Raw genomic sequence first — 72,089 nt, forward strand, 5'->3', positions numbered from 1 at the left:
TCATCTTGATGGTTCCTTATGCTAGATTGTAACGACCCAAAACTATGAGGTAAAAATTTCATTTTTAATTCAACCAAAACATTATTTATCCTTAAGTCAACATTTAATATCTGCTTATCCAAATATTCAAGAGTACAATCCCAAAACCATCATGATGCAGAAACATGGGTGGAAGCGGTGCGATCAAGTCGGGCCCTTCCCTTTCGAAATGGAAGTACTTGAAACCATAACCATAAAATCTATAAGCACAAAGCTTAGTGAGTTCCCCAAAATACCACATACCAAACATACAAGTGTCATGGGCTACCCCCCGTGGTCTTTCCTTGCAATGTCGAGGGCCAAATCCTAGTCTTACATACAAGTGTCGGGGGTCAGATCCTGGTCTTTCATATAACTGTCAGGGCTAAATCCTGGTCTTCCACACAATTTTCAGGGGCTAGATCCTGGTCTTTCATAGCATTGCTAGGGGCCAGATTTGGTCTTTCATGCAAGCATCACATAGACAACTAACATTCCACATAAAAAGTAATGGGTCGACATTGGTGACTTCGACCCATGGATACAGTGAAAAGACTCACCTCAATCCGCTGATAACCAAATAAATGCTCGTACTGTTGAACCGGATAACCTCGCACCAACTAACAAAATACAATCTTAATCAATAATTAACCCGATAACCCAAAATCTGAGGCCCACTCCATAAACCAACTTCCTGAAGGGTAAAAGACCATTTTACCCTTTTCTTGTTCCATAACCAAGGTCTAACCCAAAAGACCAAAAGCCCAAAATGGCAACCTAAATCCCAAATCAAAAGCAAAAAAAGCCCATTATGGCATAATAACCCGGTTGGGCCCTAAAACCATTATGGACCTATTCCCAAGAAAACCCTAAGTCCATCCATGGCCCAAAGTTAGAATTCCAATGACCTAACAAGGCCCAAACCTCAAAAAGCCCAAAAAGACAAACTAGTGAGTACGCTCCGCATACTCACCCTGGAAGCATAGAGTACAAGCGGCTGATGCACGAAATATCCGTTACGCTAAGCGTACTTCCTGCGTACGTCCAACGTACTCATCAAGGACCAAAAATCCAATATTAAGCTCTTAATAGGTTAGAGAGTGACTTCCAAACTCGAATATGAACCTAATGAGATGTCTTAACACGTAAAGTTGGCAACTTTACTCCTTTGCATGGCTTAATGGGACCAAATCCTTAATAACATCCATAATAAACATCCAAACTCATGCATGGTCCAAAAATTACTCATCAAGATTATATTTTTATGAACAATGGACCTCCCAAAGGCCAAGATCCAACATTCTAAGTTCTTGGAGTAGCTCATACTCACAAGGATGACTTTTAAGGACCAAAATGAACCCAAAATACACCTTAAACTAGATCTAACACATATGGTCATCAAGATAGAAACTTTATACCTCCAAAATGTAGATCAAGATGCAACAAGCCTGGATCCAAACGCTTCAAGCAATCCCACACTTCTCTAAGAAGTTCCTTATTCTTATATGAACACCAAAAACCATGAAATACCACCAAAAGCTAAAAAACTGTAACATCCCAAGTTTTCAAGTATTTTTGAATCCTTCCCTTGGTATTTTTAATATGTCATTTTGGTCCTTGATGTTGGTTGGAATTATCCCTAAGAAGCCCTAGTGGAAAATTGACAATTCTTAGAAGTTTGAATTGTACGTTGGGTGTACATGTGGGTACGCTAAGCATACTAGGGCACGCCCTAGTACGCTGGGCGTACACATGTGTATACAGAGCGTACGTGTGTCCGAGTGAAACCATAATTTTTAGTGTTTGAGGAGTATTTAAGCACCATTATGGGTCACTTTGACTCATTATTTCAACCTCCAAGTCCCTTAGCCGTTTTGAGAGAACCCTAACCCCCATAGTGAGCATCTTGAGCTTATAATGTGATTTTTGTATGCCAAAAGGAGAAGTTAGTGCATCAAAGGAGTCAAGGAAGGAAGCAAGCTTGTAGATCTGGGATTATATCCTTCGTGGGAAGCTTTAGAAGGTATAAAGCTTCTACCTTTATGCTTGGATTGCTTTTTAGTATTCTTCTTGTCCCAAGAGTCCCAATATTGTGCATGCTTTGTTTTGGTCGTGTTGGGTTGTCCTTTTAAACCCTAGGATGGGTTCTAAGGCACAAAAAGGAGGTCCCTTGAGCTATTTTGGTCCCTTGTTCTTTGTAAGAGGTCTTAATTGATTAAGACCAAGCATTAAGCCCTCTTTGGACGACCAAAGTCTTAAAGTTTAAGACTTTATGGTTCTAGAGTGCTTTTGAGTCATAGATCCGAAGTTTGAGCTTAGGTGCTTAATCCGTTAAGCACTTATAAGGATTTAAGGCCTACGAGGGTATGCCCCACGTAAGTTGATGTACGCCTGTAACGCCCGTGTTTCTGGGCTTGCCATTTTTAGTAATGTAATAGTCTAGGTTAACCTTTGTAACCCAATTTGAAATAATAAAAATGTATTATTTGTGAATTATGTGTGTGCTTTCTTAATTATTATAATTTAATTGAATAAGAATAAAAATAAGCGTCAAAATGAAGTATTAGATAAAGTCGATATCTTTGCATAATGTTGTAGTGGCTGAAACGAGGTTTCCGAATATATATAGAACGCCCAAATCTGACTTCGGATGAGGAAGTTATGATTTTCTGAAGTTTCGACTTGGCAGTATGCAGCCCAAATACTCGATTTGAGATCGAGCGGTTTTTAGCCGAAACAATCTAAACGAGAATCGAAGATCTCGTTGTTAGTAGCGAAACGATGAAAATTTAGGCGATAACGGACGTCGGACGAAGTAGTTATGAATTTATAACAAGGTTTTTCTGTCCCGGCCTTCTAAAAATAAATAATAAAAATAAAAGTCAAAATTAGCCGACGAAGTCTAAATGAAAGTTGTAGAGTATGGTCTGACCTACGCGTGGATATAAAGAACATCGAAAACGGAGCTCGCATGCGAAAGTTACGCAATTTAGAAGTTTGACGAGTCAAATTACGCCGAGCGTAATTTGAGTACGCCCAGCGTACTCAGAGGGATGCAACTTGTCTGACCAATACTCGAGTGCCACCAATCGACGCATGCAGTGACGTCAATGTACACCCAGCGTAACCTAATTACGCCCAACGTACTGAGTACGCCCAGCGTAAATTGAAATTACGCCCAGCGTAATCCCAGACCCAGCAGCCTATAAATAGAAACCGACATCAGCCATTTTCTCTTGTTCAAACTCTTTCTTCTCTCTAGTTTTTTCCTCGATTTGCATGCCAATCATATCCCGAAGCCCTGGTATCATTCCCGAGCCCTGAAGCAAGTTCCGAAGCCCCGAGAATCCCGAGAAGTGAGATTTCCGAGCCGAAGCCCTGCCCGCGAGGAGCCTGATTTTTGTGAAGATCTTCCAGATCTACGGAGAAACACTACTTCTGCAAGCCGTAGTGCTGCCCGATCATCTTCTAATCAAGTGAGTGTGTAGTCATTTTCTTCTAACACATTATTATGAAGTATTTTATACGAAATATGTATTACGTGTATACTTTGTTGATTATATGTTTGAATGTATATTCACTTTCTTCTATCTCATAGATCTGATTTATTCTTTATGAAATATGTGTTATGTGTGTGTGCCTCATCTGTTATGTGGAAAAATGTATTGATCGAGCATGCTATACAGGTTTTAAACTATGTATAAAAATGTATATTTTTATCTACTAATATGTTGGGTAGAACATTGGTAGATAGTTGGTGTGTAATAAACAGATGAGAGGCCTCAATATTGTTGGTGTTATTCTAGTCATTCAGCAGAGTATGGATGACGACCACAGACTATTCTAGACAGTCCTGTGGAACACTAGCAGGCTCATAACCTGTAGGTGTTGTGAACGACGTGTTCACCGGTGTACTCTATCCCCCTCATGGTTGCCTTTAGGATATTTATTGCTAAGGAAGCCCCTTTGCAGTAATGTCCGTCCCGATGAAAATCCTAGATTAGGTCCCTTATAATAGATGTTGTTTTAGGGACGTAAAGTGAGGATAACGGGAATGGATAATCGGGTTATTGTTGATTGTTGAATTAAATATAATTATTTATTGTGGGTTGAAAACCCTACATGCTCACCAGGCTCCCAAGCTTGACCCACTCAGTTTATTTGTATTACAGGAAGTGGCGCAAGGGCATAAGATGGATGAATCATCAAGTTGTTTTGTTTACAAGTCTGTATATGTATATATTTGTTGAATGACTTGTAATGTTATCGTTTATGCTTTATGGTCTGTATCGGAACATGACATCCCGATTTTGATTATGAAATGAAATTATATTTCTTTATGAAATGTTTTGATAAAAGATCTATTTTATCATGTTTTGTTTTTGGGAACAAATTCCGCATCTCTTTTAAAATCAAAAGGATTTACTCTGAAAATGTTTAAAAAGCATAAATGAAACCGGTCTTTTCTGGCCGAGATTTTGGGGATGTCACAGTTGGTATCAGAGCATTAGTTTAAGCGAACTAGGAATTTGTAGGATTTATAGACTTAAACTTAGAATGCTAAGTGAAGGTTGTTAGATGTGTGTCTATTATATTTTAGACACAAGCACTAGTTTATTTTAGGAAAGTTGCCTAAAATGCTTTTATGTGGTAAATGTTATATGTTGCCATATATGATATTATTTGTTCGGATCTATGGTCTGTTGCCGACCGGATCTGGAAACCTTATGTGTGTAGGATTCTAAGCGTATGTTTACGTTATTAGAATTAACATGTAATCGTTTCGGAGTAATAAGGATGATTTGAATATCTATCGTGAATAAGGATCTAATTTCACCTTATTCGGTGTATAGATCAAAAATGGTGAGAACAAGTAGTGAATTTGGAAACGAGGATGAAAACAGGAATCAACCACCAGTGATTGAGCAAATACCTGTCGTAGCAGCAGCACCTGAGCCGGTAACAATGGCTGGTGTACAAATGATGATTCAAATGATGTTAGATCGTCAGATGGAAGAAACAAGACGTCTGCTTAGGCAGAATCGTGAAGAACCATCAATTCAAGTGGAAGAGCCCGAGGATAATGGAGGGCAGTCTGAAGGAGGAAACTTTAGTGAGATCGTTAGTCAAGATGACCAACCGGTGGTTAGACACAACAACCAGTATGGAGGAAATGATGGGCGTGGGTGCAAGTACAAGGATTTCATGGCATCCAAACCACCATGTCTATCTGGAAGCCCGACGCCGGTGCAAGTTATGGACTGGATCTCCGAAATGGAGACTATGTTTGAAAGTTGCAAATGCAGCAACAGGCAGAAGACCGCTCTTGCGATCCCTCTGCTAAAATCTGGCGTGTTGAGTTGGTGGAAGCTGTTAGTTGACTCTATGCCCAAGGGAGAAGCAAGCAAAATGTTTTGGGAAGACTTTGTGGAACAACTAAAACTGCAATACTGCTCCGACCAGGACCTTATTGAAATCAGTAATGAGTTTCAGAATTTGAAGAAGGGAAAATTAAGTGTTATTGAATACGCTGCTAGTTTCACAGAAAAGATGAAGTTTATCCCATATTTGGTACCAACAGAACTCTCTAAGGTCAACAAGTTTGCCCACGGACTACCAGCGGACTATGGTCCAATGGTTAAGCAAGCAACCACATTGAAAGCCGCCATCTGGGCTGCTAGAAATGTTGAGACCCAGATCAGGGAGAAAGGTTTTGTAAGGTCAGAGGTGGGTGAAAAGAGGAAACTCGATGGATCTTCAGGGTCCAGCAAAAAGGGTAAATTCTCGAAGTCAAGTCCGAGAGGAGGTGAAGCAAAGTGGTGCGACAAATGCAAGAAGAAGCATCATGGGAAGTGCGGCGGGGAAGCCACATGCTTCAAATGTGGAAAGCCAGGGCATTATGCCAACGACTGCACCCTCACCAAGAATGTTTGTTATGGTTGTGGTGAGAAAGGGCACATCTCAAGAGATTGTCCGAAGAAGAAGGAGGCAGCAAAACCCAACATTCCGCCAAAGCCGAAGGCGAGAGCATTCCAAATGACACTGGAAGCTGCCAAAGATGAAGCTGAAGTCGCTTCAAGTACCTTTCTCGTAAATGAATTGCCTGCCCAAATTTTATTTGATTCTGGAGCCAACTACTCCTTTATTTCGCATGAATTTGGTCGAAAACTAGCTTTGCCTGTCGATAGACTAGATAATGCTTTATTAGTCGAAGTTGCTAGTGGCAAGTTTGTACTTGTTAGCCATCGTATGAAAAACATCTTAATTGACTTGAATGGGAATAAGTTCCACGAGGAATTATTTCCTATAGAACTTAACGGTTTCGACATCGTTTTGGGAATGGATTGGCTTAGCGCCAATGATGCCGAAATTTTATGCAAGAAGAAAATAGTGACAGTGAACCTGCCTGGGAAGGAATCGTTTATGGTGTATGGAGATAAACGCAGAGTAAATTCTGGAATCATTTCCCTAATGAAAGCCAAAAAGTGTTTGACCAAGGGGTGTACATCATATTTAGTATTTGTGATTGATGCAAAGAAGGAAAAGAAGGTGATACATAATATTCTTGTTGTGTGTGATTATCCGGAAGTATTTCCCGAAGATCTTCCTGGATTACCGCCTGATAGACAAGTAGAATTCCGTATTGACTTGTTGCCTGGAACAACGCCGATTGCAAAAACACCTTATCGACTAGCACCGATGGAGATGAAGGAGCTGATGATGCAACTTTAGGAGTTATTGGACAAAGGTTTCATTAGACCTAGTTCATCGCCCTGGGGAGCTCCGGTGTTATTTGTGAAGAAGAAAGATGGAAGTATGAGGATGTGCATCGATTACAGAGAGCTGAACAAGGCAACGATAAAGAATAGATATCCGTTGCCGAGGATTGATGATCTGTTCGATCAACTACAAGGTTCAAGTTATTTTTCAAAGATCGACCTAAGGTCAGGATATCATCAGCTAAAAGTAAGAGAGCAGGATATAGAGAATACTGCATTCAGAACACGATATGGACACTACGAGTTTTTGGTTATGTCGTTTGGACTAACCAATGCTCCAACAACATTCATGGATTTAATGAACAGGGTTTGTAATCCGTTCCTAGATAAATCTGTGATAGTGTTCATAGATGACATTCTGATTTACTCAAAGAGCCAAGAGGAGCATGACAGACACTTGCGAGAAGTGTTAGAAGTCTTGAAGAAGGAGAAGTTGTATGCTAAGTTCTCCAAATGTGATTTTTGGATTCGAGAAGTCCAATTCTTGGGTCATGTGGTCAACCAAGAAGGGATAATGGTTGATCCAACAAAGATTGAAGCTGTAATGAAGTGGGAACAACCAAAAAGTCCCACGGAGATCCGAAGCTTTTTAGGATTAGCTGGATATTACCGAAGGTTTATCCAAGGCTTTTCTTCGATCGCTAGTCTATTGACAGCTTTGACCCACAAAGGAATTACTTATGCTTGGAGTGGTAAGCATAAAGAAGCATTCGAGAAACTAAAGAAAAAGCTATGTGAGGCACCGATTCTTTCTCTACCCAATGGAGTTGAAGACTTCGCTGTTTATAGCGATGCGTCTGGTGTTGGATTGGGTTGTGTTTTGACCCAAAGAGATAAGGTGATCGCGTATGCGTCTCGACAGCTAAAAGAGCATGAAAAGAACTAGCCGACTCATGATTTGGAGTTGGCAGTGGTAGTTTTCGCCCTGAAGATATGGAGGCATTACCTCTATGGAACAAAGTGCAAATTATTCACTGATCATAAGAGTCTCCAATATCTCTTTAGTCAAAAGGAATTGAATATGAGACAACGACGTTGGCTAGAGTTACTTAAAGACTACGACTATGAGATACTTTACCACCCCGATAAAGCAAATGTTGTTGCTGATGCTCTCAGTCGGAAAGTCAATCTTGGAAGAAAAAGGCCAAGAGCGTTGAGAATAGAAGTTGTATCGACAATTGTGGAGAGTATAAAGAAAGCTCAAAGGGAAGCTTCTGAAAAGAATGACCGGAAAGAGGAACGTTTGGGTAAAACGTTGGTGTTCGATACAAACGGTCATGGACTGAAGGTATTCCAAGATCATATTTGGGTACCTAAGTCAAGAGGAATAAGAGATCTTCTGATGGAAGAAGCTCACAAGACCATGTACTCCATTCATCCCGGTAGCACAAAGATGTATAGGGACCTGAAACCCTACTACTGGTGGCCGACGATGAAGCTCGACGCTGCGAAGTATGTGGCGGAGTGTGTGACCTATGCAAGAGTCAAGGCACAACATCAGAAAGAATACGGGAGTCTATAACCTTTGCCTGTGCCTATGGGCAATTGGGAGGACATCACGATGGATTTTGTCACTAAACTGCCCAGGACAAAGAATGGTCACGACATGATTTGGGTGGTCGTTGATCGATTCACTAAGAGTGCGCATTTCATAGCAGCCAATGAGAAATGGTCTATGGAAAAGCTTGTGAATTCTTACGTGAAGGAAATTATAAGGCTTCACGGTGTTCCATTAACGATTGTGTCAGATCGTGACAGTTGTTTCACCTCACGATTTTGGAAAAGTCTACAAGAGGAATTGGGTACCAAGTTGTGTTTAAGTACAACTTACCATCAGCAGAATGATGGTCAGAACGAACGGACGATACAAACACTTAAAGATATGCTAAGAGCATGTACCCTAGAATTCCAAGGTAACTGGGATGAACATTTACCTTTGGTAGAATTTTCCTACAATAATAGTTTTCACTCGAGCATTAAGATGACACCTTATCAAGCTTTGTACGGACAGAAGTGTCGTACGCCGTCTTGTTGGCTTGAGGCTGGGGAAAAGCAGTTTATGGGACCAGAGATAGTACATCAAACTGCTGAAAAGTTGAAAATAATTAGGGAGAGAATGTTATCTGCTCAGGACCGTCAAAAGAGTTATGCTGACAAAAAGCGAAGACCGATGACTTTTGAAGTTGGAGATTCGGTTTTGCTTAAAGTCTCGTCGTGGAAGGGACTTATAAGATTTGGTAAAAGGGGAAAGTTAAGTCCAAGGTTTATTGGACCGTTTAAAGTTCTTCAGAGAATTGGGAACCAAGCTTACAAGCTCGAACTACCCGAAGAACTGAATGGAATTCATAACACTTTTCATGTGTGTTACTTGAGGAAGTTCACGGGAGAAGTTCCCGACATAATTCTACTTTCGGAGTTAAGAATTGATGAAAACAAAAGGTTGATTGAAGAACCAGAGGCAATCGTTGACCGAAAGACTAAAAAGTTGCGACGTAAGATAGTTGAGTTAGTGCTTGTCCGATGGAAACACATGAATGGGTCAAATCTCACCTGGGAGACGGAGAGTGACATGATGAGTCGCTATCCGTATTTGTTTGCTGATGTGTGATTCCGGGGACGAAATCATCCTAAGGTGGGGAGAATTGTAACGCCCGTGTTTCTGGGCTTGCCATTTTTAGCAATGTAATAGTCTAGGTTAACCTTTGTAACCCAATTTGAAATAATAAAAATGTATTATTTGTGAATTATGTGAATTATGTGTGTGTTTTCTTAATTATTATAATTTAATTGAATTAAGAATAAAAATAAGCGTCAAAATGAAGTATTAGATAAAGTCGATATCTTTGCATAAAGTTGTAGTGGCCGAAATGAGGTTTCCGAATATATATAGAACGCCTAAATCTGACTTCGTATGAGGAAGTTATGATTTTCTGAAATTTCGACTTGGCAGTATGCAGCCCGAATACTCGATTTGAGATCGAGCGGTTTTTAGCCGAAACAATCTAAACGAGAATCGAAGATCTCGTTGTTAGTAGCGAAACAATGAAAAGTTAGGCGATAACGGACGTCGGACGAATAAGTTATGAATTTATAACGAAGTTTTTCTGTCTCGGCCTTCTAAAAATAAATAATAAAAATAAAAATCAAAATTAGCCGACGGAGTCTAAATGAAAGTTGTAGAGTATGGTCTGACCTACGCGTGGATATAAAGAACGTCGAAAACGGAGCTCGTATGCGAAAGTTACGCAATTTAGAAGTTTGACGAGTCAAATTACGCCGAGCGTAATTTGAGTACACCCAACGTACTCAGAGGGATGCAACTTGTCTGACCAATACTCGAGTGCCACCACTCGACGCATGCAGTGACGTCAATGTACACCCAGCGTAACCTAATTACGCCCAGCGTACTGAGTACGCCCAACGTAATCCCAGACCCAGCAGCCTATAAATAGAAACCGAGATCAGCCATTTTCTCTTGTTCAAACTCTTTCTTCTCACTAGTTTTTGCCTCGATTTGCGTGCCAATCATATCCCGAAGCCCTGGTATCATTTCCGAGCCCCGAAGCAAGTTCCGAAGCCCCGAGAATCCCGAGAAGTGAGATTTCCGAGTCGAAGCCCTGCCCGCGAGGAGCCCGATTTTTGTGAAGATCTTCCAGATCTTCGGAGAAACACTACTTCTGCAAGCCGTAGTGCTGCCCGATCATCTTCTGATCAAGTGAGTGTGTAGTTATTTTCTTCTAGCAGGCTCATAACCTGTAGGTGTTGTGAACGACGTGTTCACTGGTGTACTCTATCCCCCTCATGGTTGCCTTTAGGATATTTATTGCTAAGGAAGCCCCTTTGCAGTAATGTCCGTCCCGATGAAAATCCTAGATTAGGTCCCTTATAATAGATGTTGTTTTAGGGACGTAAAGTGAGGATAACGGGAATGGGTAATCAGATTATTGTTGATTGTTGAATTAAATATAATTATTTACTGTGGGTTGAAAACCCTACATGCTCACCAGGCTCCCAAGCCTGACTCACTCAATTTATTTGTATTACAGGAAGTGGCGCAAGGGCATAAGATGGATGAATCATCAAGTTGTTTTGTTTACAATATGTATATATTTGTTGAATGACTTGTAATGTTATCGTTTATGTTTTATGGTCTGTATCAGAACATGACATCCCGATTTTGATTATGAAATGAAATTATATTTCTTTATGAAATGTTTTGATAAAAAATCTATTTTATCATGTTTTGTTTTTGGGAACAAATTCCACATCTCTTTTAAAATCAAAAGGATTTACTATGAAAATGTTTAAAAAGCATAAATGAAACCGGTCTTTTCTGGCCGAGATTTTGGGGATGTCACAACGCCCCGCGTACTGGGTCAATCACCCCGTTGGTGGTCAATGCGAGGCGGAGTACGCCCAACGTACCGAAGGAGTACGCCCCACGTATGCCTTCTGTGTGAGTTTCAGACTTTGGGCTTCAGGTATTGGGCCATCTGTTGGACTTTGATACTCATGTGGTTTATGTATTATAGGAAGACCAGGGGGTGACCTTGACATTTTGTATGAAAGTCCAGGAGGTGACTCCTGGCAATCTGTATGCAAGACTAGAGTCTGAAGTCTAGCAGTTAATTAGTTAAGTATTTGTAGATTGTATGCTAGTTGTCTTTGTGATGCTTGCGTGGAAGACCAGGAGGTGGCTTCTGACACTTGTCTGTAAGACCTAGGGTTCTGGCCCTTAGCCTGGCAAGGAAGACCATGATATGGCTCGTGGCATAATGGCAAGACTATGGTTGGCACATAGCATTTTCTATTGATTGTTGGATATGTATGATATGTATGGCTCGTATGATATGTATGGTATGTGGTATTTAGTGAACTCATTAACCTTTGTGCTTACAGTTTGTGGTTTATGGTTTTAGGTACTTTCGGTTCGAAAGGGAAGAGTCCAACTTGATCACAACGCATACACCTGTGTTTTCAGCAATTCGTGATTTTGGGATTTTACTTTGATAATTGTTTTACTTTGAAATGCTTTTAAATGTTTGATGTAACACCAAAAATTTCCAAACAAAATTTTCATTTAAAAATCACTTTAATTTCATTATCACAATCACAAAACCCCCAAATATCTAGTTATCAAAACACATGTTCATAAATTGTTTGAAACACAATCCAGGATCCTCCAAAACATATCTCCAACTCGTGTGTGTACAATCAAGCCGGTGCCTTCCCGTGATCCTGAGAAGTACCTGAAACACATAACACATAACACGGTAAGCACGAAGCTTAGTGAGTTCCCCAAAATAGCACACACATCTCATTATCCTCTCATGGCTATATTCAAATAAGACCCTCCGGTCAATGTGTCTCAGTGGAACCCTCCGGTCCTAACTTGGTAAGCTCAGAATAATACACAACATAAATCACAAAGACATAATGCAAGATATCACAATACTTAATATAAGCACATAATACCCTTCGGTCACACAAAGGTTACCACTTTAGGTAAGTATAGTGAGAAGACTCACCTTGTAACCAAGCAAAGAAACTGAATACCCCTCGACCAGTCTAATTCCCGCCTACATGTAATAAGCATCTCTAATTAACACTTAAAGATAACAACTCTAAATAAACTCATGATAGTCCCTCTTTAACTCATGAGATGGGTAAAAGACCATTTTACCCCTCCATGACCTCCATCCCTCAAGTTTGACCAAACCCTAAAGTCAACACTCGAGTCAACAGTCCATGTTGACCCAACTCGTCCGGTGCATCTATGTGACTCGTCGAGTCCCTTCGGTTCCTCAGAACCCTCATGAAAGTCCAACTCAACTCACCGAGTTGACCCATCAACTCGCCGAGTTACTGCGTGTTCAGTCTCATCGGGAAAACCCTAGCCTACTCGTCGAGTCAGCTTATTGACTCGGCGAGTCCATTCAGTTTGTATTATCATTCATACGTTTTAAGGCATTTCTACCACTCTGAACTCTAGATCTAGTCTCCCAAGGCTTGGATGTCACATAAAGCTTCGATCTTTACGTTCATGCATGACATATTTGCTCCATAATGCCATTACAAGCTCCAACAAGGGTTTGGTGCTTATAGGCTTGCCTCTAGCTCCATAAAGCTGGGGCCTTTGGGCTCACAAGACCTCCTACAATCTAGATCTGAGGTTTCAACCTCAAGATATGCCCAAGGGACTCAATAACACAAGAAGGATGGGGAAAAGCCCTAGAACTCCCCCAAACTAAGATCTCACAAGAAAAATGATCAAAATAACATTTTTTTTACCTCAAACAGAAGCTATCCACTAAGAACCTCTATATCCAAACGTCCCTCCTTGCTCCAAACCTTAATGCTTTCCTCTTCTTCTCTCAAGGTGCACCAAAATGCTCAAGATAGCCTCTCCTTCTCACACAACAAGCTAAAACTCAATTAGGGTTCTTCACAATGCTCAAGGGTGATGAGGGAGGCAGAAATAAGGGCTTAAGGCCCTTTAAATAGGACAAAAACACGGAGATTTAGGGTTTCCTCACACAACGCCAACTCGGCGAGTCGGCTCTTTGACTCGTCAAGTTGGTCATTAAACCCACGTGACCAATTCGACTCTACTCGACGAGTCGGGCATACAACTCGTCGAGTCACTCACTCAATCCCAAAATAAATATATAAATATTATACCTGAGAATCGAGATGTTACATTTGAATAAGGATAAATGAATGTTTGAATATATATTAAAAATGAAATTTCTACCCTATAATTTTATGGATGTTACAGACTATACTCATGTGCATTCACAATCATGTTTTCCACATTATACTATGATGTAACTGAATATTTAATAAATAAAAATGAAAAAATCTAGCTTAAAATTTGGGACGTAAAAAAAACGCAAAACAACAAAATATTTTATGTGTTTCGAATTTGAAAGTGGTCTAACTTATAAATTGTCATTCTTGAATTATCCAAATTCGATTTTGTGATACCACATACAATAAGGTCAAAATCATAGATTTTGAAAGTAATTACAATCACGATTTTTGAATTTTCCAAGTTTATATTCATATTCTTAGACCCAATATCTAACAACTTTCCTTGAAATCCAAAATACAAAAAACTTGTCTGACAAGGATTTATGAAATGGTATAATTTGGATAAATCAACGTTCCTTTTTATAAATCCGATAAAATATAAGAAGCATAACAACATGCGTTAAGTGAATTGTAATAGAAATGTTAAAAATATAGCAGTTTCTAACTCCAAAATCAGGAGTTTCGAAGTGCAAAACTAACATATAAATACTTAAAGAAAAAACAAGTTTATCTAATCGAATATATATTCCGATATAATGGCATGAAAATGTGTCATTGTGTTGCAATAAAGGTCAATGAGGCAACGGACAAGGGCGTTTATTTTTTCATATGTAACATATAAATAAAAAAAACTATTTTATATATTATATATGTTTGAAATCCAAATTTCTTTAAAAAATGTCTAAAATTTGAGTCAATTACATATTATCGGTAGTTATTTTTATGATTATCCAAAATTTATACATGACATCTTTAGTACGGTTTTACTTTTACACTTTGGTAACATCTACTCTAATAAATGAAATTTTTTTTAACACATGTCACATTCTCATTGATTTGACCACATGTCATTTTGTGGTTATTTTAAATTAAAGTTTTTCCACATGTGATATAAATTTCATTAATTGACTTTACTTCTAATTTTTAAATTAAAGCCTTATTAGTTTTCTTTGTTTATTTATCTAAATTATTTGTTTAAATATAAAAGAGAAAAAAAAATATTTTATTTTAATAATTCAATATTTTTTTAATTTTTCACATAAAGTTAAACTTCTCAAATGAATTTCATATTTATTTTTCTTTCACCTAGTTTATTTATATATATATTAAATACTCTTTCGAGAAAAGAACAATTATATACTAGTATTAAATAAGCTAAATAGTTATCGAATGTTTGGAAGAAAGGTACCCTTATATTTATTGAGAAATCAAAACAAAATAAAAGGTTATTGCATACTCATTACTTAAGTGCTTTTGACTCGCTCTTTTTCCGTCGATTCGGAAAACACACTGAGTCACTGAACACAAACACCGTTTCTCTTCGCCCATCACGAATCTCAACACCATGGCTCCCGGTTCTCAGGCACCCGCAGATGTTCCAGCCGGCAGATCCGGCGGAAAAATCTTGAAAGCGAGGAGAATTGCTGCTAGGAAGACCCCATACGACCGCCCAACTCCGCCTCAGCCTGAGCCTCCACTTCTGCAATCAGAAAGCCCTAGTTGGCTCGGTGGACTTGTTTTTCCGGCTAAGTTTGTTGCTGGTGGTGCTAGCAAAATTTTATCTTCGTTTTGGAACCCCAAGACTTGGGCCGCGGCTTCCTCCTCCTCTTCTTCGGACAGTGATTCCGAATCAGGTAGATAATCTTATTTTGGGGTTTCTTTTAATGTGTTTTAATTAATTGTGTTTTTCATAGTATAATTGTTCCAAATTAGGAGTTTTGTTTAGCGCGAAACAACCCAATGTCCTCGAATCACAACTCACAGTATTTTTCCCTTGAATCTTTCTGAATTTTGAAAAACTGTCGTTATGGTATGGAGGGAATGTTATTCATCAGATTTAGTTATAAATGCATGTTATTCTTTTAGTATGCGTATCTATCATATAACCAGCCTTATTTGCGCTAGTGATTGTTATAGAATTTGAGAACACATCACACATTTGTTGGAGAAAGTTTTATCAAAGTTCATTTTGTGAAGAGGAATAAGGAAACACAATGTTAGTACGGAAGAAATTTAAGTAACACTATTTCAATAAACTTGAAAATCTGGGTAATTTATGAATTTGATATTGTTATCTTTTGCAGAAGATGATTCTCGAGATGATGCAAACCCTTCTGATGGGGCAATGGAGTTGAATCAGAATCAGGTATCTGTTCTCTTCTTTATTCTCATCATCTGTTCCATATGCAGTGATATCACTTCAGAGTGTAAAGTAAACCACTTATTATGAACTTTATAACTGAAATTTGCATCACAAATATTTTAACTCTATTTGTTACATCAGCAAAAGGATAGTTCATCTCAGAAGGGGGAAATTTTGCATTTAGTTGAGCAGCTACTTATGATTGAACGATATTCAAGGTATGTTTTGCTCAATTTTTTTTTTTGGTATTACTTCATATAAGCTTTATGCTCACAGATAATTTCATAATTTCTACAGGGAAGAGTGTGATAAGTTAATAGAGATTATCAATTCGCGAGTTGTAGATTATGCAGGACCAAGCATACTTCATAGCAGGAGTAACAATGGTAAATCCTGAAGCATCTGAAACATTTTCATATCTACTAAATTTCTTTGATATGATTATGAACAAATAGTTATTTTTAACCAGAGACCCAAGCTATCATAGAAGCAAGAAAGTGGGTTGCAGAGAGTAAAGTTAGATCTGGTAAAAAGTCAGATTTGGACAATGGACTTTATGCTCTTAAGTATATTATGACACCACAGGTTAATCTTAATCCCTCACATGCATATTCTTTAAATATATGTATATATATATGTGAATATATTTTATACTTTTTGTTCATATCCAGGCTACTGAAGAAGAAGGGTCGCCAGTTGAAGTGGCAAAATCATATATGAGAACTCGTCCAGCATGGGCATCTCCTTTAAGACGTGATAATTCATTAAGTCCATCTCCATTGACAGATCTGTTCAAGGAAAGAACACCCTATTCTTCTGATGCTGGAATTTCTTTCCAATCAACAAAGGTGATATAGAATATTCTTTAATCATATTTGTAAATTGTTAAGTTATCTAATTTTTTTTTTTTTAAAATAAATTGTACAGAGGGATTATCTTTCTGGTGGATCATGGAACATTGAGGATGAAATACGCAAAGTGCGATCAAAGGCAAGTGAAGATTTGCTAAACAGCCATCATTCTTCCATGAAACATCATCTACAACATTCCTTGGATAATGACAAGCCGAATGAAATTGTGGACCTGACTGCTGAAGGTATGGTTGCTTTCAGATTATTTGAAAAAAAAAAGATACTAATTTAATCTTTTGTTGTTTAGGCAATAAGAAAGAAATGAGGGGTGTTAGTGAAGGGAATGGAATGGAGAATGAAGAGGGGAATGGAGTGGAGAATGATAATGAAAATGATGAGGTGGAAAATAATTGTTTTTTATCGACAGAATCAGTGGAAGTACCAGTTAATAATTCTCAGGACATCTTTAATGGTGAAGACGAAAGTTTGGTTGCAAAAGAAAAGGCAGATGGAATGGCTGAAAACCGAATGCTGACTAGAGGTAGAGGTAGAGGAAGAGGGAGAGGAAGAGGAAGAGCCAAGTGACTCAATCTGAATGTAGTCAGGTCAGTTGATGAGGAAAAGACAAAGTTTGTGTTCATTTATTTGTAAGGTAGAGTAGATATAGACTCTCTTGTTGTTAAGCTCCTGTATTATCTATTATTATGTCATTGTTATCAGTTATGTATAACTGACTTGACTAATTTAGTGTTTCACAGACTGTCTGACCATTTGTAATTGAAAACAAATCGTATTGTAGCCTTGTAGGCGTACTAGCTGATTTCATGTATTGTAACTTTTTTTATTTTTTATGCAACTTTCAGTTTTGTTTTTGGTAGTTATAGTTGCCTGCATATTAGGGATGTATTACATTTTTAAAAATAGATGAAAAGTTATTGATGGATTTGAATTCAGAAGATTCTCTATGTACTATCTGTAATCATCAAAAAGCATTTAAGAGATTGATTAATAAATCAATTACTTTGTTAGAAAATAAATGATTTACTATTAATCATTTAATATCAAACATACACTTTAATAAAGAGAAAAGAAATAGCAAAGTAGACGTTATTCGTAAACTTAATGGTTAAAAGGTAAAGTTATTGAAAACTTGATCTGGATGGCACACCACATTTTCTGAACCACTAACATGCATGTTGAATAGAAACACAAAATAATTTACAAAACCTTGGATTATGTAAAAATAAAAAATGTCTAAGCCATTCACAGCTAATTAATTATTGCTCACAAAACAAAACTATAATAATATTTAGCTGAACGGTATTCAGCTCGTCCCCTACGTACTTATTTTGCTAACCTACGAGGTACCTAATGACGCTCCTCTAAAGAAATAAAAAACTGTTTAGACAACTAACTCTTATAAAGCAAGAGCTAAGAGGACGAGAAAAAGACCAAACATTGATTACAAAACTTTCCTAACTCACATTCACATTTCTATACACATACACATTTATCATCTATTTACAACGCTGATTTTTTATCACTCCACATACTGTTCAAGACATTGTTTTAAGTTCTGAAGTGTAACAGGCTTTGTAATGAATGAATCCATACCATTCTCAAAACACTCTTCTCCACTTTCCGACATTGCGTTTGCTGTCATCTACTCAGTCAACAATTAATAAAACTTTTCGTTAGTCATATAGTAAAACTCAAGGGCATTTTAGACATTTCTTGGTACTTACTGCAACGATGGGAATTCTCTTTCTGGATATTTGGTTGTGAAAAGGAGAATCATGATCATGATCATGTGGTTCTGGTTCCACTCCAGCCTTCCTTGCTTCATCCCAATTCCCGGTTTTTTCATATGAACGAATCAGTCTCGTAGCTTCAAGCCCATCCATTACAGGCATGCATACATCCTGCACATTCATTTAGCGATCATGATTTTTTTTTTTTTTTTTTTATAAAATTAATTTGATTGATATGAAGATATATAGTAGTAACAATACCATAAGAATGAGATCATAAGGGCAATTCTGAACAGCACGAACAGCTTCAGCTCCATTATTCACAACATCCATGTCTTGATTCAACTGTCTCATCATCCTCCTTGCCACCATCACATTCACCATATGATCTTCCACAAGAAGAATTTTAGGTTTTCTTGTTGACCTGCCATTGCCAACGTCTTCCTGGTTACCAACACTACTACTACACTCTGAGCTTCTATTTGAATCCTTTCTTGCCTCCCATGTGTCACATAAATCTGTTTTTGAAGAAGGCGAACATGAAGCAACGACTATGGAGGCCGTATTTTCATTCTCTGAGTTACATTTCGAACAACTTTCAGGTTCCGATGAGGTATCAAAACAAGAGGAATCGTCATCCATGGAATTAATCTCTTTGAGAGCAACTTTACTCGAAGGAATGGAATACAAATTCTCCGGAAGCACACTGATTCTGTCTTTAGAAGAGAACACGGAGCCTAACGTGTGTGGCTTGAATTGGAAAAAGCCACAAGTGATGTCTTCATCTTCAGACTCGTCGTTATCGGCCATGTCGCCGAACTCATCAGTATCATCTGAACCATCACATGGATGTGAAAGTTTATGAGGTAAAATGAAAGTAAATGTAGATCCACAATGTTCTTTACTCGATACAGTCAGATGCCCTCCCATCAGCTCAACCTGCGATAAATCACGGATTTTAGGTCAAAACCAATTTCGTTTTCTCACATTCAGATTCCGATTCCGAATCCAATCTAGAATCATTACCAATTGTTTGCAGATAGCTAAACCTAATCCAGTCCCACCGTATTTCCTAGCCGTATCTGCTCCAGCTTGCATGTATTTTTTGAATAAATTGGGCAATGCAGTTTCTGACATCAGATCGATGAATAAAATATTATAGTTAACATGATTACTAAAGCTACGAAAATGAGAAATTAGAAATTTTAAAGGAAAGGTACCTGGTATTCCTATTCCTGTATCTTTAATATCACAGCGTATCCAGACTACTGTTTCATGCGATTGAGGTTCATTCTCCTCATGTCCGTTTAACAGGAGATCGCTTTTTGTTGGAATCGATGAGTCATCTGTGTTTATATTCTTCGGTTCTTGTTGGCCTTCAGGATATGGATCTGCTATTACGTATAGATTTATCTCAACCTTCCCTTGGTGAGTGAACTTGATAGCATTGCTGCACAAAATCAATGTGTTTAGAACTTGGAGTGTATGGTGCATTTTGACCTGTGTTAGAAATACCTGATCAAGTTGGTGAGAATCTGTCGAATCCGTAGAACATCACCAATAATCTGAAATTTTTTAACAAATGTTAACATAAATGTTTTCTTTTTTGTAGCAAATTGTATCAGTATTAGAGATTAAACCTCCAATGGGACATCATCTGCTACGTGTCCTTCCAAAATCAACATCTTTTTCAACGATGCAGCTGCAGTTTGAAGAACATGCTTGATTACTTCTCTAGGCCTGAATTTTGTAGCCTCCAGCTTCATAACTCCTGAAAATAATCTTAACTTTTAAATGCTACACAGTATAAAAATGGGGTTTGAACTTCAGTCTATTAAAAAATATATATACCAATTATAAAGGGATGAAAAATAACCTGACTCGACTTTGGAAAGGTCAAGAATGTCATTTATAAGTTGAAGAACTAAATCACCAGAAGATAACATAACACCCAAGAGTTGTTTCTGATCCTTATCGAGTTTTGTAGTTGATAAAATCTCTGCCATGCTAACGACCCCGGATAATGGAGATCTTATCTCATGCGACATGGTTGCCAACATTTGTTTTGCTCTCATTGTTTCCTCTAAAAGAAATTGATTTAGGCAAAATGTTCGATAAACCATTTTTATATATAAAAAAATAAAATAAAATTTATAAGGTTTAAGAGAAAGAAAGCTTACCAACCTGTAATATGAATAGTTTTATTAAGTTCTGTCTCTTTAGCCTTCTGCACGGCTATTTCCTCCCGAAGTTTTGCCATCTTTTCTCTCTTTTTTACCTGTCACATGATAAAAAAAATATATCAAACTATAAAACTGAATTGGGTAGATTTTTATAAGTAAAATGTTGTAATAAGAAGATGCTATAATAAACAAATGAAAGAAAGTACCTGATCAGTGATTTCCATGCCCATGTAATTTACACCAATTTTCTCTCCATCTTTGCTGAAAACAGGTTCAACATATATTAAAAATGTTTTGGCACCAAATAATTCGGTCTCAAAAGTTATTTCTCTTTTTCCTGGTAATCCTTTTTCAAGAACTTCTCTTTTGAAGTCTTGGGATTCCTTTACACCGCCACCTTTGAATATTTCTACATCTGTTTTCCCGATTATATCCTGTGCATAGTATTAGGGAAAAAAAACAAAAGACATGGTTCAAAAATCTATTAACTTACAACAAATAATAACTTTGAATTAATAAATTTGATGATCATCATATTACCTCTTCTCGTAAACTTGGAAAATGATTATAAATGAAGCGATATCGCAACTCGTTGTCCTGAGATATTACAATCATAATGTAAAAAGGGCAAAAAGAGGAACAAAATAAAAAGAGCTTGAGTGAAATCAAATTACCTGATGGCCAATAACAACGGGTGCATTTTGAAGAACAAAATGTAAAAAATTATCAGCTCTTTTCAAGATCTGGGACAGTTCTTCAACAGGGGATGATTGTTTTTCAAGGTTTTCAATGCTTTCCTCCAACTTTTCCAAAAGTATATGCTCTCTCTGAACACTTTCTTCCAACAATTTTCCCAAATGCAATGCCTTTTGCTTCCAATATATAACTGTATCATATTCAGCATCTATTTCTACCCGTTTATCTTCAACAATAACATCATTTCTTTTCTTGGGTACATCTTGAAATATTTCATAAACTCCATCCAGCACAGATACCGGACGTTTATCACCTTCATAACTTTCCTCAAAACGATGTTGTTCAAAGATTTCTAATTTTTTAAGCTGGACTTCATGTTGTTGTTTGCTCAAGTTTTCAAGCTCTTCCCTCAAAAGTCTCACAGCATTTTCTTGTTTATATTCCCAGTTTTTTACAAGGTAAGCTAACTGTGAGGACCCTTTTTCACTGTAACTTGTGAGTTCTACTAACCTTTTGAAGTCAACTATACTAGGCTCTTCAATGAAGGCAAGATCCTCTAACATATCTTCATGGAGTCCTGGTTTTTCTACATTGAACTTTTTTCCAGCTTCATCAATGTCTTCAGGCCACATTGAAGAGAGGACTTCAACCTCCATATCTTCAACATGATCATCCTCCATCTCGCTCACCATTTTAGAACAACAACAACAATAATAATAATAATAATACAAAAAGTATCGATGTCTGTTTTCTTTGAGGAAATTGTGATTTTGAGTATCAATGAAGTCTATTCGCAATTAACAGATTGTTTCTGCAGATTGAAATTTATGAAATCACGATCGAGAGAAGTTTACCAACAGAAGGGGAAAATGTAATTGGAGAAGCATGATACTCACCATTGACATGATCCGCAAATTCGAAATGAAAGAAAAAGAATCATCGATACTTGTCAAAATTCTGCAAAAATGGCGGAAACCGATAAAATTTACCGACTGGAGAAGGAATGATTGAAACGCGATAATCATTTCCACGAATAAGTTTTGTTTATCGGATGCCACTTAGATCAGAAAAGCGAAAGAAGTTGAGATTGGGGAAAATCCATCTGGCCTTGCGATTCATGTCATCTCGTCAGCCTCTGTAACCCCCTTTTTTCACTGTAGATCTGGAAAGTATCTTAGAAGTGCTCAGTCAATGAATAAACAAAAGAAAAACAAGTTTACTTAATTCAATTAATCATAGAGAGAGAGAATGTGGAGAGACAAACCATGTGAGAGGGAAAGAAAAACAATTGTGGAAGAGCAGAGAAGAGTAGAAGCTCAAAAGGCCATGTGCATTTGAAAACAATTTATATATATAGTATATAAGATGACACACAATACTGAATTGAATGAGAGGTTTTTATATTGTCGAGAAGTTTTTTTATTGCTTATTCGAGAATCTCTCACAGACATTTATACAAACACATTATGTTCATTCATCATTTACACAGACACAAACACAAACACACACACACACACACTGAAAACACCTACACTCTGTTCCAATTTAATTCTTTGTGGAGAACATGCATGTAGATGGATGGGAAATTGTTAATTGATAATGGGGTTTTCTTTATCGCTTTTCCTGGATGTACTCCATCAATCAAAACGCAATATCCAAACATAGGGGAGGTATAAAATATTGCATAAACAGGAAGAGATTACCAAAGGTTGGATTTTTTAAATTGGCAGGCAAAGGCATACCAGGCTGTTCCCCGCCACCTTCCCAGGTTGACGCATATCCAGGGCGCGTTCGGATCCACGCGCTTACTTGGAGGCTGCCCTTTATTTTGGCCCTTATTATCAGCCACTTTAAACTCCAACAAAGAACTGCTTTTTTACCCCATTTTACTTCAATCCATATCAGTAAAAATCAAACGCTGTAAATGTAAATGACACGTCCACGGGTTGTAATTTGCAAAACTATCAGTCCGTTTATTATAGATACTGAATTGTAAAAATAATAAACATGTCATGTGTATAAATTTCTAACACATTTAGTTAAACGAGTTAAATTGTACTGTCATTTTAAAATCCGTTTAACAATGAAACAAAAAACAACCCAAGCCAATATGCACATTGTCACATGTGATTAACTTATTCTAAATGAAAACGAATAAAAAATTATGCTTGTTTGAGTTGATAACATATTTTGTCGTTTTTTGACTTTATAGATAATTACAACTGATTCTATAACATGATTTTATGAAAAAGGGCAGATTGCAATTTTTTGTCTGGGCTATTCCTTCATCAGCATGTCTACTCAATCGGCACTTAATTTTTTAGCATTGGAATCCGTAATAATAAGTTTTTACCGACTATAAAAAAAAATCTTGTGCGAGTCACATGTATTACAGCATTTATAATAGCCTAGTAGGAGCTCATCACATGTATTAAAGCATCTACTATAAAAGTTTATGTTTTTTCCTCAAATAAGCTTTTCAAAATCATAATTATAATATATATATATATATATATATACATGGCTTTTTATATTTTGGTAGGACTCGCATATAAGTTTTGTTAATGACTTTACTATACTTGAGATAATGACATAAATAAATTTTGTAAAACTGTTTTTCAATCGCGAATGCTCTTAAAAATGATTACCGTGATGGTTTTTTTTTTTTTTTTTTTTTTTTTTTTTTTTTTTTTTTTTTGACTTTTATGTATATGTATGCGGTTGGAAAAATATTCGGAAAAAAATGTTTATTTTTTAAAAGACAAAAAGAAAAAAAAACTTTTGACTTCTTTTTCCACATAAAAAAATAGCTTATGATTTTGGAAAATATTTTATAAGCTCCAAGGGTGAGAATGATGCGGTTTTATACGAGTTTTGACTAAAACCAAACCTAAATCTGCATATTTCGGTTTTGTTGTTTTCAAAACTAAAACCACTTTAAATCGCATGGTTGTAATTTTTCAGATTTAACCAATATGTTTTGATTTTTCTAAACCCAAACCGCAATTATAAAATTTTATAAACCAAAACCGCAACTATAAAATTATATACTACAAAAAGAAAATTTGGTCTCCTAAATTAATATGGAATCAAACTCCAAATCTTAAGGTTTCTATGTCGTAATTGTTATTTTATAGATGAATAAACTAAATGTTTTTATTTTATATCCCCTCAATCCATGTTAGATTAGATGTAACGTAGTGTAGAAGTTTACAAATGGATCAATATAGTTATAAACAGAGAGGAAGGCGGATTTTTACTACCACAAGTAAAATCAAGTAAACTAAGCTCATGTAGTGTAGAAGTTTACAAATGAATCAATACGTTTATAAATAGAGAGGAAAAAAGATTTTAACTACAAGAACTAAAATCAAGTAAACTAAGCTAAAAAGATTCGAATAAAAAGATTCAAACACAATACCTCAAATTCATATGCTTAACACCTTAACTAATTCGTTATGGTGCTAATTGCTATAGGATTACGTAGATTTATATACACCTTCTGTAAATTAAATATATTTATAAGCATTTTAGACAAATATGAAATCGGTGAGATTTGTGTTTTTATTTCCTAATTCCTAAAATCAAAGCGATCTAAATAGTTCGGTTTTTGAAAAAGTAGAAACCAACCCATCGGATTTTTGTTTGGTTCCATTTTTTGATCTCGACTTTTTGTTTTGTTTTTTTTTTTTTTGGAGAGTTTTGCTTTATAGTTCGGTTTTTGCTTTCTAACCCTAATGTCATATTTCTTTTTTCATCATCACCACTGTCGGCGCCGCCACTGCAACTGTCACTGCCACCACCACCGCCGTTGTCGCCATAACTGCCACTGCCTCACTTCCGCCATTTATGCTACTACCTCCACCACAACCAGCACGCAAACTTTAAAAAACAAGCAATTTTTTAGTGAAGATTTAGAAACAGACTTTTGATCAACATTTTATTCCACGAATATGGAAAAAACCGAAAATATTTATCTTTAAAAAAATAAACACCACCTATATATAAGAAATAACATGTTTTCATACACCTTTTATCGTGTTATCATATTTCTATATATTTTTATTATTACATTGTGATAGCGTTATTTAGCATTTAGGGGATAATGAATTATCCAATTAAACAATTTTGATTAAACTGTATGGTTTGAATATTTGGATTGGTTTGAACATAAACCAAATTAGCATTTTTAATTTCTAATTGGTTTTGGTTATTTAAATTAAAACTGAATAATCCAAAAAAATAAATTAAAATATTTTATATTTTTGCTTATATTTGTAGTTTTAGTATATATAGGGTATACATTTAAGATTTTTTTAATATATTATTATTTACTAATCCAAAGTTGGTTTATTTTCCTAAAATAAATTTGAAAAAAGGACCCGTAACCAAAGTCCAAAACCGTCAAAAACTCAAAACCCATATATCAATTGGCCTAATTTTAAATCGTTATCATTTTAGTGTTCAAATTTGAATTTGAATCGTCTCTCACATGGAAAGGAATCAAAGGACCCTCTATCCTCGCTCATCGCTCGCAATTCACTCGTACTCGTATGAGTACAGAAACATGCTCGAAAAATTCCTCGATCTCTAAATCTAGTTTGGTGCTTAGGGTATGTTTGGGTTAGCTTTTTTATGTCAAAAGTGATTTTTAAGAAAAATGTTTATTACCTTATGGTTTTTAGGAAAAGCGGTTTTAAAAAATGTTTGGATGGGAAAAACTGATTTTTCAAATGTAAAATGGTTAAAAAGCTAAAAAGCTAGGATTTTCCAGCTTTGTGAAAGCTTTATTTTTTTCCATCCAAAAAATTGTTTTAAAAAGCGTTTTTTAAATAGACAAACACTTTTTTAGCTTATTAATTTTTTAAAAAGCTAATAAGTTTTTTTTTTAAAAGTTATCCCAAACACCCACTTAATTCCTCAGTTGCGGATATTTTTTGTTTTGTGTTTGTGATGTTCGTGACCTACACTATCTGTCTCCCCAAACTACCACATACCATACACATAACATACAACTAGGAGATACAGGCCCACCCACACTCAAGGAGATACGGGCCTCGCCTACACTTGGATAACGGGCCCCGCCCTATGAAATACTGGCCCTACCCACTCTTAGTGAGATATGGGTCCCTCCCACACTCAGTTGTCGAGGAGATACAGGCCCCACCCACACTCAGCTAACTAGGAAACACATACAAGTATCACACAGACAACAAGTATAACCAAATCTACCAGTCCATTCCATATCCAAACTCAAATAATGCTAAGATATGGGCCTTGCCCACACTTAGCTACTAATCAACACACATAGTATACACGGTCGGCATTGATGCCTTCGACCCGTTCAATCCATGAGGAAACTCACCTCAAATGTCGGATGATAGCTGAAACGTCTCTGCCCGGAATCAGCTCTACTCACTCCTTGAACCAAAACAACCCCTTAGATACCATTTCATACTCATAACCTTTTCGAGTCAACATTGGTCAAAGTCAAAGTCAAGGTCAATGCTCCGAGATGCCCTTCAACTCGCTGAGTTTCCAAGAATCACAAAATCGTGATATCGCGATCCAACTCGTTAAATTTTCCTCTAACTCGCGGAGCTCTTCCTTCTCAACAGAATCGAGACTTTCCCAGTACAACTCGTCAAGTTCCCTTGTGGACTCGTCGAGTTCCTTCAATTTCAACAGAATCGGGAACATTCAAAACCAACTCGCCGAGTTCCCTTATGGACTCGTCAAGTTCATCAGTATGTCAACCCTTCTTAATACATTAAGCCCTTATTATTCAAGTCCAACTCCCATATTCCATATATGGGCCGAAAATACATCTAGGAGGGTAAAGTTTCCAACTTTACCCATTAAAACCCACTCTCGGAGAAATAAGCTCTTACCCTAACTCCAAAAGGCTAAGGTCTTGATCCAAAAACAACCAAAACTCCAATGTAGACCATGAGGTCATAGATCTAGACTCTAGGTATTAAATGATCACATAAAGTCTTAAAATTTATCCTCATTCATGGCCATAGAAGCTTCAAAAGGCCAAAATGATGGTCTAAAGGTTGCATAGGTTCTCCATGGCCATAAAGTTGGCACCTTTATGCCATGAAAACCCCTCAAAACCTTGGATCTGAAGTGGTAACCCATTTGGGATGTCCAAATCCCAAAAATCATGATATTTGGACCAACTAAGCAAAATAAACCCAAAAAGGATATATACGCAACTACAAAGCAAGGTTAAAGCTTTATATCAACAAAATGTCGTGGATGAGGCAAGGGTTTAGGATCTACAAACTCCTTCTTGTATCATCAAGCTTTTCCTTCTTCCAATGGCTTCAATGCAAACACTAAAACACTTAGAATGCATCACAAACACTCACAATAGCATTAGGGTTTTGAGATTTAGGGTTTGGGACTTGGAGGCTGGAAATGAGTCCAACATGAAAGGTTTAAGGTGTTTAAATAGGATGCAAACCTCGAAAATTAGGGTTTCATCCCTGCCAGCCTACTCGTTGAGTTGAGGCCTCCTAACTCATTGAGTAGGTTAGTCAATTTACGCAGCCCTTATGTGTTGGATTAGGTGTCTAGGCCTATAACTATAATTGGTATGTACTTGACCAGAGAGTAGCATGGTCCATTTGGGTTGCATATCACCAGGACAATCTGATAGGATGGACTTTTGAGAAGAGATTATTTATGATTTGTTAATATATTATAAGTTCTAATATATTGATATGAAATCATATGATTTAATTAGTATTGATCAAGAATTAATTTGGAATTAATTTTGTGATCAAAAGAGACTAATTAAATATATGGGGATTGATTTGGTAAATCAATGATTCTTATAGTGTGGGCCAATTGTTATTTAGGATGGGCTAAACCAATATGGTAGTCCATGGATAGTACATGGAGGTTTAACCCATGGATCCTAGGTAATATGAAGAGTCATGAGCATTAGGGTTTACATGGTGCTAGCCCTAATCTTGCCACACTATATAAGAAGCCCCTTAGCATCCAAAATCGTTCACTAGATGTTCTAAGAGTTCATGAGCCGATTTGAGTGTAAGAATATTCTATCAAAAGTCATCATTTGTCCAAAGGTGTGTTGTGATTCCATTTGAGGTGCAACACTTGGGGCACTAGTTCTTAAAGGTCAAACTCAAGAAGTTCTACAAGCTACAACAAAGAGGTAATTCTATAATTCTCTTTTATGTTGATTATGTCATTTGCATGCTAGTTGTAGGCTTAATGCTTTGGAAACAATATTGCATGTATAATTAAAGAAAACATAGATCCAAAGCATTTAGGGTTGTATGTGCACCATAGGATGTTGTAGTATACTAAAACCCATCAGTGGTATCAGAGCCTAGGATTGTTTTCTATTATTCTTGATGTTTTATTGGTTTTCAAAGTGAAAAAATTGAATTTTCTGCCTTCTGACCAGTGAACTCACAGAGTCCACTGGGTGATTCGCCGAGTCCCCTCATAAAATGGCCAACTCGACGAGTCCAGTTCATGTACTCGCCGAGTTGGTGCTCCAGTGGACAGATTTTCGACTTTTGGCTAGAAATTGGATTAGGATCATTACCCCAAATTGTTTTTTTGAACCATGAAATGTGTTTTTTCATAAGGTAATGACCATGCTTGTCCAATTAAAAGATAATTGTCATAGTCTCAAGATTTTGTATTAGTTTATATGATAGACGAATTTCTTGTAAATAGTTGATCTGAATTATCTTGACTTATGAGTTTAATCTAGATCTTAGAAAAAATTATTTGATTATTGTGTTAATTGAAATATTTGATCTAAAATTCCTTTTATGAATTCCATAGCTTGTTCTCAAGTTATGGAAAAATAAAAGTTTTTCATAAATGTTTTTTTTATGAACTCCATAACTTGAGGATTTCAAGAGTCTCATGTTAAAAGTCATCTTAAATGTTTATAAAAGTCTTCCATAACTTGTCCTCAAGTTATGGAACTTGAAAAGTTTTTCATAAAAACCATATTAAACTCATAAGTTATGGAAACCAAGAGTTTTCACAAGTTTCAAAACTTACCCTCAAGTTTTGGAATTTGTAAAGTCTCACTTTTGAATACTTTAGTTCCAAACCCTAGATTTTTAAAAGTTAAAATTCTACCCTTATACATTGTATTATTATAAGTTTAATAATTATATATATGTATAATACAAGTCACTCTTAATGTTAGTAGGCCTCATTCATTAAGTCAGTCTGTAAGGGTGGTATAAGGTTACTGCCTATAAAATGACAGTTTAATGGGTGTCCACTCTCACCCACCGCTTCTTTGACTGGTGGAGGGTTGTTAGCCGAACGGGTAGGATAGGACATTAATTCTCATTAAAAGTATAATGAAAATACCAAGTAACTAAATACTTATAAATTCCCAATCTTAGTTACTTTGGAAAAATGTGAATTTGGTGCTAACCCATGAAATTGCACTTTGCACCTTGTTAAGTCATTAGTGGAGTGTGTGTGGTTAACCGGTACACTAATCTGGGACTGACAGTGCATGGCAAAGGGTAGCTTGATGTTAATCATAGATCAATGGAGCGTGTGTGGTTAACTGACACATTGATTAGGTGGTTGTAACATTAAGTGTACCAAGCTAGTTTGCATGGTTATTCACACCTTGTTTGTGATCCTCGGCATCCCAGTCACAAACTTGAAGGGCACAATTGAGATTTAAACATGCCATTAAAAAGTTCAATGAATCTCAAAGGATCTAGGAATTTCAATCCATTTAAAACCTAAAATCAATTTCGTTTTTCATGGTGGAAATTGGTAAATCGTCATTTACCTGCCTTCAAATATTTTTGCAATTGGATTACGGCATCCCTCTTTCGAATTGTCAAATATTGTGTTGGGTCCTAGCCTTAATATTTCATTTGGGTGTTATATTAAGGACTTAAATCAACTAACTTGAATTTGTCCCATTGTAGATGTCTAGTTCAGACAACTATGGTCTTCCCAAATCTTTTGTAACAAGCTTTCCTCTTGAAGATGATATCTTACGTGGTGATCAAGGTGAAAGATTAATGCTTTGTCGTGCATTAGTGGAAATGGAAATCATACTTCACTTCCTCTACCCCTCCAATAATTCTCCCTAACCCACATGTTCAAAGACTTGAAAAGTTCAAGATCACTCAAGCCCTATCGGATAGCAAACACAAGGATGGAAATTATGTGTGTGCACATGTCTTGGATATGAAGTCACACATTGACAAGCTGAGAATGTTGGGTTTCGTGTTCCCAAGGAAGTTGGCTATTGACTGGGTTCTTCAGTCACTTCCCGAGTCATATAGTGAGTTTGTTAAAGACTACTATGTGATAGACCACGACATGATCCTTATTGATCTTACTTATTTGCTTACTGTTGCTGAATCAGCAATGATTTGGCGCAATGGTCAAGTAAATTTGAGTGGAAGATCTACCTCTCAATCTGACATGGGCAATGACAAGGATATCTCGAAATGATTCCTTCTCCTAAAGAAAAGGAATTGTCCATGATCAAAAGTTTTGATCATAAGGGAAAGGCCAAATCTGAGATTATTCCATATGCCATTCCCAATGAGACTGTTTGTTTCTATTGCCAAGGAAAGGGACATTGGAATCGAAGTTGCTCTGACTACCTGAGAACTTTAGTCAGGTTGTATGGTTCTGGTTCAGGTTAGTCTACTATCTAACTCTATTAAGTTCCTAATTGTTGATTCTTAATACATGATGTGACAAGATTGCATTTTTATGTTTTGTAGGATCATGCAAAAGGAAGGAAGCTTAAAGGAAGAGCATGTTGAATCTGGTCGCGAAGATGGATTTCAATCGCATGGTTCGATGATCGAATTTTTGAGCTGCTGCTTAAGAGTTATGATAGATTGCTTAGAAATTATTACTAACATAATTTTCATATGTAATTGCGTTGTAAGGAAAAGATTTTTCTGCATTTTATAAATAAATAAATTTTTTGTTGATTTTATCTTATCTTATATCTCCTTACAATGACATTTATAAAAAATTGATGTTTGTATGTTTCTAGCAATATTGGAAAATTGGATTTGATTCTATCATCTGTGGAAGTGTCAAAATTTGCCAAATAAGGTAAGATTCTCATCACCCAAGTTTCAATTGGATAGAAACTTGGAATCATGCAACTTGTTTTGTATGATGAATGAGAATTTTCATCTTTCAGAAATTAAGACTAATTCCTTGTTCACATGTATATGTGAGTCAAATAAAGGACTAGGGGATCAGGTACACTTGGTTATGTGCTGGTCAGGTCCACCACAAAGAATGATAAGACCATTCGTCATGATTTACTAAAGTTTAGTAAATATGGTTATGCTTACAGGTTTAAGTATAATCCTGAATCATTGGGAAAGGTTCAATGTATGGCAGAACGAATGAGGAGAATTAAATTAGGCAGAAAGATAAAAGTTTCTCCAATCTGAAAAGATGGGAGAGTACTTGAGTATTGTGTTTTATGATCATCTTAATGATTATGAAAACCACATCACAATTGATCCTATAAGGACATCTTAGGGCATTTGTATGGCTAAGAAGAGGAATCGTGAATTGTTGAAATGGTTAAATCAAGAAGATGAGTCATATTTCGTTCCAACAGCAAGTCTTAGAGTCATACTCCAAGATTGTGCCTAGAGTGACATTAAATTAAGAAGGTTTATTACACTCATCAAATGTAGAGTAACATGTTTCTTACTATTGTACATTTGAAATTGGTAAGTTGTGATGTTTTGGATGAGACAAAGACCAACTAAGACCAACTATGTGAAGTGTTTGTCTTGATAAGAATCTGCACTAACTCTTGAATATTTGTTTGTCAATGAATGGTTCTTGACAAGAGAAGTATCATATGTCAAGAGGTCAGTGAGATTCTTAAAAGATCTTGACAAGTTTCAAGAACTAATCAAGAATAAACCTATTATTTATCACTAGCACATGACTTGAGGTATGTAACCTATCGTGTTGACATATTCTTGTTTTTGTGCTCATTTCAGTTAAAGTTGACTATGCATGTGAGTTCTATGGGTTCTCAATTGTTTGCATAAGGCAACAACTTGGAAGCAATGGTAGGCCCTTGTGCTGCCAGGTGGCAAGAAATTAAGATTAAACAAGTTCAATCCAAGTGAGTTTGGATTTGTCGCTAACCTTGTCTTGTGATTATGGTTATGTCAGATTCACATGGATAGGAACACATACACCATAAAATCTAAGTGTCATAAGGTTTCTCTTAAATTCATGAAAATGATTGTGAGGAAACGCTTTCACTAAGTAGATTTTAAGGAGATTGAATTGTGATATTTGCATTCTCCAATTCAGTTATGATTTCGGCATCCCTCTTCATAATTTGAATTGTGAGAAATGGAAAAGGTTCTAAACATTTGAGACTTATTGTTGTAAGTTCTAAAATTGTGAAGACACACATGTGAGACATCTAAGGAAAGGTGTATGATTTTGAGAAGCCTAGATAAAGTCTTATCGAAGCATCTCGTATCAGAAACTTTGGTAAGATAGTCAGTAAGTATTGATGTCTAGAAGTCCAGTTGATTTTTGAATACAAGTCAAAGCTAGTAGAAGCAAAAGTGTTATGCTACTAAGATAATAATTATTATGCTACTGGGAGCATATTTATTATGGAAAATGTTGCAAGTTCGCAATGTTAATTATAGAAAAACAAAAAGGTATTAAATCGCAAAGTTGCAAGGTTTGAAAAGTTGTTTTGCTATAATTAAGGGAGAGGAAATTATACTTCGTTTCAAAATCTAAAAGCTTAGATTGAGATTTTAATCAAATTTAGTCAAATATATATGAATGTTATGTTGGAATGGTTCAACATAAGGAAATTCTATATATGGAAATGTTAATTGCGTTCTCAAAATTTGATTATGATTAAGGCATCCATCTTCATAATTCGAATTATGAGAACATGGAAAATAAAAATATTGTAGCAAAAGACTGATCAAGTATCATGTCTTTATGAATCGTGTCCAATATGATTCAGGTATAAAATCGATTACATGTGCTATAATATTTATCCGTTCTAAATTTTCCAAATGCCTAGGGCATTAAGAGGGAAAAAGGAATAGAAGCGGATATGACTAAAGTAATTAAACAACTGTTAAGGACAATTTAAGGTTCGCCAATGATTGGTCACTTGTAGTTGGAAGTATAAAAATGGACGGACTATATTGACACGCTCTGAGATGAGGTAACTCTTGTTCAGAAGTGATAGTCAAAATAGGAACATGGAAATGTTTCCATAAGTGGAAGTTTTTCTTTAAATCTATGTAAGATTAGGAAACTTAATGCAAGAAGGATGTTCAAAGGAATGTACTTTGAATTTGAGACTTCATTTCCATGGAATTGCTCTCAATTGGAATACTTTTTAATGTCTGTTGCCAAGTCTCTGTGACTTTTGTGCATAGTCATTACAAGAGGATCATTGCATATAAGTTTAGAATCTAACAAATTAAAGTAAATGGTCAGAATTTGATATTCTTATAATTACAGTAAGGATTTGGAATTGTGAAATGAGCATCATTGAAATGTTGTCAATTGATTTATTTCACAAAGTAAGGATCATAGATAAACATAGTGTGCATGTTTGGAGCATGGGACAACTATTGTTTTAACTCAAGTATTAAGTTGATTATATGAAACATTATACAATGAATAATGAGTAATCAATATGACACTCAAAGTTTTGGGGCCATATAGGATTAGTATTATTCTTGTGTTCCACTTTGCATGTTTTGACCTCCCGAATAACTAGGTTATTCAAACCATCCACAGTTGATCATACTTTGGAAGTAGGTATTGAGGCAATATTGTCATGAATGGGTATGTAGTTTGTCTAGGTGTTTTAGACATAGTTGTAGTGTTCATGAGTACTCCTGGAATAAGATTCGGGTATTGGATTCAACCCACGCTCATCTGAATCACTTCATGGATTTTATCACGATGATTGTGAGACGATAATATCTTATATTCTTGAAACGGAGCATGTGAGTTGTAGTTGCGATTCGGTTGCACATTGACATATGTAAACACACCAGTAACTTGGTGTTATAAAACATATTGTTGTGTGTAATTTGATGAGTAGGTACAAGCAAGCATTTGGGTCGAAGTTTATACATTCCTTTTACCCCATGTGGATAAAAGCGATATAGGTGGGCTCCTCGATGATTTAGTGATGACAAATCTAAGTGCTTGGCCAAGCCTGGACTGATTTGATTTGTTCAATTAGTCGTTCGTCATAAATCAGAAATTGGGAAACAATAGATGGACAGAGAGAATGATTATAATCCATGTCTCAGTCCATATGATATCTAGAATGGAGGAATATATGATCTCTTATCTAATGGACGCGTCATTGACTAGGTCAGAGTTCGACAACGACTTTTAAGAGCTACGATTACTAGTCGGGATTTTGGTGTTGTACTTGCAATAATAGTTTTAAGACTTATCCAAGTGGGAGACTGTTGGGTTATGTGTCTAATCCCATAACTATAACTGGTATGTACTTGACCCGAGAGTAGCATGGTCCATTTGGGTTGCATATCACCAGGAGGTGTACGATAAATGATTATTAACAAAAGTGAGTCAAAACAAAGAAAAAGAATTACCCAAAACCATAAAAGGTGTACGATAAATGATTATTAAAGTAAAACAGAAATACCAAACCTAATCTGCATCATCTTGTGATGTTTGAACTTAATGGATTCGAAGCTCCAATTAATGGAGGAAGATGATGATATGATGGTGGTGGTGACTTAATTGATGCAAAATAGAAAAATGAAAGAATATCTGGCTTCCAAAAATATCGAACCAAGATTTATCAACAATTCTTCGTTAAGGCATCATAGCTGAAATTTCAATTTTGGGCGCAGATTAAAGTTGAACAACAATCATAAAGATAACTCATTTTTGGAGCCTTATATTTGTCATGGTTCATGACATATATACAAACAACCAAGACTGGATTAAAGATCTAATTTCAAAAAGAATGAAAATACATAAAACTTCTAATTAAAAAAACATGCAATTCCAAAACAAATAAATGTATGTACCTGTATTGTGCTTGTAGATCTGGCGATACATATTGAAAAAGTTAAAGCCACTATAAGCTATTATCTAGATATGGTTAAGTTCCATTGTTCCCCTGTTTACAAAAAAAAAAAATCAAAATTGTGTCAAATTGACGAAATTGGCCTTGCACTCCACTATTGCCTAATATATCGATATACTCCATTACAATCATTTTTATGATGGAATTATATTGCAAATTGAATGGAAAGAAGCAAATAAGTGTTCATCGTTCTTAATTTATGTCTAATTTAAAAAAATGCTTCTTCAGATGGACTACGATTGTCAGTGGCATAATTCTTATTTTAATGAAGGAAAAGGTTTAACCATAAAAAAATAAACGATAAAATCGCTTGCTGTAACATCCCAAAAATCCAGGGTAAAAATTTCATTTTTATTATAGTCAAAACACTAATAAAACTTATCCTAACAATGAAAAGCATTTTAAATTAAACAATTATCAGAGTTCATTCCCAAAGATCACATATCGCGGAAAACACGGGTGTATGCGCTGTGATCGCCCCGAACTCTTCGTTTAGAAAACTGGAGTACCTGAAACAAAACTGAAAACCATAAGCGTAAAGCTTAATGAGTTCCTCAAAACATACCACACATGAAACTACAAAAGTCCACATAAATCATGCCTACAAATATATAAGGATGTCATGGAAACCCTCCACAGTCTTATGCCGGTGCCATGGGAACCCTACATGGTCTCAATGAACTGACATGGGAACCCTCACATGGTATTAGCCTGGAAGGCTATGGGCTCCACCCATGGTATGATATCCAATTTCCCCGGGCACCCTCGGGGGTCTCCCATGAAAGTAAGAGACAACTAACATACCACATATCACAAAGACAACTAGCATACTACATAACACATAATGGGCCGAAATTGATGCCTTCAACCCATGGATATGGTGAGGAGACTCACCTCGAATGCTGAAGCTCACTGCAAGAACCCTAGTTGCTGACTTGATGACTTCCTAAACTAAGCGTTACCAAAACAACATCCAATCAGCAACTGAAATCCAAACCATGATCCATAACCCAAACTAGGGGTAAAATGACCATTTTACCCCTGTCCTACACCATGAGCCAGAATAGAGGCCCAACTGATGGGTTTTGAGCATGATATGAGTATATTTAGTTATAAAATTCATGCATGATCTTAATACTTTATGTTAATTTTATCTCAAATAATGAACCAAAGGTGTTTAATTAGCTTAAATATTTCATTTTCAGCAACAATTACATGCTCGGGTGGAAAATGAAACGGAACTAGCGATTGGAAGCTTGGATCTTGGATTTTGAAGAAAGAAGGATGTTGGTGGACAGCTTGACCTCTCGTCAGTGTTTTGGCCATATCTCATGAACCGTAACTCCGATTGACGAGATTCAAAATGCTATAAAAAGTAGACACAATTTCGGACGACTTTCATGTTTTGAGAAAATGCTGATTCGAAACGTACTCGGCGAGTAGGGTCGATTACTCGGCGAGTTGTATCGAACTTTCGCGATTCTGGACGCGCTGACTTGCCGTGCAAGGGTTTTAAGTGACGGACTCGCCGAGTAGCCTCTGTTTTGTGAAAATCTATATAAAGGGACTTTCAGATCGATATCAGAGGATAGAGAGAAACCCTAGGAGGCTGAGAAACGGTTGGAAGTGCTGCTAGGTCGTGAGGAACTGAAGAATCAACCCTACATTCAATTGTGAAGAGAATCAAGACAATTTTGGTTTATTCTTAGTAACTTTTTGATTTGAATCATGTTTACATACTTTGATTTCATTTTTGAGTTTATGTTTACTGCAATCATGAGCTAAAAACTTATTCTTCTGTTAGGGTAGACAATTTTGTGAACATGGATTGATTATTTGAGTAGGATTAATTTTAATTGGTAATTATGTTTTGTTAAGCTTGTTATAGAACCTTATGTGTTGACAATAACTATTCTTTTGTTAATAAATCAGTAATTAAGTTGTATGAACATCTCTTAGTTATTAATTTCATATGATTTATTGTGACCACATAGTTGTATGTCTAGGAATAACGAACGTGAAACTAGAATTAACTAGAAGATAGGTAAGTTAATGTGTAAGCTTGTTGGATGAACATCGACAAGAGGTTAACTGAAGGGCCAATTTAGTTAACCACTACAAGTCTTACTTAACCCGAATCAATAATCTAAGAAACCCGTTAATTTAGACAACTGGCCATTGCTTGAGTTAATTTGTTTTCTAAGAATTAGGAATAGCGAACGTGAACCTAATTATCTTAATCGGTAGCCAATGAAGAATTAATCCGATACATTAAAATCATCCATGGGAACAAATGAGTCGTACCTAAACAGAAGTCCTCTTTACTATTGAATTTAGTTGGTAATTAATTGTTTTAGTTGCTAGTTAGTTAATTTGTGTGTTGGTTATTCTAATTAAGTTTCTAGTCTTGTAAAACTAAAGAAAACCCCCTTTTTGTTATTTGTTTTATTTAGATAATATTAGCATTTATTTTAATTGTTTACCGTTCCCTGTGTTCGATACCCTACTTTCTTGAACTATATTACTAATCGATAAGTACACTGCCTTTCGTGTGTTTATTTTGTGTCTAAGTTAGTAGGATTAAAACTAGTTGGTTTTACACACATCAGAGCAATACATCATTCTTATGGTGTACATGCAAACCCTAATAGCTTTTGGATCTAGTTTGTCTAATGAACATGCAATTGAATATCCAAATCTATAAACCCTAGATCTAGCATACAATTAATCATATTAACATAAAATAGGGTTTAGATCTGACCTTTGATTGTTATATAGCAATAACAATCAATCCTTAGCTTTAGAAAGCTTAGTGCCTCAAGTGTTGCACCTCTAATGTAGTCACAAACACCACTAAGCAACAAGATGAAGAAGAGAAGAGATGGGAGGCACCAAAAACGGCTGGAGACTCTAATCCAAGTGTTAGCCACGTTTTTGGTGCCTAAGGGCTCCTTATATACTTAGGCAATTAGGCTTATCTGACAAGGAAACCCTAATTTGACTGCTTAAGCCCTAAGCAGCCCATGGACTCCTTCTTTAGAAGCCTTGGACGACTTCTAATGGGTTTCCCCCATAGAATTCGTCCACTCCACCGTCTATGGAATCCATAAGCCCATCTATGTAATTATCTTATAATTACACAATAAGTCCTTTAAGTTTAATTAATCTCTTTTAGCCACAAAATTAATTCTTAATTAATTCTTGACTAATATTAATTAAACATTATGATTTCTCCTTTAATATATTATTCTTATAATATATTAATAAATCATAATTAAACCTTTCTCTCCTTAATTCATCATACATATTGTTATGGTGAAGGCAACCCAACAGGATCATGCTCATAATCGAGTCAAGTACATACCAAAATAGTTATGGAATTAGACACTAATCCAATAGTTTCCCACTTGGATAAGTCTAATAACTATTTTGTATAACTTCAGAACCTGATCAACAATCGTAGCTTTCAAAAACCGCTATCAACTCTGATCTTATCAGATACGCGTATCCTTTAGATAATGGATCATATATTCCTCCATTCTCAAGATATCGTGTAGACATAAGACATGAATTTTAATCATTCTCTCTAAACTGTTTCCCGACTTCCGATTTATGACGACTGACAACAGATTACAATTAAACACATCAACTTAGTCCCGGCTTGGCCAAGCACTTAGGTGTCATCACTAAATCATCGAGGGGCCCACATATATTGCTTTTATCCCACTTTGGGTAAAAGGAATGGATAAACTTTGACTCATATGCTTGCTTGCATACACTGATCGAATCACACACAACAATAAGTTTTATAACACCAAGTTAGTGGTGCGTTTACTTATCATCAATGTGCAACCGACCAGAAAATAACAACTCACACGTCTCGGTTTAAAGAATATACAATATTATCGACTCACAATAACTCGTGATAAAATCCATGAAGTGATTCTTGTGAGCATGGGTTTAATCCAACACTCTAATCTTATTAAAGCACTCATGAAATCTGCAACAAACTTGTGCTATGTCTAAACTCTTCAGACAATCTACAGACTCTTCATGACAGTCTTCCTTCATACCTACTTCCAACATATGATCGACTGTGGGGGTTCGAATAACCCAGTTATTCTGGAAGTCAAAACATGCAAACTAAAACACAACAATATTACTTTATCCTATATGGCCCCAAACTTGTGGGAGTAAATAAAACACTTTTGTTTAAACACCATATTGATTACTCATTATTCATCGTTTACTGTTTCAGAAAATCAACTTATTACTCAAATTACAACAATAGTTGTCCCATGCACAAAGCATGCACACTATGTTTCCTATGGTTCTTACTTTGTGAAATAGATCAACTGAAAACTTTTTCAATGATGCTCATTTCACAATTCCCAATCCTTATCATTAGTGTTAGAACACAAGGTTCTTGCCACTACTAGAATATGCTAGACTCTAACATTTTATGCAACGATCCTTTCGCAAAGTCATACCACAAAAGTCACCAAGACTTGGCCAATGAAATTACAAAGTACTCTATTGGAAATTGTTACAAGACAATTTCATAGACGTGAAGTCTCACATTCAAAGTACATTCCTTTGAACATCCTTCTTGCATAAAATTTTCTAATCTAGACATAGACTCTCAATATCCAACTCCCAATATGGAAACATTTCCATATTTATTATATGACAACTCATTCTCAATAGAATCTTATCTATTCATAATAATGTCGATATGGTCCATCCAATACCATACTTCCAACTACTCACAAGCGACCAATCCTCAACGAACTTTGGATCGTCCTTTGATAATTGTTCATTATTTTAGTCAAAACCGATTCTAGTCCTTTTTCCCTCTTAATGCGTTATACATTTGGAAAATTTTAGAATGGTCAAATATTATAGCATTTGCAATCGATCCTATACCCGAAGCGTATGGGACACGATGCATAATGTCTTACATAAAGATATGATACTTTATCAATCTTCTGCCATAATATTTTATGTGTCACGTTCTCATAATTCGAACTATGAAGAGGGATGCCGTAATAATAATCGAAATTTAAGAACACACTATGTATCCTTTGACTAAATTTATTGAAATTTCTCAATCTAAGCTTTAGATTTTGAAACGAAGTATAACATTCTCTCCCTTAATTATAGCAAAAACAACTTTTCAACCCATGCAACTTTGCAAATTGAATCTTTGTTTTTCTATAATTAATATTGCTAACTTGCAATACTTTCCATAATAATAATACAAGCATAAAACTTATGCTCCCACTATCATGATAATTATTATCATATAAGCATAACACTTATGCTCCCACTAGCTTTGACATGTATTCAGAAAACATCTGAACTTCCAGAAAAACAATGCCTATTGAATTTCTGAAGTTCATATTTCTAATACCAGATGCTTTGATAAGCCTTTATCTAAGCTTTTAAACATATACACCTTTGCCTTTGATAGCTCATATGTGTGTCTAAACAATTCAGAGCTTATATCAATGAGTCCCAAATGTTAGACTAATTGCCAAATCTCACAATTCGAACTATGGAAAGGGATGTCGTAACCATAATCGAATTTGAGAATACAATTTTCACAATTGCTATCTTCTTAAAATCTCTCTTAGTGAAAGCATTTCCTCACAATCATTTTCATGAAGGAGGGAAACCTCATGACACTTAGATTTTAAAATGTATGTGTTCCCATCCATGTGAATTTGCCAAAAACAAAGTTTGCGACAAATCCAAACTCATACAGACCGAACTTTTTTAATCGTGATTTCTTGCCTTATGGCAACACGAGTGCCCACCATGTCTTCCAAGTAGTTTAGCAACTTATACTTACATATCAATGTATTTTCCATCGATCAAGGTACTTTGTCTTTATGCATTCAATTGAGAACTCATAGAAATCACATACATAATTAACTCAACTGGAATGGCACAAAAACAAAAAAAATGTCAACACGATAGGTTGTAAACCTCAAGTCGTGTGCTAGTGATGATTGATAAGGTTTATTCTTGATTTGTTCTTGAAACCTTTTTCAAGATCATTAAAACTCCCACTGGCCTCTTGAAATATATGATTCTCTTGTCATGAAACTTTCCTAGACAAAACAAATATTCAAGAGTTAGTGTAGTTCTTATCAAGACAAAACACTTCACATAATTGGTTCTAGTTGGTCTTTGTCTTATCCAAGACATCAAAACTTACCAATTTCAAATGTGCAAGAATAAGAAAAGTTTTCCAAATTCCACATTTGTTAAGTGTTATAAACCTACTTAAGACTTGTCACTTAATTTGCAATCTTGGAGTATGATTCTAAGATTCGATATTGGAACGAAGTATGATTGACTTCTTGATTTAACCATTTCCACAATTCCCGATTCCTCTTCTTAGACATACAAATGCACTAAGACTTACTTAGAGGATCAATTTAGATACGGTTCTTAATCATTAAGAATATCATAAAACACAATAAAAGGTACTCTCCCTTCTTCTTAGAATAGAGAAAGTTTTATCTTTCTACCTACTTGATTCTTCTTATTCGTTCTGCTATTTATTGAAACCTTTCCGATCAACTCAGAATTACACTTAATCTTATAAGTATAATCATATTTACTAAACTTTAGTAAATCATGACGAATATCTTTGTCACTATTGTGGTGGACTTGATTGATGCACAACATTGCGAACTCAATCTCCTAGTCCTTCACTTGACTCTTTGTCAATGAATTAGTCTTGAATTTCCAATTATAAAGTTTCTCATTCATCACACAACCAAGTTGTATGATTCCAAGTTTCTGTCCAATTGAAACTTGGGCGATGAGAAAATCTCCCTATTTGGCAAATTCTCGACATTTCCAAACATAACATAATTAAAAATCAAATCCATTATTGCTAATAATAGAAACTTTCAAACATTAATTTTTCACACACGCCATTGCAGGGATAAATAAATAAGATAAAATCAAAATTCATTTTATTGCGGAAAAATTTGTACTTACAATGCAATTCAATTGAAAAACTATGTTATTATATATTTCTTAGCAATCTATTCTAACTCAAAGTAGTAGCTCAAGAATCTAATCTTCAAGCAATGCGATCGAAATCCATTTCTTCACGATTAGATTCAGCTCACTTCTTCCCTTAAGCTTCCTCTCTTTTCTTCGATCCTACAACACTTCAAAATGTAATCTTATCACATCATGTATTAAGAATCTAGAATAGGAACTTAAAAGAGTTAGATAATGGATTTTACATGGAGTAGAGCCATACGTGTTGACTCTCCCATGTCTTAGATCTCTCAGGTAAATAGGGCAGCTTCGTCAATGCCCCTTCTTTTGGCAATAAAAGAAAATGGGCTCTTTTGGAATGACGCAAGGAACTATCTCAGAGTTTACCTTTTCTGGATCTCCAATGTCATCATTTTTAATGTCCATTGAAGTTTGGGAGTTTGATTCACCAGACAAATGTGCTTGACTAGCACACAAAATCATTGTTGATTCAGCAGCTATAAGCAAATAGGTGAGATCAATGAGGGTCACGTCGTGATCCATCATATAGTACTCTCTAACGAACTCACTATATGATTCAGGAAGTGACTAAAGAACACAGTCAACAGCCAATATCTCTGAGATATCGACACCCAAAATCCTTAACCTATCAATGTGTGACTTCATCTCTAAGACGTGTGCACACACAGACTTTCCATCTTCATGCTTAATTGCCAATAGGGCTTGAGTGAGCTTGAACTTTTCAAGCCTTCGAAATTGTGGGTTAGGGAGAACAATTGGAGGAGGTGGAGGAAGTGAAGAATGATCTCTTATTCCTCGATCATATCGTGGAACATCATCTTCATTTGGAAAGCTTGTTTCATGGGATTTGGGAAGACCATGATTGTCAGAACTAGACATCTACAAAACGGGAGAAAATTCAAGTTAAGTTGAATAGAATTCTTGATGTAACACCCAAATAAGACACCAAGGCTAGGATCCAACACAATACTCTACAACCTAGAAGAGGGATGCCGTAATCTAGTTGTAGGATATATGAAGGTAGGTAAATGACGATTTACCAATTTCCACCATGAAAAACGAAAAGGAAGTTTAAGTTTTAAATGAATTGAAACTCCTAGATCTTTTGAGATTCATTGAACTTTTCAACGGCATGTTTAATCTCAATTATGCCCTACTATTTGTGACTGGGATGCCGAGGATCACAAATAAGGTGTGAATAACCATACGAATCACGTGGTGCACCCAATGCTACTATGACTTAATCAATGTGCCGGTTATCCACACACGCTCCATTGATCTATGATAAGCATTGAGCCACCCTTCGCTACCAATGTTATCCCCAAATTTGTGTGCCGGTTAACCACACACACTCCACTAATGTTTGACAAGGGTACGAAGTGTAATTCCATGGATTAGCATACAATTTCACATTTTGCCTAAAGTAACTATGATTTGGGAATTTGTAAAAGCATTTAGTTACTTTGAACTTCATTATACATTATAATGAAAGGTTTCTGTCCTATCCTACCCGTTCGGCTAATAACCCTCCACTAGTCAAGAGTGAGGTGGGTAAGAGTGGATACGCATTCAATCGCCATTTTATAGGCAATTTCCTTAAACACCCCTTATAGACCAGCTTCGTGAATGAGGCCTACTGACGGTAAGACTGACTTTTACTCATATATATATATATATATATATATATATATATATATATATATATATATATATAATATTAGCCTTTTAATGTTACATATATATAGTATATGGTGTATTTTACACTTTTAAAATACTAGGTGATTTAATTTAGTAAATTATACTTTTAATTTAATTAAATGTAAACCAAAACTTTATGGAATTATTAAATCTCTTTTAATTATACACTTTAATTAATTAATAAAACCATAAGGGTGTAATTTGAACTTTTCAAAAATACGAGGGTTTTAGAATTTAACATTTCAAAAATTAAACTTTTAATCAGCTTTTAAATTCCAAAACTTGATGGCAAGTTTTGAAACTTTTCAAAACATTTGGGATTTGAATTTAAATATTTCAAAATTAACTTTTAATCAAAAATTTAAATTCCAAAACTTGAGGGCAAGTTTTGAATCTTTTCAAAACATTAGGGTTTAACTATTTAAATTTCAAAAACAAAACTTTTAAGTTCATATTTAAACTATAAAACCTAAAGGTGGAAATTGAAACTTTTTCACAAGATAATTCAAATCTAAATTACAAATAATCAATCTTTATCTAATAAAACAAAAGATTATCTAAATTTTGACAATTATCTTCTATTTTGGCAAGGATAATCTAAAAATATTGATAAAAATCAGATTTTATTAATAAAAAACATTTTAGGTAATTATCCACAGCCAAAACAGTTCAAAATCCTGAAATCTGCTCCATCTGCGACTCTGACTCGTCGAGTCTAGCTTGGAATCGTCGAGTTCACTATGGACTTGGCGAGTTCAGCCATGGACTCGGCGAGTCCAGCCCCCAGAACCCAAAAAAAATCGATTTTAAGCATGAATAATCGACTATAGCATCAAATAAATCAAACAAACAACCCTAGGCTCTGATAGCACTGATGGGTTTTGAGCAATACATCATTCTTATAGTGTACATGCAAACCCTAATAGCTTTCGGATCTAGTTTGTCTAATGAACATGCAATTGAATATCTAAAGCTATAAACCCTAGATCTAGCATATAATTAATCATATTAACATAAAATAGGGTTTAGATCTGACCTTTTATTGTTATATAGCAATAACAATCAATCCTTAGCTTCAGAAAGCTTAGTGCCTCAAGTGTTGCACCTCTAATGGAGTCATAAACACCACTAAGCAACAAGATGAAGAAGAGAAGAGAGGGGAGGCACCAAAAACGGCTGGAGACCCTAATCCAAGTGTTAGCCACATTTTTGGTGCCTAAGGGCTCCTTATATACTTAGGCAATTAGGGTTATCTAACAATGAAACCCTAATTTGACTGCTTAAGCCCTAAGCAGCCAATGGATTCCTTCTTTAGAAGCCTTGGACAACATCTAATGGGTTTCCCCCATAGAATTCATCCAATCCACCTTCTATGGAGTCCATAAGCCCATCTATGTAATTATCTTATAATTACACAATAAGTCCCTTAAGTTTAATTAATCTCTTTTAGCCACAAAATTAATTCTTAATTAATTCTTGACTAATATTAATTAAACATTATGATTTCTCGTTTAATATATTATTCTTATAATATATTAATAAATCATAATTAAACCTCTCTCTCCTTAATTTATCCTACATATTGCTATGGTGAAGGCAACCCAAAAGGATCATGTTCATAATCGGGTCAAGTACATACCAAAATAGTTATGGACTTAGACACTAATCCAATACCAACACCCAAAAAGATCCACAAAGGCCCACTAATGGCCCAATTTCCAAATTGGGCCCAATCCCATATGGGTCTTATCTTAGGCCCATCTTTTCCCTTGAATGCAATTCAGATTACCTCAAACACCCCTTGGAACAAACTTGGTCAAAAGCATCATTGAAAAGTCAAAGTCAACGCTTTGAGAAGACTCAACCCGTCGAGTTATCCCATAACTCACCGAGTTTCCATTAAGCACAAAATCGCGATACTTCGATCCAACTTGCCGAGTTTCCCTTTAACTCGTCGAGTTCCTCCTTTTTCAACATAATCGGGACAATCCCAAACCAACTCACTGAGTTCCCTTATGAACTCATCGAGTTCATCAGTTTGCTAGCCCACTTAATGCATTAAGCCACTAATCTTCAAACCGTAGCTCTATCTTCAAAAAATAGGCTGAAAATACGCCTAGAAGGGTAAAGTTTCCGACTTTTCCCATTAAGAACCATCATAATGGGCTTAAACTCAAACCCTAGCCTTAAGAAGCTTATGCCTTAATCTAAAAACCACCAAGTCTTCTAGATAGAGCTCATGAACACAGATTTGGACCTTAAAGGCAAAAAGGTCCCGCAAAGTCTTCAACTTTATTCACATGCAAGGCTAATAGGAGCTTAAAAGGCCATAGCAAGGGCTTAATGGATGTATGAAGCTCTTAGGGCAATAAAGTTGACACCTTTATGCCATAAAAGCTCCTTAAGACCCTAGATCTGAAAGGGTTTGTCCAAATGGGACATCCAACTCCCAAAACCACACCATTTGGACCATAACAAGCGAAAGAACCCCAAGAAGAAGATCTAAGAAATCACAAAGCAAGGTTGAAACTTTTTACCAGAAAGATGATGAAAATGAAGCAAGGATTCGGGATATAGCAGCTCCTTCTTGTATCACGAAGCTTTCCTCTCTTCCAATGGTTTCAAACACACACAAAAACACTTAAAATGGCTCCCAAGCATTCAACGACGCATTAGTGTTTTGAGATTAGGGTTTAGGACAACGGAGGCTAGAAATGAGGCCAACTTATGGGGTTTATGTTTTTTAGATAGGGTGCAAAACCCCGAAATTAGGGTTTCCCATACCACGTCCAACTTGTCACACCCCAAAACCATGAACGATGGAAACGTTCTGGGGAGGAGGACGTCATGTACGGTATCACAACAATGAATAGTAGTAAACAAGCAACAACATCATCTATTGCATTAATAATATAATTTCATACATGTGTGTTCTGTCAAGTTATATAGACACCAAAATATACATATCAAAATAAAAGATGAGTCGTGAACGAACTCCATCTTCTCAAAAGCCTGGCACCTGTACCTGTCTATTGGTGACCTGAGAATACAAGTTATTTTGAAAGCGAGTATCATCTTAAAGCTGGTGAGATCATAAGTATATTAATGTCTGTGTTTGTATGAAAGCATTTGTAAGATGTTTTGTACAATGTTTTGTAAAATGTTTGAACTCTCCTAGAAAACCCTATGTTTCCTACTAACTGTAGCCTTCTACCAAGGCATCTAGTGTCTGTGCGTGTGTCCCTTGTTAGAGTGTACCGTGTGAATATTCACGAAGTGAATGTAATGGGAAAATATTATAGTATCGTAGTATTTGTAATAAGTGACTACCGTTGTACTAACTACCTTAAAACAAAAGGTGTTCAAAGTAACATGTGATCGACCTGTATCCTGCTACCGACTCTAGTAAAATGACGATGTAAGACGCCGTAAGAAATGACATTTGGCACCCGTAGACTTGCAAGTCCCACTGTAGCGAGCAGCAAGGTGTAGGATAGTCAATCCAGTATAGATCTATACACAAACTCATACGCTCCCCAATTAAGGAGATTTGGGATACAAAAACAGTCATGGCAGGAAGTGCCATGACCCGTCTAATGGTTCACATAACTGCATGAATGTATATGTAATGAATGTATTATCTGTAAGTATACTCTTTCTCTGTCTAGCATGTATGTACTGTATTGTTCTGCGTGTGCTAGTTGTAATGTATGTTCTCTCTCTAGCTAGCATGTATAGTAATGTAGTGACTCATGAATGAACTGACTCATGAATAGTATTAGTATCCTCCTCTGCTACCCCTATGGTAACTTACTAGTGATGTAACCGGTACGTATGAACATGGAAGTATACCCTTGCTACCCAAGGGTATTGAATGGACTGGAAGAACCTTTATGACTATATATGTACACATGATATATAACTAATATTTAAACGACCTTCGGACGGATGCCCGATACCTTACCAGACCACATCCCAACGGGGAAAAGGAAATAAAGCGAGCTGGCCATCCTAAGCCTTTTAAACATTGCTTATATAACTATACATACATAGGCATGCATTTGATAATAAGTATAACAGAGCTTAAGTAAATGTATTTGATAAGTATAAGAATTTGTAAAACAGTTTGAGGCAAAGCAGTTTGAACAGTAAGAAAATCACTGGTTTTGTAGTTATTAATCACATGTGATTGATGTAATAACTATAAGTATTTAACTTGTATCCCCCCCATAAAGTATTTAAAAACATTAAACCATTGATTAAGGGGTATGAAGTCACCTGTAGTGAGTGGTACGGATGAACTGAAGATGTAGGATTGCTAGGTGTCAAGTGAAGTCTTGAACACACTTTATGATCCTAGTTAACATATAATATCACATATATGTATCCAATTAGTCTTTAAACAACTAATAAACATGTCAAGACACCCTAGGACATGCTAAACACCTTATACAAGTGTTATAAGTCTCAAGGATTGCATCTAAGTGTTGTAGGGAAGGGCTAGTGTGTTTGGGGTTCAAAGAACACTCCATTAGGGAGTTTACGGTTTTATGGTCATAACCAAAAGGGTTTACGGTCGTAAACCCTTGGATTTACGGTCGTAAGCTCACCCCCTTTGTGACCATTTGTTGGTTGAATCCTTCTAAGCCAATCCAAGCATTCATACTTCATGTTTAAGCCTTAGGAAGTGTTGTGTGGCATCAATACACTGCTAAATCAAGTTTACGGTCCATGTACCATTTCTCCATGAGTTTACTACCATAAACTCCTATGGAACATGGTTTTATGATGTTTTCAAGTTCTAAACACTTCAAGGTAATAGCCTAGGTTAGATTCTAGGCATAAGGAATAAATTTATACACCTTTTGGGGTGTTTACGGTTTTGGGAGATCCCCAAACCATAAACACATATAAATGAGTGTTTTCTTGTTCTTTTATGTGATAATCACTTCAAGGAATGATCTAGGAAAGTCCCTAAGGCATTGTGAAGCACCTAGACACCCTAAAGCACCCTTTGGCACTATACTTGGTGTTTACGGTTTTGGGAGCCTCCCAAAACCGTGAACACCTTGTTCTTGGTGTTCTTGGGACATTTCCTTGATATTAAGATGTATAGCATGCTTTAAAAGACTCTAGGATAGAAGTACTTACTTTGTGGAAGCTTGAAATGAACTTAAAGTCCAAGAACACTAGTGTGTGTTCTTGGTGTTCTTGGTGTTTTGGAAATCTAATCAAAACATGAAATTTGATGGATTAAAGGATGTATAATCACTAGATGTTGTGATATAACAACAAATCAAGCCAAGAAGTACTTACGTTTTCGGGAAATCGGGCGAAAATCGGGATGATAGTTGAGAGTGTTTGGAGTTTACTCTTTTAGGGTGAAAATGAGAAGTGAGGTACTTTTGGGAGTAAACTCATGCTTAAGCATGAGTTTACGGTTTTTGGGGTAGTTTACGGCCCAAACATAAAAGTTTGGCCTTGAACTTCTAAGCTACGTGGTATTTGCGGTTTAGAAATTTCAAGACTCGAGGCGTTACATTCTTTCACCCGTTCATTTAAAGAATAATTATTATAATTGTCAAACGAACTTTAAATTTGTTAAAAAAATAGAAGTGAAATTGACTTATAATATGAAGTGATTGACTTTTATGGTTTGACCGAATGAAAATTTCGGGTTGTCACACAACTCGTCGAGTTGGTCCTCTCCAACTCGTCAAGTTGGTCTTCAAAAACACGTGTGACCAACACTTCCAACACGTTGAGTATATGCCTTAAACTTGGCGAGTTGACCTTTATAAATGAGGTTTTATTTCCATAGTTAACCTTATAGACTTCGGATGTTACAACTCTCCCCACTTAAATTAGATGCCGTCCTCGAAATCACTCCTTATTAACACTCATATCAAGACAATTAATCTGTTGAACATAATCAGAAATTCTGTACATAAAATAACCTTTCCAAGGCAACCGAAACCCAACCCAAAACTTTTATTCCAAAAAGAACACCCTAACCTTCAACCTTTGCGAACCACCACTACTTTCTGAGACCTGAGGTCTACAATCACCTGACTTCCCGACAGGTCGCTCATGCTGAAACAACAAATGCTCTCTCTCAACGATTAACAAATCAATCATAACCCCTTCCACTCTGATCATACAACGACCTATCACGATCTACTAAAACCATCTTCAAAAATATTTCTTCAAGCCCAGTGAAGAACGAATCTGCCATATCTTGAATAAAACCCAATCCTATTTTGCCTGAATCTGAACCCACAATCTTGATGGTCTGACTCCCTGTCAGACCTCTCACACCGAACCACCACCAAGCCAACCCCGTAGATTTTGAACCAAAGAAATTTGATATTGCCATATTTATAAATATTTTTAGTCAATATTTGACTGCAGTTTTTACTAATATTATGGTTATTTGTGTAGTAAGTGGTACTTATAAGATTAAAATTGTATTTTGTAGCTAAAAGGAGCATTCTTGATGAACCAGGATTAAAAGTGACAAGTGATGGAATTTTGGAGGCTTGGAGAAAGAAAATCCACGTAAATAGTTGAAGCTACGTCGTGGACTTCATTTACACGACGTTGCATGGACAATTCTAGAAGTTGAGTACATGGAAAGTCGAAATCCTTTCCAGATAAGGACTCATCCAAAGTCACGACGTGGAGTTCAAATTCACGATAAGTATATATATCCTTGGTACTTACGGGTTTGGAAGGTTGGCTGGAGATTAGAAGTTCCAAAAGACGAATTTCAGAGGAGAATTAAGAGAGAAATCAAGCATTGATATTGGAAGAAGGATAGGAAGATCATTACTTTACTTTTGATTTGGTACAATTCATTATGTATTTATTAGTTGAAATTGTGTGTTTTATTTTAGCTATGAGTAGCTAAATCTAGTTGCTTCTGTTAGCTAGATGAAGCTGGAACTCCTGGTTTGGTTATGTTAATATAGATTTTCCTAGTTGGTTAATGTCTTGTGTTTTATTGTTTGACCTAGCATGCTTAATTTGATAGTAGATTTCTTAAATTCATATTATGTGTCGTTTAGTGACCAATAATCTACATGAATTTGATTACCTAGTAATTTCGTGAACATTAGATTATTAGAGCTAAGATCGAACCAATCTTAGATAAGTAATTAAAGTATTGAATTTGGATGTGCTGGAGAACTCATATTATGACCATAATTGTGTTTGTTAACTCAATTTTACATAGCTCCAATCCTATCTAATAATTGATTATGTGTTAAATTATTTATGACCATGCATAGCTCTACATGAATTAATTCAATATTAGTAAATTTGGACTTCAATTGCTAATAATACATTAATTGGTAACCAACGGGAATTGTCATAATTAATAGCTAAATCATTGAGGGAAAGTGGATTCGAACTAACATAAGTGTTTTTAATAATTGGTTGAATAGTTGTTGAGAATTTCAGTTTCTCTAAACTTGCAAAATTAGATAAAAACCCTCTTACTTTTGCTTAGAATTTTAGGTTAGTTTAATAGTGAATAGGTTAAATAATTAATTTTGTTCCCTGAGATCGATACCCAAATTTTGTGCTATACTATTTGCGAAAGGGTACATTGCCCTAGGTCGAATAGCTAGTGGAATAGTAGGTAAAATTAGGTGTAGCTATTTGCACGCATCAAGTTTGTGGCGTCGTTGCCGGGGAACAACTTATTTGATTGTTGATTTATTTGCTTTAGGTTAATTGATCCTTTTTGTGGGGTAAAACCTGCAAAAAGTTAAGTTTTTGTATTAGTTTTTTTTTTGGTGTTGAACTCACGATGTGGACCTAAAGTCCACGACGTGAAATTAGTAGTTTTACGTTTTACTTGTTTTTTTTTCTGTTCAGATTGCATGCGACAACACGAGGTGGTGCTCTTTACCACGTCGTGGTGACCAATCAGTAGGTGGTTTTATTTAGTTTTTGTTCAGATTTACGTTTTTATTTTTATTTTGTTGTAGTAGTTCATGACCAGAGGTTCCAACACACCTTTGGTACCACCGCTTGAAGATCCATAGTCGGCCCTTCACAAGAAGACTGATAAGAACGTAGGAGTCAACCAAACGCCAAAGAAGTCATCATTCAAGGACCTTAAATCAGTTTTTGGAAAGAACAAAGGAAAGAACGTAGGTGAGTCTAGTAGTCAAAGGAAGGAAGAGAGCAAAATTGAAAGCTTTGAGCAAAATCCAAATCCAAAAGATACTGAATACGAGACTGAACCCGAGTTTGAAGAAAGCGATTTTAAGGATGAGCCAAAGAACAAGCTGGACGACATTGCTGAATGTCCATGGGAGCATACAAGAAGCGAATAAGAGACGATGTTGGTCCTGGTTTAGTACAACTCGCAGTTCGTTGTTGCAACATTCGAGTTGAAAGGACAGATTCTAACTACACTTAAGGATGTACCATTTTCTGGGAAGGATCATGAGGATGCTTACAAGCACCTAGATGAGGTCAATGACATCGCATATTATTTCAATGTCCCAAATGTTCCTAGAGAGACTGTTTTGTTAAGGATGCTTCCCGTTACTTTTAAGGGGGCTGCCAAATATTGGTTGAAAGCACTTCCGCCCCGTGTAATTACTACTTGGGAACAAATGCGTGAGCAATTCCTAGAAAAATTCTACCCACCATCAAATATATCTCAACTCAAGAAGGCAATAGCCAACTTTGAGCAATAACCGAGTGAGTCGCTTTATGAGGCATGGGAGCGGTATAAAGGGCTACTAAGAAACTGACCTCAAAATGACCTTAACATACAACAAGAAGTGTCTATCTTTTATGACGGGGTGAATGTCATGACAAGGAAACTCCTAAATTCTCAACGACCACTTACGATGAACAATCTGACTGAAGTAAAGGAGTTGATTGAAGAGTTCTCGAAGAATTCTGGTGAGTACCATAATCCAAGACATGATGGAGTTAAAGGAATTGAGGGAGGAAATTCTGAAGACATGGTTGTTGTACTAGCTATGCTTGACACCATCGACAGGAGAATGACCAAGATGGACCAATCAATTCATGTTGTTAGAGTTGGTTGTGAGAGATGTAATGGTCCGCACTTAACAAAAGATTCACACTTGGATGAACAAGGAAATAGAAAGGTGCAAGTTTTCTACTCGAGTGGGGATAAGTATGATGAAAATTGGAGGAAACCAAAGGAGTGGTTACCATATGACGAATATAAGAAGTTGAAAGAAGAAAAATATAGGCAGACTAACCAAGGCTTCTACCAAAAATAACAACTACCTCCTGAAAAGAAGGTTGATCTAGAGTCTATGTTACATAGATTTATGGAGGCTTCCGAAAAAAGACACGATGAGACAGATGCAATGATAAGGGAACATAAAAATATCATGAAGGAACAACAAGCCTTGCTAAGAAATCACCAAGCATCAATCCAAAATATTGAAGTCAAACTAGGTCAACTAACTACTTTTGTACAAGAAAAATTATCTCCAAAAATTCCCTAGAAAAAGCCTCAATCACATGTAATGGTAATAGAAGCTGAAGAGGATACCATCTATGAGTTCCTTGAAGCACTAGAAGTCGATCCACATCAAACTGGACCAAGCTCGAAGAAGTCACGACTCGAAGAAAAAAATGTTGTTGAAACACCGAATCCACGACGTGGGGTTTCAAACTCCAAGACGTGGGGTGAGTCTGGATAGAAATATTTTCATGATGTTCAAGCTTATTGTCCTCTGCTTCCATTTCCGTCACGAGCTCATATTCACCCACTGGTGCAGGAACACTGGAAGTTTATGAAGCAAGTGAATGGTATTTCAATTAATACTCCTTTTATCGAAGAGTTGTCTAAGGTTCCTGAATATGCCAAATTCTTGCAAGATCTACTTGACACTCGCTGATAGCTAGAGAAGAATTCCAAGGTAATTCTTAGTGAGCAGAGCTCTAAAGTGATTACGGGAGAGTTACTAAAGAAGATGGGAGATCATGGACGCCTCACTCTTCCATGTGAGTTTGGGAATAATTTGAAGACATATGATTTAGCTGATTCTGGAGCTAGCATACATCTAATGTCTTTTTTGTTCTATCAAAAGCTAAACCTTCCAGGTTTGAAGGCTACAAGAATGACAATTCACATGGCCAATCGTTCAGTGACACATCCAAGGGGCATTGTGGAGAATATCTTGGTAAAAATTGGGAAATTCGTGTTTCCAATTGATTTTGTTGTTTTAGATATGAAAGAAAATAACAATATCCCTATCATTCTTGGTCGCCCTCTACTTAATATTGCTCGAGCCTTGGTTAACATTCGCGAGTCAAAACTTACTTTGAGAGTTGGAGATGATGAAGCTACTTTTGGAGTAGAAGATGGTTTTCAAGGGAATGATGTTCAAGGTGAAGTTTTCACTATAGATGAAGAGAATGAGCTTGTAGAGTTGGAGAAGTTAATGGAAGAAGAACTTAAGTCAATTCAACAAGTTAAACGCACTAAAACAAGAGCTTCCGTTCCACTTGTTTTTGAAGTAATTTCTTATAAAACTCCAACATCTTGGGTAAGCAAGGAGAGTGAAGAAGACTTAATATCAAATAATGAAGACGAGGTTACCTCCGAAGAAAAGATATGAACTTGGGACAAGAAGATGGTACCCGTGGAGCTAAAGAATGAGACAAAAGTGGAAGATAAACTTAAGGAGAATAAATGAATTGAGAGAAAGCTCGAAGAAGGTGATGCGAAGGGTAAAAAGGAAATTTCTAAAAAAGGCATTTATGAGACGAGTTCAAGCGTACAAAAGACGGTGGAAAGAGCAAAAGATACAGTTGGTGATGGACACTCCGACAAGTTCAACGTGAGGTGGCACGGAGTCTGACTCATGACTCCAATAAAAAGAAGCGCTTCTTAGGAGGCAACCCAAACTCAGTTTGAATTTATTTTAGTTTTTCATTTTTTGTTTCTTTTTAGAATAATAATCATCTAAGTCATCTTATCGTTTAGAAAATGGCAGAAATTAAGTGTGGGGTACCTAAATATTGAGTGGAAAAAATTAAAGTTTTTTTTTTAGCAAAATGGACTTTTATATGAAATCTCGACAACACATTGAGGTCAAAAGCCCACTTTATGGTGAATCCAATTGGCCCAATTATTCTAAGCCCATAAGACGATCCCACAACGTGGATTTTAATAAGTCACCGGGGGGACTAGTATAGGATAATTCACTTTTGACCAAACCCCATTTGTTACCACACACACGGATGAAGAAGACCAAACCTCACACTCATTTTTTTTTCATTCTCTTTCCACGATTTCTACTTTATTTGTCTACTATCTGCATTTAGTAAGTGTTACATTCAATAATCTTGTTACTTTCCCCTCATTTTATGCATTTAGTGGTTAGGGTTTTTCTTAGAGATGAAATACCCAAAATTGAGTCGTGTGATTGATAATTTTCCTTTGCATGTGTTACACAAAGCCTTAAATTGACAAGATTAACAAACCCCAACTAAAAATTTTGGTTAGTTTTGACCTTCCTAGGACCGAGCAGAAGTCACGATACGAATCAAGCCCACGACGTGGACTTGAAATCCACGACGTGGAATCTGGGAACCCAGTTTTCTGTTTTGCCTTATGATTTAATCCTTTATGGTTTTGGGTTTGTTTTGTTTGTTGTTGGTCATTTCAGGAAAAATGGGTCCTCAAAGGGCATTTCCTCAAGCACAAGACCCTATTGATGTGTCGAGTATTCCCCCACTCTATCGGTTCCCTCAAAACCTCTCCCGTGCTATGTTAAATAATTATGAGAATCGGTTGGGGTGGTTGTACAACCGCGAGTTCATGATTGCTAGCTCCTATTGTGGATTAGGCATGGCTACGCGGGGTTGGTATGGTTATGAAGTTGGAAAGGTATTGGAAAAAAGTATTTATGGGAGATGGCTTTACATTCACGTGTAACAGTTGGAGGAATCTCTTTTCTATTCAAGAACCCGTTTATTGGGAATTATCGGTGGAGTTCTTCGCTACCGTAAATTTTGAGGATAAGACCACCGATCCCAACTACAACTGGGTGCTTGCTTTTCGATTGGGAGGTGTGTACCGCGAATGTATCCTTAGAGAATTTGCGTGGCGCATGGGACTTTATACCGAGGAGGAAACACACTCACCATTTGTTGTTCTATTTTTACAAGGGTGTGTTCGAGATTTCACCTCTGGGATTTTTGATGTCCAATTTTGGAGAACAATTTCGAATTACAAGTACACTTCTCGTGATGCAAGCGAAGGACAAATCCGAAATCCTGTTTATCGTTTTTTGCATCGCCTCATCACCTTCTCGATCAATCATAAAAATCATGGAGATAAATTGCCCATTCAAAATATGTTTCATTTGTGGAGCATAATTACACCTGGTATTTTTTTGTGACATCCCTTATCTGCTTGAGCGGTTTATGAGAAGGAAATAGGCTAATTCTAGACCCGGTAGTCCCATTACGGGTGGACACTTAGTCACCCAACTTGCCCGGTCTTATGGTATCTTGAGTCTTAATTTTATTAGGAACCTCACACGATTTCCGGACAATGACTTAACTATCCAAGTTTTGAGTGTGATGCGGTTGTGGTGAATGTTGGAGGAGTTTTTGTGATACCATCGGAGGATGATGAACAACTCATAGGGAAACAAGGAGAACAACTTCGACATAGGAGGAGGAATGTGAGAGCCAGGGGAGAGAGGGGAAAACCACCTCAACAATTTGAGGGTGGGATACCGACCGATCCATTTCAAAGTCGGGTTGGTTTATATTTGGATAATCTTTGTGTAGGTGTCAACTACAATACCCAAGTGCTTGATGCTTTATATACACATATGAATATGGAGCGAACTCCCACGACACCGCCTCATTGCCCGTATATTCCAACATGGAAAGAGTTATGGACGAGACAAGGAGACGGGGTAGGAACTAGTGGAGCTCAACGCGATGACGATGATTTTTTTTATTTTTATGTTTTTATTTGGTTTTTTAAGTTGTTTGTTTGTCCTTTTATGTTTAAAACTTGTAACTAAATGATGGATGATTATTTTCTTTTCTTCTCTATAACTTGTTTTGTTGTAGATTGCGTGAGTTTTCATGAGCGAGAAGTTAAGAGTTAGCGATAGGAGTTTTTGAGAGAGGTTGTGTCATTTAGAGTTATGATTCGAGACCCACTTTCTTTGATAAGTGTGGGGTTATATTCATTAGAGAAAGAAGTAGTGAATATTTATGAATTTTGAGAGTTTTGATAGCATCTAAAAGTTATTTAATCAAGTTGCATCTAACTTCATTTACAGATTATGTAAACTGTGACGTCCAGTTTCTACGATGTGGACATCAACTACACGTCGTGGATTAAGTATAAATCACGATTTCAGAAAAGGTCATTACTCGAAGCCACGTCGTGTATTCCTACACCATGACGTGGAATTCAGAAGTTACATTTCTCTTTATCTCTACACCATGCAATGTGGCGTATGCTTTCCCACATTGGTTTATTATGCTTTGAAGATTTTCTACACTACATTTGTTGAAGATTAAAGTCTCAGATTCATATTTTTCCGGCACATTTACGTATCTCACTTGTTGAAGATCCAAGTTCCATTATCCACAATTGAAGATGTCCATTTTCAAGATGTTCGAAATTTTCCACACACGTCAAGAATTCGATCACGCCGCTACTGCCCCAGGGGAGTCTGTTCTTTTTTCTCCCTTTTATTGCTTTTAAATTATCTTATGCATACAATGAGGGCATTGTATGTAATATGTGTGGGGTAGGGGTCGAAAAAGTAAATTGCAAGAAAATTTTAAAATTTAAAATTTTGAAAATCTAGAAATATATTTGAAATAATTATCTAAAAATTAAATCTAGTAAAAATTAAAAACTTGAGTTGCTAGTATTGTGTGGGATGATCCGATGCGAGCTCAAATATTTAATTGAGCCAACACATGTTATGGTATATTTGTGGCTTCCCATTTCTAGTGAAAAGCCATGAGATATGAAAGGTAATCTGGTAGTTTATATGGAATAATAAGTTTTGCAGCATGTACCTAAAATCTATCTAAGAAAGCTTATGTAGTCATTGCACTTAGACTAATATCTCTAGCCAATAAAGGTTGAAGTTAAGCTCACTTGCTTAAACATGTAGGATTTGAGCGAAAAAAGTGAGTTATATATAAAAAAAGAGAAATTACCAAAAAGTTGAAGAATTTTGGAATTATCAAGTATGAGGATCAAAAGATCAAAATTCCAAATAATTGAAAGTTGAAGATACCAAAAATCAAACAAGAAGGTGGTGAATTCAAAGAAATCAAATATCAAATATCAAAGAAGTAAAAAATTCCAAAGAGCTCCATTGTGGTATCTAAAGTTGTAATTTCTAGATTATGTATGGTTGGGTAGCTTAACCAAAAATACCTTGAGGTTAAGAAAGATTTATGAGGATTGATTCGGAGGGTTGCAGAAAATGAGTGTGATATAAGCTAAGGGGTAAAGGTTCATAAGGATTGTGAGTATTTAAGATTGGGGAAGTTATTAGGAGATTTAGACACAAATATGTGCATTGAGGTCTTGGTATAATGGTTGGCTTCAAAATGGATTGTTTTATGTGATGCTAGTGATGAAGGTTTGAATTAAAAATAATTAGTTTTGCTTGAGGGCAAGCAAAAGATAAGTGTAGGGTATTTGATATTGTCATATCTATACATATTTTTAGGCAATATTTAAATGTATTTTTGACTAATATTATGGTTATTTGTATAGATAAGTGGTACTTATAAGATTAAAATTGTATTTTGCAGCTAAAAGAAGCATTCTTGAAAAACAAGCACTAAAAGCGACAAGTGATGGAATTTTGGAGGCTTGGAGAATTAAAGAAAAGAAACTCCACGTAAACAGATGAAGCCACGTTGTGGACTTCATTTACACGACGTGGCATGTGTTGGAAATATTTTGATGTGATTGTCACTTGAAATAAGTTGAGTATTGATTTACATTTTCTAATAAACATTATCAGAATGTTTCAGCTTGAAAAGATACCGAAGATTCAACAAGTGTTTAAAGAATCAGATGTTGGAGCACTTGAAGCTTACTTGGAGCACTTGCTGAAAGCTAGTTGGATCATCATGAAGTCAGATAGAACATCTAGATCATATGTGGAGCATCAAGACGCTGATGGGTCATCTAGAATATTGATGGCTCATCAGAAACATTGTTGGCTCGTCCACAACTCTTTGGCTCAACAGGAATACTTGGTGGCTCAACTTAAGTCAATGGATCAAGATGATCACATTGATGGCTCAACAAGACTGCACATGACTCATCATGTACAATGAAGGCACATCCAAATGCTCAAATGAACATGAATTTCGTCCAAGGTCCATCATGAACATGTGGTGGTACATCTTCAAGTTCAAGACGCAGTCCAACACTCAAGAAACAACTCAACATGATCGACAACACTTCTGGAAGTTGATGACATCTTAGAAGACAGTTGAGCAACATGTTGCTCATCACATTTTCAATGTTGATCAAGAAGGTTCAAGAATTATGAAGACTCATAACTTGGATGGAACCCTAACGGAATACTAATGGAATTGTAATATTCCATCCATTCTCCGTTAAGTAGGGCAAAGGTGTCAAGTAATGACTAAGACATGATGACGTTTCAACATCTGATTGGTCATGCCATGTCATGGAATTTCCCAAAGCCTATAAATAGGCCCCTTGGGATCCATTATAAAGTTGCTCTTTTCTGATTATTCCTGCTCATTCTGCATAATTGTTGCTTAGACTAGTCTTCAGATAACCATTTGAGAGTTTTAGTGTGTTTTACATTCAAACACTTGTAATTGAATCTTAATGAATATGAGAAACATTTGAATCATTGATCTTGAACATTAAAAAACGTTTTTATCATTAACTTGGTGATTCACAACTCTTTATTTTCCGCAATACTTTCCACTTGATGATTCTGAAACTCTGTTTCAATATTTTCAACACTTGGACTATTCTTGTCTAGGTTTACTGAATTTTTTCTCATTACATTAGTTGGTATCAGAGCAATTGTTTTTCTTTTTCATCAACATGGACGATTCTGGAAGATGAGTACACGGAAAGTCGAAATCCTTTCCCGGTAAGGACTCATCCAAAGTCACGACGTGGATTTCAAATTCACGATAAGTATATATATATCCTTGGTACTTACGGGTTTGGAAGGTTGGCTGGAGATTAGAAGTTTTAAAAGACGAATTTCAGAGTAGAATTAAGAGAGAAATAAAGCGTTGGTATAGGAAGAGTCCATATTTAATTAGTATTTTTATCACTCACTTAATTCTAAATTAATTTTAGATCAATACTAATAAAATAATATGATTTCATATTAATATATTAGAACTTATAATATATTAATAAATCATAAATTATACTATTCTCAAAAGATTATCCATAAATTGTTCGAGTGAAGTGCAACCTAAATGGACCATGTCGGGTCGGGTCAAGTACATATCAAACATAGTTATGGACTTAGACACGTTATCCAACAAAAACATCACCCAATTAGCAATTGGGTCTCAAACCATGATCCAAAACCCTTACCTGGGGTGAAATGACTGTTTCACCCCGACCCATCGAGGTCCATACTATATAATCCATGAAAGCCCATTAATGGCCCAATTTTCCAAATTGGCCCAAACCCTTACACGGGACTACCCTCTAGAATCCATTACGTACTCCATAACCCTTCAAGGGTCAACCTTGGTCAAAGTCCACGTCAAAGTCAACATTCTGGTCAAAGTCAACATTATGGTCAAATTCGACATCCTGGTTGACTCAACTCGCCGAGTTCATCCATCAACTCGTCGAGTTCCATGCATCAAAATCCCTGAATCGCGATCCAACTCGTCGAGTCACCTCCTAACTCGCCGAGTTCCATGGCCACTCATGGTCGTGATAAAGCGAGTCAACTTGTCGAGTCCTTTCACAAACTCATCGAGTTCTACCTTAAACTAAATCGGGACATAATGAATCAACTCGCCGAGCTCCCTTGTGGACTCGTCGAGTTCCATGAACAGAATCGAGAATATTCAACCGAACTCGTCGAGTTCCTCTATAAACTCGCCGAGTCCCTTGCATTTCTAGACTATACAACTTTTTCCTCAGATCTAAGGTTCCAGAATACAGATCCATATTGTTTCCATAACCTAATTTTGTAAAGTTGACAACTTGATAGCTTTGTGCGCCTCAAATGGACCCAACTCGAGATATAGCAATCTACTTCCATGAACATGGCCCTTACTTGGACAAAAACGGGTTTGAGACCCTTATTATCATTCTACGGGCCAAATACTACTGGAAAGTGGGAATCCTTAACATACAATCCATGGTGGGTATCATTTTTCCCACAATGGGGTCAAAAAGACCCAAAAATCAAAACTAGAAGAGATCTAAGAAAGCATTGAGCAAGTTTGAGACTTGTTTACCCAAAAATGCTAAGAATGGGAATATGTTTCTGGATCTAAGAGCCTCTTCTTGAATCCCCAAGCTTCTCCTTCTTCCACAAGCTTTAATGCACACAAACTCACTCAAAAATGGCTCACACACTCTCACAATGCATTAGGGTTTTGTGATTTAAGGTTTAGGGCTTGGAGGCTGGAAATGAGGCCAAAATCCTAGAGTTAAGTTGTTTAAATAGGGTGCAAAATCCCGGATTTAGGGTTTCCTAAACCCAGTCCAACTCGTCGAGTTAATCCTCCCCAACTCGTCGAGTTGGTCTCTAATCTCGCGTCCCAAATGATTCTTACTCGTCGAGTTTTCCTCCCCGAACTCGTTGAGTTGCCCTTTCTAATGAAGTTTATTTTTCTTTAATAAGTCTTCTAGATTCCGGCTATTATCTGGAGAACTCATATTATGACCATAATTATGTTTGTTAACTCAATTTTACATGGCTCCAATCCTATCTAATAATTGATTCTTTGTTAAATTATGTGTGATATCCACAATACATGAGAAGTGAAGGATTCCCAATCCTTTTTACCCTCTAATAACCAGATGAACACTTTCCGAACCCTAGCGAAAATGATAACCCCCCCCCCCTGACGCCTTGAAAGGATACTGCATTCAAATCTTGAAGTCCAATTAACGAATGCTCATACCAAAACCTCATAAATATACCACTTCCCTTGGTGCTTCCAAAAGCCAACCCTACCCAAATACTGAACTCACCAAACCCTAACCGCAGATCTTCCACATAATACCCATGAACCAATCTCAACCATAACCCAAGATAACACTTAACACTTCAAACCCGTTAAAAGGGAAATGCCATATGACATTATAACCCAAACATAATCAAAGGAATAAACTAGAGATACACTCCCCAAACCAATGCAAGATAACAACAATCACAAATACTGATGTAAATAACCCGAAAGAAGGCAAAAGATACATACCTACAATACTGCCTGCTGGAGTCCTGACCTCTCTTGTATGACATTGCAAAACTCAACTCTTATCCGTTGGGATCTCGCCCTACCTTCTCGTCCATCGAAGATCCTCAACATAGCTAGATCAGGCGCGCTCACTGCTCCTCCCCTCAACATCGGACAGTTGGCCTTCTTGTGGCCCACCTGATCGCAGTGAAAACATAATGGTATTGCCTCCTGAGGAAAATCCTTACTATCGTGGCCAACCCTGCCACACTTGTAGCAGCCCAAACCCATGGAACGTGCAGTTTCCCGCACGTGCTGCACTGACTCCGACCCTGGTGGCCTCTCAAATGTTGATCAGAAAACTTGGGTCTCTTCCCGGGACCTTATAATGTCTGCAACTAATCTGACCCCTTCTTACCAATGTGCTCCAAATCAATCTCCCGCTCTCAGGCTCTAGAAATCATATCATTCAGGGTCACACACCCCGAAATACTCAAGAACTCCCTGATATCATCCCGCAACATATCGTGATACCTCGCTTTCTTCATCTCCTCATCTGCCGCATATTGCGGTACCAATAAAGCCCTCTTCAGGAGCTTGGCAGTGATCTCTGCCATAGTCTCAGTAGTGTGGCGGAGATCCAGAAACTCTCGCGCCAACTGTTGAACCTCAATCGCCAGAGCAAACTCCGCTCGGAACCTGGTCGAGAAATCATCCCATGACATAGCATCAACTGCATCATCACCCAACTCACTACCAACCTCTTCCCACCAATCTCGTGCCCGGTCCTTCAACAAGCAGGAAGCATATCTGACCTTCACCTCCTCGAGGCAAAAACTCGTCCTGAACGCGTTATCCATATTCGTTAACCACCTCCTACTGACAATGGGGTCCCTATCCCCATGGAACGCAGGGGCTCCACAAGCACGGAACTCCCGAAAAGAAGGAGTGCGAGCTCCAATGATATCCATAACCTCCGCACGGAACGCGCTCAAGCACTCATCCACTATCTTCGAAACACAATGAGAAATCTCCAATGAGATGAATTCTCGCATCCGCTTGCTAATCGGCTCAACATCCGCACTTGACCAGAACCCGAACCAGAACCACCTCCCTGAGCGCTCATCTCCAAACTGAAATACGACATGCCAAAGATCAATACATAACCAAAAATCCATCTCCCATAAGCTTCTTATATTCTACAAGACTATCACCGATTCGAGTATATTTCCTATGCTTTCAGTAGTACGGGCCTAATACTACCTTCCAAACCTATCCATACTTTCCTTAACAATTATCCCAAATCCTCTAAGTCACTTCCTCGACAAAAGCACCAAAATCCACTAAACTGCACCACTACACTCACTGAAGCGTATTCTAGGCTCTCCTAGGTTCCCGACCTCTCTCCGCCATCAACTGCTGAAGAACTTCTCATAATGCCAGTTATCCACCTCCTGAATACCGACATATTCACTTAGTAGCTGACTCCCATCATCCAAGAGTCCCACAAAGCACAAAGCAAGCAACATTCATTCAATAACTCTCCAATCCATAAAACTATCATAGAACATTCAACCCAAATACCACAACTCATGCTATCCTTTTCTACCTTCACTGTCGGTTGCCTTATGCATGCAAATTATACACAGAATAGGATCAAATAGATTGTCGAATAATAGACTCTACCCTAGGACCACAACTAGACAAGGAACAAGAAATAAGGCCAAATCAATTATTCTAGGGCCATAAGATCCTAACCGTGTATAATTTTTAAAGCATACACTTAGCAGTTACTAATACCATTAGATATTTCCATTATATCATACCATCCAATAATCCCAAGTCCACTAAGCATCACACATATCAAGCCAATCTATTACTGACTAATCAACTCTAGCATACAAGTCTAAGAACTCATATAATAAACATACAAAGGCATCTCTCCTAGCATTCTATCATGCAAAAACTGATAAGATCCTTAGTCCTAACTAGCATGCAATTCTCATAATCATATCAAATCATAATAAACATGTATTGGTATTCCAGGAACCACTTACTTGAGCCCGACCGATTGCATGCATCACGCCCCTTTCTTTGATTAGAAATTCCTTTTTAATTGAATATTTATATAATAAAAATCTTCTTCAATATTCAGTTTGAGTTCAAGCACACCTAAGAGTATGGCCAAATCTCTCAAACCAAGGCTCTGATACCAACTTGTAACGTCCCAGAAATCTAGGGTTTTCATATTTATTATAGTCAAAACACTAATGAAACTTATCCTAACATTGAAAAGCATTTTAAATAAAACAATTACTATAGTTCATTCCCAAAAATCACATATTACGGAAATGACAGGTGTATGCACTGCGATCGTCCCGAACTCTTCATTTAATAACTGGAGTACCTGGAACAAAACTGAAAATCGTAAGCACAAAGCTTAGTGCGTTCCCCAAAACATACCACACATGAAACTACATATGTCCATATAAATCATGGCTACAACTATATAAGGATGTCATGGAAACCCTCCACGGTCTTATTCTGGTGCCATGGGAACCCCCACATGGTCTCAACAAACTTCCATGGGAACCCTCACATGGTCTTAGCCTGGAAGGCCATAGGCTCCCCCCATTGTCTGATATCCAATTGCCCCGGGTCCCCCCCCCCCCCCCCCCCCCCGGGGTCTTCCATGAAAGTATCACAGAGACAAATAACATACCACATATCATAAAGACAACTAGCATAACACATAATGGACCGACATTGATGACTTTGACCCGTGGATATGGTGAGGAGACTCACCTCGAATGCTAAAGCTCGATGCCAGAACCCTAGTTGCTGTCCTGACGACTTCCCAAACTAACCGTTACCAAAACAACATCCAATCAGCAATTGAAATCCAAACCATGATTCATAATCCAAACTTGGGATAAAATGACCATTTTACCCCTGGCCCACAACATGAACCAGAACAGAGGCCCAACACCCAAAAAGATCCATAAAGGCCCACTAATAGCCCAATTTCCAAATCGGGCCTAATCCTATAGGGGTCTTATCCTAGGCCCATCTTTTCCCTTGAATGCAATTCAGATTACCTCAAACACCTCTTGGGATAAACATGGTCAAAAGCATAAGTCAAAAGTCAAAGTCAACGCTCCGAGTTAACTCAACTCGTTGAGTTATCTTATAACTCGCCGAGTTTCCATCAAGCACAAAATCGCGATATTTAGATCCAACTCGTCGAGTTTCCCTTTAACTCGTCGAGTTCCTCCTTTTTCAACAGAATCGGGACAATCCCAAACCAACTCACTGAGTTCCCTTATGAACTCGTCGAGTTCATCAGTCTGCCAGCCCACTTAATGCATTAAGCCGCTAATCTTCAAACCATAACTCTATCTTCCATAACTAGGCTGAAAATACGCCTAGAAGGGTAAACTTTCGACTTTACCCATTAAGAACCATTTTAATGGGCTTAAACTCAAACCCTAGCCTTAAGAAGCTTATGCCTTAATCCAAAAACCACCAAGTCTTCAAGATAGAGCTCATGAGCATAGATCTGGACCTTAAAGGCAAAAAGGTCTTGCAAAGTATTCAAATTTATTCGCATGCAAGGCTAATAGGAACTTAAAAGGCCATAACAAGGACTTAATGGATGCATGGAGCTCTTCGGGCCATAAAGTTGGCACCTTTATGCCATAAAAGCTCCCTAAGACCCTAGATCTGAAAGGGTTTGTCCAAATGGGACATCCAACTCACAAAATCAAATCATTTGAACCAAAACAAGCAAAAGAACCCGAAGAAGAAGATCTAAGAAATCACAAAGCAAGGTTGAAACTTTTTACCATAAATATGACGAAAATAAAGCAAGGATTTGGGATCTAACAGCCCATTCTTGTATCACCAAGCTTTCCTTTCTTCCAATGGATTCAAACACTTAAAATGGCTCCTAATCACGCAAAGACGCCTTAGTGTTTTGAGGTTAGGGTTTAGGAAAAGGGAGGCTGGAAATGAGGCCAGCTTATGGGGTTTAAGTTGTTTAAATATTGTCAAAAACCTGAAATTACGATTTCCCAAACCACGTCCAACTCGTCGAGTTGGTCATCTCCAACTCGTCGAGTTGGTCTTCAAAAACACGCGTGACCAACACTTCCAACACGTCGAGTTTATGCCTTAAACTTGACGAGTTGACCATTAGAAATGAGATTTTATTTCCATAATTAACCTTCTAGATTATGGATGTTACACTTGCAAATCCATAAAGCCCAAAACCAAATAGCATTGGCCAAATGAAGTTGAATGTCAGATTGTGAAGGAAAAGGAGATATAATTCAGAAAAAAATTAACCCAAAAAAACACTTTGCAAATTCAGTAATCAACTGATTTGCAATCGAAAGAAACTTAGTAAAACAACATAATGTAAAAAACACATATATACATACATACATACATGCAAATAAGCACATTAACAACCAACAAAAGAATGACAGTACATGAAATCAGTTTGCTAGCCTTGTGTAGTGTTGGTGTTCCAAAATCTAGAAAAAAATTGTGAAGAGAAATTACATAGATGGAGAGGGAATTCCACAATCGATATCAATATAGATGGAGAGAAAATACATATCCACAAACAAAGTCGTCCACTTTATTCCTTAAGATTAAAAACAGTAGAAAATTTGCAAGAACCACAAACGAAAAATCCTAAAAATAAAGGACTAACAACCTAGACATCAACAATTTATCTGTAGAAAACATGCAAAATTGCCAAAATTAAAGGATGAACTGAGGAAGAGAAAACCAATAAATACAAACATATAAAATGTTTCAACACTTCAATTCCCAAAGTAGGAACGGACATAAAGTTTGGATTTTAAAACTTATATACCTTTAATGGTCACAATGGTTGAAGACGGGAGGAGGAAGAGCAACAGATGAATGGGATATGGGTGCGATGGAGGTGAAGGTGTAATGGAGATTAGCTTATATGATGAGCCGATTCGAATTTGAGGGATAGGGATTCTGATACCTTTCTAATAAACAAAATTCAAAATATTTTTGCTGATTTTTTGGAAAACAAACCGTAGTAAATATGAATGTGAGATCCTCAATAATGTATGTAACATCCATAAAATTTCAAGAAAATTTAAAGTTTTCAAAACAACCCATTTATTAAAGAAGTGTTTACAAAACCGTTGTTTCCAAAACCTTTATTTACAACCGGAACCATTTACACATGGTTTTCAACACAATAACGTTATCAGAGTATCCCAGAAACCATAAGTTCCAAAAACACGAGGATGTGTATGGTCACGCCTTCACCTTGCCACGATCCACTGAAGAACACGAAACCATAAGTTAAAACTGTAAGCACGAAGCTTAGTGAGTTCCCCCAAAGTACCAACACACAACCATATAACATATACAAATAAACAACATACGTACAGAGCCTTCAACCTGTCTGGACCACCTCAACGGGCCTTCAGCCTGTCTGGACTGCTCACAGAACCTTCAACATGTTTAGAGACGCCTCACAGGGCCTTCAGCCTGTCTGGACCGTTCTCCGGGCCTTCGTCCTGACTGGTACGCCCCACTGGCTTTCAGTCTATATGGGTTACCCTGGGTTTGTTAGCCATCAGCACACAACATGACCACCTCCACCAACCACACACACACAAACCATGTCAACATATACATAACAGGTAATCATACAAATAATGTACTGATATAAACATTAAGGGGTTTGCTGACTGACAACACTAATCAATACAGTCTCAACCCAACCTAACTACATTAACACATGCGATCGGTACACATATGGCCAGAACAAATAACAAGCAGATCTAACAGATCACTAAGCATAACATCATCCTAACTACTAGGATACAAATCCAAAAAATCATCACAATACTCAATCATAATCTAAACTAGGATAACAATCCAAAGGGCCAACATTGGTGCCTCCGACCCCCAAGTACAATGAGGAAAACTCACCTCGCATTTTCGATCACACAGACGATCCTTGGCTGCTGGCTGCCAGATCCTTGAACCGCCACATCAAGACAACACCCCCATCGATAACTGATTCCATGAATAATCTCTAACTGCAAATCCGCGCTAACAGATACCAAAATGACAATCCATCAACATCTAGTCACAGACTCATATAATGAGTCCAATTCAGGGTAAAATACCTTTTTACCCTTCCTCCAACTTAGCCCAAGGCCAAGGCCCAAACTAGATGACAAAAAGGCCCAATATCAAAATAAACTTGATAAGTCTGATTATGGCCCAATTTTCCAAATTGGGCCTAATTCCTTTCATGGCCTTCACCCAAGAAGATCCAACAATCCAAAAGCCTAACCATAAGATCCCAGATGGCCTAACACATCCCAATGCAAACCAAACCCAGATCTTGATCCAAAAGGCCCAAATTACTTCAAGGTCCACACTTGGCCCAATTTTCCAAATTAGGCCCAACTTCTTATTGGGCCTTATCCAAAGGTCTGATCCTCTAATTAGCCCAAAATACACTTATCCAGTTAGTCCATTAGGGCCCAAGTATCAAATTCCAACAGATGGCCTAATAGCCGAAGCCCAAGTCCGAAATCCAAACAAAGGACGTACGCGAGGCGTACCCCCTTCGGTACGTTGGGCGTACTTCGCCTCGTATTGATCATCATCGGGGTGGTTGACTTTGTACGCAGGATACACATTAGAGTCATGAAGTCTCAAACTTTATGACTTGAGACGTCTAAAAGCTCTTAATACAAGGTCTTAATCCATTAAGACCTTTCTACCAAATACATGGGACATTACTAACCATTGGAACCTCATTTTTATGCCTTAGGACCCATCCTAAGGTCTGAAAGGACAACTCAACATGTCCAAAACAAAGCATGCACAGTTTTAGGACTTTTGGGACAAGAAGAACACCAAAAAGCAACCAAAGCAAGATCTAAACAATCCAAGCATAAAGGTAGAAGCTTTATACCTTCTGAAGCTTCCCAAGAAGATGATAATCCCAAATCTACAAGCTTGCTTCCTTCCTTGACCCCTTTGATGCATTGACTTCTCCTTTTGGCACACAAAACCACACTACAAGCTCAAGATGCTCACTATGGGGGGTTAGGGTTCACTCAAAACAACTAAGGGACTTGGAGGCTGAAAAAGCGAGTCAAAATGACCCATAAGAATGCTTAAATACCCCACAAACCCTAAGGGTTAGGGTTTACCCAGACTTATGTACGCCCTGCGTACATATGCGTACGCCCAACGTCTTAGTACGCTTAGCGTACTCACATGTACGCCTAACGTACAGTTCATGAGTTACTTCTTTGCCACTAGGGCTTCCCATGGCCACTTCTATCAATTCCAAGGACCAAAAGTGACATAAATAAAACCCAATGGATGGATTTCAAATTACTTGAAAATTAAGGTGTTACAACTTAAATATGGTTGATTTTAAGGGATTTCCAATCAATTATTCATAATTAGTTGGTATTATAGATGGAAATCCTGAAATTGGGGGATGAATGAGAGAGAGAGAGAGGCATGCGTGGGAAAAGCAGTCAAAGACAATTTGTGCAGTGACATGTGTATTCTAGGAGAGACTTTTATTAAGGATGGAGATTACATAAATATGGATATAAATTAAAACCAAAATATAGTGATGACAATGTATTTTTTCTAAACTACAAGTTTCAAAAGTTAAAAACTATCCAAAATTTAATAATATGTACACATGTTAATTTTCTCAATTGGTAATTATTATTATTATTTTTTTCATATTAACAAAATGATGATTTTTTACAAATAAAGTAAATAAGACTTTCAAGTTTATAAAAATCAATTTCAAACATCTTTTACAGATTATAAATGTTTTGAGGTTCTAAAAGAAATAATATTATTGTATAATATTAATTTGGTTTATAAATCCATGTAATAAATATTTATTATTTTTTTAGATGAAGATTAAATTATAAAACTCATTGATATAATTGTTTCAAATAAAAATATCATAACTATAAAATTATATTTAATCGTATAAGATATATTTGTTTCAAATAAAGACATCATAATTATTAAAATATATTTATATTTAATCATATAAGATAATATATATATATATATATATATATATATATATATATATATATATATATATATATATATATATATATATATGATTTATTTATTTTAAAATTTATTTAAGTCAACTTTTAAAATCTAAAAGAATTTTTTTTGTTAAGTGTTAGTTGAATAATTTTTGAATTTAAATCTTTTTGTTTAATTGAAACTAAAATCTCATGCTGTTAAACTAAACTTTTTTTCGAGTTTTGTTTAAAAGTTGTCTGCTAGAAGCTTCTAAAAGTTGTCTCAAACAATCTTTTTTTGTTTAATAAATACTAAAAAAGATTAAGAAATATAAAAAGAACTAAAAAAAATAAAAAACTAAATCATGCTTTTAAATCTGAAGAGTATCGTATAAAAAATATATAAACCACAAACCAAATTTGCAATTTACTATTATTTAAGAAGGTAATAACTGGTTTGTTTTGTATTTTTTTACCTGTCTTTCTCCAAAACAATGTCATTATTAAATTAAGGAAAATCTTCAGAAAAAGTCCTAAAATTTTAGTCTAATTTATAAAAAAGTCCTGAACTATTTTTTGTTTACAGAAAAGCACAGAATACCGGCTAAAACTTCGAAAAAACCCCTTTTGGCCGGTTTCGTAGATTTAGCCGGTATGCTGTCCTTTTTCGTTAGTTTGTTCAAAATATTAGGACTTTTCTGAAAATTACCCGATAACCAAAATATTGAGATTTTTTTTAAAAAATTACTATAGAATTAATAGATATTATTATTAACAAATCATTTATAAACATAATTTATTATTATTATTATAAACAAAGGAAATACATTTGTTGCTAATTTCTAGGAATAGAATGGTCGACTATGTACTTCTCTATTGTTTGTTGACCACTTCAAAGTCTCTATATTCTTCCTATGTATCGTTGTGAGTGTCATAGTGAGAAGTACTCTGTTAGACGTGGCCAATATAAGAGTTGATAATATTTATTAATACACAATCAATAAGTATCTACTTGCTATTAGGCATGATGCTATATGACCACGTGTTATCAGAAAATATCATTACACAAACATATAGATCTTTCATTATGTTTTTTAACCTAACTACCACCTAACCTCCAAACATTACCCGATAACAACCATAAAATTACACACATCTATCGAGAGTGAAAAGTAAACTTTGAATGACAATTTAAATAGATAATAACCTTTCACTTGTTTCCATATAAATTATCATTCACGGTTCACTTTTCACATTTTATAGATGTGTGTTAGCCGATGGTTGTTAACATATAAGATATGAATGTTGGTTGGTAGTTAGGTTAAACAACATAAAAGGAACACCAACATTAGAGAAATGCTAACTAAGTTCATCTCACTATCATACCCACAACAATGCATAGGAAG

General features: G+C 36.4%; 2 protein-coding genes, 1 long non-coding RNA gene and 1 other non-coding gene across 7 annotated transcripts; 2 read left to right on the plus strand and 2 right to left on the minus strand.

Annotated features, from left to right (window-relative positions):
- The first annotated feature begins 14,845 nt into the window (after positions 1 to 14,845).
- On the plus strand, positions 14,846 to 17,481 carry LOC111917196 (protein KAKU4). The gene is made up of 8 exons (XM_023912860.2): positions 14,846 to 15,244; positions 15,695 to 15,756; positions 15,895 to 15,971; positions 16,051 to 16,139; positions 16,223 to 16,338; positions 16,425 to 16,601; positions 16,681 to 16,849; positions 16,912 to 17,481. The coding sequence occupies exons 1-8, from the start codon at positions 14,956 to 14,958 to the stop codon at positions 17,187 to 17,189; spliced, it is 1,257 nt and encodes a 418-aa protein (XP_023768628.1). The 5' UTR covers positions 14,846 to 14,955; the 3' UTR covers positions 17,190 to 17,481.
- Positions 17,482 to 18,046: 565 nt separating this feature from the next.
- On the minus strand, positions 18,047 to 23,088 carry LOC111917195 (histidine kinase 5). Of its 4 annotated transcripts, none has more exons than XM_023912858.3 (13): positions 22,977 to 23,088; positions 21,213 to 22,396; positions 21,079 to 21,135; positions 20,745 to 20,972; positions 20,540 to 20,633; positions 20,232 to 20,438; positions 19,996 to 20,126; positions 19,871 to 19,920; positions 19,576 to 19,805; positions 19,382 to 19,485; positions 18,617 to 19,294; positions 18,350 to 18,526; positions 18,047 to 18,267 (listed from the first exon to the last, which is right to left on the minus strand). In XM_023912858.3, the coding sequence occupies exons 2-13, from the start codon at positions 21,924 to 21,926 to the stop codon at positions 18,145 to 18,147; spliced, it is 2,793 nt and encodes a 930-aa protein (XP_023768626.1). In that variant the 5' UTR covers positions 21,927 to 22,396; positions 22,977 to 23,088; the 3' UTR covers positions 18,047 to 18,144. The 4 variants fall into 4 exon arrangements, with proteins under 4 accessions (XP_023768626.1, XP_042755981.1, XP_023768625.1 ...); XM_042900047.2 differs by having other exon boundaries at positions 22,499 to 23,086; XM_023912857.3 differs by having other exon boundaries at positions 21,213 to 22,045; positions 22,131 to 23,086.
- Positions 19,747 to 20,230, plus strand: LOC128132589 (uncharacterized). The gene is made up of 2 exons (XR_008230722.1): positions 19,747 to 19,882; positions 19,968 to 20,230. It is a non-coding gene; the product is annotated as an uncharacterized LOC128132589 (long non-coding RNA).
- Positions 23,089 to 52,821: 29,733 nt separating the features above from the next.
- Positions 52,822 to 52,928, minus strand: LOC111917325 (small nucleolar RNA R71). The gene has a single exon (XR_002858858.1). It is a non-coding gene; the product is annotated as a small nucleolar RNA R71 (small nucleolar RNA).
- Between the last annotated feature and the right edge of the window lie 19,161 nt (positions 52,929 to 72,089).

This window comes from Lactuca sativa, chromosome 3 (assembly GCF_002870075.4).
Source record: "Lactuca sativa cultivar Salinas chromosome 3, Lsat_Salinas_v11, whole genome shotgun sequence".
Classification (NCBI taxonomy): domain Eukaryota; kingdom Viridiplantae; phylum Streptophyta; class Magnoliopsida; order Asterales; family Asteraceae; genus Lactuca; species Lactuca sativa.

What these genes read in the sequence shown, in the direction of transcription:
- LOC111917196 (XM_023912860.2), top strand. Translation starts at nt 14,956, where the DNA reads ATGGCTCCCGGTTCTCAGGCACCCGCAGATGTTCCAGCCGGCAGATCC. An exon ending in TTTCTTTCCAATCAACAAAG is followed by an intron (nt 16,602 to 16,680) that starts GTGATATAGAAT and finishes TAAATTGTACAG; the next exon opens with AGGGATTATCTTTCTGGTGG. An exon ending in TGTGGACCTGACTGCTGAAG is followed by an intron (nt 16,850 to 16,911) that starts GTATGGTTGCTT and finishes TTTGTTGTTTAG; the next exon opens with GCAATAAGAAAGAAATGAGG.
- LOC111917195 (XM_023912858.3), bottom strand. Translation starts at nt 21,926, where the DNA reads ATGGTGAGCGAGATGGAGGATGATCATGTTGAAGATATGGAGGTTGAA. An exon ending in TAAAACTATTCATATTACAG is followed by an intron (nt 20,439 to 20,539) that starts GTTGGTAAGCTT and finishes AATTTCTTTTAG; the next exon opens with AGGAAACAATGAGAGCAAAA. An exon ending in CAGATGATGTCCCATTGGAG is followed by an intron (nt 19,921 to 19,995) that starts GTTTAATCTCTA and finishes AAAAAATTTCAG; the next exon opens with ATTATTGGTGATGTTCTACG.